The sequence below is a fragment of the Mesoplodon bidens genome, assembly GCF_964165515.1.
Source record: "Mesoplodon bidens genome assembly, chromosome: 2".
Lineage (NCBI taxonomy): Eukaryota > Metazoa > Chordata > Mammalia > Artiodactyla > Ziphiidae > Mesoplodon > Mesoplodon bidens.
Genome location: NC_138177.1, coordinates 159,032,499 through 159,103,034, shown reverse-complemented (window position 1 = coordinate 159,103,034; position 70,536 = coordinate 159,032,499). Strand labels below are relative to the sequence as shown.

Genomic DNA, 70,536 nt, shown 5'->3' with positions numbered 1-70,536 from the left:
GCTCTGGCCAGAACATACTGTGTGACCTTGGGCAAGTTACTTAACCTCTCTGAGCCTCAGACTACTCCATGGAATGGAATTTTGTGAGAATTCAAATAGATACTGTGTGTGGAGCAGTTTAGGAGGCTGCTGGCACATGATAGGTGTGAAGTAGATGGTAGAGACTGCCAGGATATTTCTGGTACTTTTTCCCACCACCTCCACCTTTTGGTGAACTAAATCTGGGTGAGCACAGTTCACACTTGGGCTGGGGCCCCGGTGACACTTGGCCAACGGGGCCCTAAGTGAGTTGCGTGACCTGACTGGGGTACCCTAGGTGCCACGAGCCTCAGGTGCCCCATCTGGGTGAGAACATTGCTGTGGGACGCCTGGGTCAACTGTCCACACCCCAGCTCGCCTCTGGGGCCCTGACCTCTGCCCAGTGTTATCATCTCCCTTCCCTGCCCCCAGCCAACAGCTAGAATCTGCCCTGTTGTTTTCCTTTAATAAACTTATTTGGAGATAATGTAAAAATTACACATATAGTTCGGAGAGCTCTAGTATACCCTTCACCTAGCTTCCCTTCCTGTTAACATCTTACACAACCGTGGTGGTATGCTTATCAAAACCAAGAGATTAACATTCACACAATTCTGTAAACTGAACTCAAGATGTATTCAGACTTCAGCTTCACTGTCTCTTTTCTGCCTGGTGTTTAAATTAGCTGAGCAGGGATAGAGATTAGCTGTTTAAATTAGCTGTGCAGGGATAGAGATGTCCCCAGCCCAGCCCTGCCCTCACGGAACTCACAGCCTGGGGCGGGGTGGGGACCAGATATGGAAAAACAAGCCGATTACCCAGAGAGAGGAAGCACGCCTTGCCCTTAGTTCCTGTAGGGGAGTGTCTCAGTCCGAGCCAGCCTTGAGGGACAAGTAGTACCTGCCCCCTTTTCCTCTTTCACCATCTCCAGAAGCCAAAGGGGTTCCTACAGGCCCGTTTCCCCATGACTTCCCAGTGAAGGCAAAGGCAGAACCACAAAGTGAGCAAAGACGAGGCATTCTGGAAGCAGACAGACCGACCGGCCCAAGCCCAGCTTCACCTCAGCGCTGTGTGACTCTGAGCAGGTGACTTAACCTCTCTGGGCTTCGGTTTCCTTGCTCTTTCCTTCCCTTTCTCTCCATCTCTCGTTCAGACCCTGTGTTGCGGGCTATCAGAAACAGTGTATTTCTGTCTCCAGTTCATCTCCCCTCAGCCTCTCCCAGCCTTGGCCCTCCCCCCATCTCAAACTCCTTGGAGTCCCATTAATTTTGAGAGGCTGTCTGTATGGATTGCTACCTGGCCCAGTCCTGGGGCTCAAAGAGCTGTGTAATTATCCACTTGGAGCCCTGCCTGCCTCACGTTCATCCATTTCCCTCAAACGTCCCCAGGGAAGCTGATTATGGAGAAGCCCGCTGGGTGAGGAGGGGTGGAAGGTCAGAGAAAGTGAATGCGGGCATCCCTCCAACCTCCACCAAATACTATGGCCGTGACACCCCACCCCCCTACCCCCTTCCCTACCCCATCCCCTCAACTCCCAACCCCCACCTGGGCCCTTTGTCTGCCTGGACATCACAGCTTAATCTCTAGACCATTATCTCCAGCCTGGAGTTCCCCTATGTTCCAGCCTTGTTTGGCCAACTGTCCCTGGGACACCTCCCCGTGTACATGCCACTGGCCCTGAAACCTCCAAACCTGGACACACCATCTCCCCCTACTTCCCCCATCCCTACCCTCCTCCTCCTGATGGCCCGAAGCACCAGCCACCCAGGCTGTCAGTAATACACCTGACATCCTTCTTGCCTCACTCCCCTCGGCTAATCCTCCATAACCACCCATTTCTCTGTTTACCACAGACACCAGCACCAGCTTCCACGTCCTAAAAGTCACCTGGGAACGGACCCCTTCCTCAGGATAGCCTGGGGTCCCTTCAAACTGGCAATGCCCGGGTCTGACTATAGCATCTTCCCCCCAGTCTCCCTGCTTCATCCGTGGCACCCCTTCTTCCCAATCACTGATCCCAAACCTCTCTTCCTCCTCCTCCCCCTCTCTACCTGCAGCCAAACACTCCCTGTTTTTTGACAGGAGAATGAACTTTGGGGTCGGTAAGAACTGAGCTACCATCCCAGCTGTATCATTTCCTAACTGTGTGACCTGGAGCAGATGACTTCACTTCTGACCCTCAGTCTGATCATCTGTAAAATGGGGCTAAGGGTACCCACCTTGCAGGGCTGTTGAGAAAACGCCTAGAACGACCATCTCAAATGACTATAGGGCCAGGCAAGTCCCATGCATGAGGGAAGAGGCCCAGGAGGGGTCAGTGCAAATTAGAGAGCAGATGCCTCATCAGAAGGGGGCAGCTGTTCGTCACTCTAGCTATTGATGCCGCAGGGAATATGGGTCCCATGTTGCTAGAACTTCCAAGTTTTCAAGAGCGGCCCCCAACCAGCTTTTCATGTGGAATCTCCAGATATGTATATGCTGGCAATTAACTGAAATGTTTCTTTAAGCCCTATGAAGGCCAAACAAAACATTTGCCTCCAGGTCACCAGTCTGTACTCTCTGATGTGTGCAGGGAGTTGGACCCAGTGCCCGCGCATAACAGAGAGTCAATAAGCATTAGTTCCCTTCTCTGCCCTGCTTACTGATTCTCTCAAAAGGAAAAAACAAAAGTTACTCCCGGCCGTTCCTCCCACTCTACCCCGATCATCATCATCATCGCCATGCAGCCCTCACTGGCCAGCAGCCGCCAGGCCCTGTCCATCCACAGACCCCAGCAGGGCTCTGCGCCCCTCATCCAAGGTGCCTCCCCTCCCTGGGTCCCCCCATTCCTGGCCTTCTGGGCAGAAGGGAGCTCTCTGCTTGGGTCCAACACTTCAAAGCCCCTGCCCTTTCACTGTCTAACTTATATTTCCAACAACCTATAAAGTATTATTGACCCTAACATGCAAATGAGGAAAATGGGGTCCAGAGAGTGTACATCAGTCAACAGATACTTATCAAACACCTACCATGCACCAGGCTCTATTAAATGGCAAACCCAAGGTCATACAGAATATTCTTGGTTGCAAGTGACAGAAACCTAAATTAAATAGACTCGGGCAGAGGGACCGTGCCGTGGGGAAACAACACTGGGTTCCAAAGATAAATGGAGCTGGAGACGCAAACATCTTCCAAGCACTCACTTGCTCCTCATCTCTGCTTCCCGCTCTGTCCCAGAATCGTTATCTCATCCAGCCGAGCAGCATTTCCAAACGGCAGGACACCAGCAGGTCCAGTGTTTATCATCAACGGACTCTGTCCCTGCCCATATTCAAGAGTCCCAGGGAAGGACCCTTGGCAGATCAGCGTGGGTTCCATTGTCACTTTGGGATGATCAACTGAGCAAGGTAAGTGTGACTGATGAGCTCGGTTTGGGGCTAGCCTCACCCCTGGGCCAATCAACAGTCAACAAGAGAGCAAGCTTGTGAGGCTGGTTAGCCTAAGGATGGGGGAATCGCACAGGAAGTGAGGCTGCTGCTTGTTCAACAACTGCTGTCTTAGTTTGGGCTCTCCCAAAAGGCAAGCCTGAGACACGGATTTGCAAACAAGTTGCTTATTTGGGAGGTGATCCCAGGAAATATGGGCATGGGAATGGGGACTGAGGCAGAGAAGGGAAGGAAGCTGGTGAAGGTATGTAATTGAGTGAGTTTCTGTGGACAACTGAGCTCAGTCCTGCTGGGGACTGAACTCAGTCTGGGAAAGACTAGGACGTGGACCTCACAGTTATCTCAACCCAAGGGGGAGGAGGCTGGAGGAATCATGCCCTAACTTCCATAAGGCATTGGCTGAAGGCTGCCCACCGTGAGGCGGCAATTCCCTGGCACTTCCAGGCTGCCCCATTCATGGGCAGAGAGACCCCAGAAGCCCAGAGAGCCCCGGCCAGCCTAGTGGCAGGTGCTGGCCACTGGGCACTGAGCCCACCTACTGTAAATCACCATGCTTTACATAGGTCCCCTCAACCACCAAAACAGAACAGGCCAAGGAGATGTGGGCTGGGTTCTGACAGCACCCGCTACCTGTACTCACCGCTTGATGGAACAAAGTTTAAAACCCAGATCTGCCCAATTGTTTGCAATAAGCCATGTGGTCCCCACACTAGACCGTGACTGAGCAGAGATGCTGAGCATCCAGGCCAGAACCCACAGGGAGGTCCCTGGCCCTGGAATGCCAGCAGCAGAGAATGTGGTGACCAGTGGCCAAAGCTGCAAGAACTGTACATGGGCCTCCCAACCCTCTGCAAAGGAGGCTGCACAAGCTGCCCAGAGACCGCAGAGCACCCGGTGATCTGGGCTCTCAGTTCAGTCTTACTGTGGGCCTGGCTGGAGGGATGGGGAGGTACGGAAGCACTGGGCCCCCAGCCTCAGGGACAGTGGGTCTCACTGCTGCTGTGACTCAATCCGCCCAGAGCCACAGAAATAGTAGAGAGAGGCCAAGGGGCGAGGCCAGCTCCAGCCCCCTCGGGCTGAGCACGGGAGCATAGGCAGAACTGGGGGTGGGTCTAGGGCCCCAGGGGAACAGCGTGGCTATGTGCCCACCTGGGACCCCAGGAAGATAAAATAAGAACGTTGGGAGTTCCCTGGCGGTCCAGTGGTTAAGACTCCTTGCTTCCACTGCAGGGGGCATGGGTTCGATCCCTGGTCAGGGAACCAAGATCCCCCTGCATGCTGCACGGTGCAGCCAATATTATTAATTAATTAATTAAAATCTAATACCTAAAAAAAAATAAAATAAAAAAGAAGAATGTCCACCCAAGCAACCAGAGAGCTATAGCCTGCAGAGCAGGGAAGTAAAGGAATGGGGGTTGGCCATGCCAGCCATGACCCACCGTACTTTTCCTCTCCATCACTTTCCTCCACAACAGCCGTCACCCCCGTGTACAGGAAGGACACTAAGGCTCAGAAAGAAAACTTGGTTTGATCAAGGACATGCGGCTAGGGAGTAGAAGGGGACTCGAGCCCGGGTCTGTGGGGGCTCTGTCTGTCACCCAGCTCTCTCCCCTTCCCAGCTCTGCTTCCTCTCTGCCGCGCCTGTCTCCCACCCTTCCTAGACTCCTGCCATCCCACAACTCCCCTCGTTCTGCAAAAGCATAGCCGTGGAGTCTCGCCGGGGATGGGAACTCACAACTCTTTCCAGGAGAAAGCAAAGCTTCTCCATCAAAGGAGCAGGCTGTCTGGCTAAAGCCAACCCAGGCCTCACAGCAGACGCAGGTCAGCAGCAGAGGAAGCTCTCCCGGCAGCTGGGTCTGGCTTTTCCCACAGAACCTACGTGAAGGGGTCTCCCTCACCCCCCTCTAGGCATCTGGAGGGCAGGAATCCGATCTGCAGCATCTCGTGTCCTTCCAGGGACGGAGAAGGATTGGACTGCTCAGGCCCACACGGCTGTTCACCTCTCCCCACATTTCCCCTCAGTGGAGCTGAGATGGGCTCTCCCAAAGACATGTCCAAATCATGGGGGACCGAAATCAGAAAGCAGCATCAACTCAGTCTCACTCCCAGATAGCGGTCCTGGCTGAGAACTACAGCAGCTAGCATTTATTACATGTTTATTATGTGCCAAGTGTATATATTTTACATATTTTTATTCATCTGAGACTTACAACGATCCTATGAGGTAGGTTCTAGCGTAGTCCCTATGTTCCGTGTGAAACTGAGGCCCAGAGAGGCTAAAAACTTGTGCAGGGCTGCACAGCCAGTAAGCAGGATTGCTGGGGTGGGAATTCAGACAGCCAAGCTCCAGAGCCCAGGCTCTCAAAACAGTTTCACTTCAGTACCCTTGTGCCCAAGGATTTGGCAGTGTTCTTGGCTTTTTTAGTTTCGATAAACAGAATCATTCATCCATTCATCTTCGAGTACTCATAAAGCACCTACTACATGCCAGGTGCTGTGCCAGATGGTGGAGAAGGAGCAGCGAGCACGATTCCCATGGCCCAACCTCTGGGCCTGGTCCTCTTGAAGATTACAGTCTAAAGGAGGAGAGGACATTAAACACACAAGCACACCCATAACTCTAGGAATGCAGTTGTGACAGGGATACAAAGGAGAAGCACATGCAAAGAGAATAGATAACAAAGAACCTGACCTGGTTTCAGGGGTTAAGAACGGCTTTCCTGAAAGTGACATTTCAATTAATATCCAGAGGGACTTCCCTGGTGGCACAGTGGTTAAGAGTCCGCCTGCCAATGCAAGACACACGGGTTCAAGCCCTGGTCCGGGGAGATCCCACATGCTGCAGAGCAACTAAGCCCATGAGCCACAACTACTGAGCCCACACACCTAGAGCCTGTGCTCCACAACAAGAGAAGCCACCGCAATGAGAAGCCTGTGCACCACAACGAAGAGTAGCCCCCGCTCGCCGCAGCTAGAGAAAGCCCGTGTGCAGCGATGAAGACCCAATGCAGCCAAAAATAAATAACTAAATTTATTTTTAAAGTAATAATAAAAAAATTAATTGATACCTGGAACTTGATGGTAGCTAGCTCAAAGAAAATGAGGAAAGAGCATTGAGTCATGTGCAAAGGCCCTGAGGTGGGAAAGAGACTCCTCCGTTCTAGAAAGTGAAAGAAGGCCACTGTGCTGGAGCACAAACACGGAAGAGAAGAGGCTGGGAACAAAGACTGGTAGAGGCCAGGTCATGCAGGACTTTATAGGACATATTAGCAACCGGAGTTATTTTTCAAGACAATGGGGAGCCTCTGAAAGACCCGGAACAGATTGTTTTAATATGATTTGTGTTTTCCAAACACAAGATGACTCTGCTTGTGTGGACAACTGCTTAGAGAGGGGCAAGGTGAGAGCAGGGAGTGTTACATACAGGATGCACGTAGAGCATTTGGCACGGTTTCTGGCACAGGGGAGGCACCTGGTGACGAAGCTGATACTATTACCCCATTGTCCAGCCTTCCCACCTCTCCTGAGAACAGTGAACGGACACCACCTTGGCCTCACAGGCCAACCTAGCTTGTTCGTCCAGGACCAAAAGTTTACTTGCCTTTGGGAACAGTAGTTTTGATGGGTAACTGGTGGGGTATCGGGCCCTGATGCCTGTGCTGCCCTCTGCCCTCTGCATTCAGAAGGGAGCCTGGGGCGACGGCTAGTCTCCAGAAAAGACTCCAACTCTCACCCATCCCACACCCATTAACAGGGAGAACAGGCAGGGCTCAGCCTGAGCCAGAAGAACATGTTGGAGGCGGTGACAAGAGTCAGGAATGCCTGGGCTGAAAACTGGGGGGACTGAGAGAGCCAAGTAGAGGCCAGGGAACCAGGAAAGAGCAGAGTGGGGAACGGATAGGATGGCGGATATAAAACAAGATCTAACTGCAGGTCAAGTGGCTCTCCAGCAGCTCCTTTGATGTGTCTGTTCCCATCTCCCCAGAAGAAGTGAACCCTTCTCCAGCTCTGATCCCCCGCCTTTCTACCTCGCTTGCCAGCTTCCTGAAAACGTGCCACCCACGGCTCTCTGGCTTCTGTCCCCATCACTCTGCAGAAATCACTCGGGCAAAAGTCCCCAGGGACCTGACCGGCCTCTCTACCTCTGGGTTTCCTCCCCTGCCCGCCCTGGTTTCTCTGTCCCTTACTGTGCTTTCTCCTCCACAAGCATCTTTCTTGCCTGCTTCCTAGACATCAGTGCTCCCCCGAACTCTGCCTGGACCATCTTCTCTTCTCACTCCGCACACTCTCCCAAAGTCACCTCGTCCACTCCGACGGCGGCTCCCACCACCCCCTTGGGACTGGGAACCCCCAAAGTACATGCCCAGCTGTTGCTGCCAGCTGCTGGCTACGGACAATCCACACGGCTGTCCTCCACACCCTCCCATTCAGCACATGGAACACTGAACTCACTAACTCCCAAACATCTGGGAAGAACTCCCCCTCACCTGCCCCTCCCCACCCCCCAAGCAACCTGCTCTCCTCCTGTATTCCTTCCTTCCATCAGGAGACCCACCACCTGCCAAATCACCAAAACTAGCAAACTGGGCGCCCTCCTGGGTCTTCCTCCTGCCTCCTTCCCTGCATCCACTCAGACTCCAAACACTGCCAGTTGTATCTGACAGCTATTTCCCAAATCCATCCCTCTGGCTCATCTCTTCCCCAGATCATTGCAGTAATTTTTTTACTGGTCTCGCACGCCTCTTCCTTCGAAGAGCAGGAGCTTTCTAAACATACCATCAATCCTCATTACTCACAGATTCCATATGGGTGAGTTTGTCTAGTCACTAAAATTTATTTGTTTAACCCCAAAATCAATACTTGCAGTGCTTTCGCTGTTATCCGTGGACACGCACAGAGCAGCAAAACACTTGAGTCACCGATGTGCACACTCCCAGCTGAAGTTGAACAAGGGGATGCTTTGTCTTCTTGTTTCAGCTGATACTGTAAACAAATGCCCCACTGGAGGTTGATTGAGTACCCCTTTTTTGCATTTTTGTGCTTGTGGAAGGTGATTCTGCTGTTTAAACTGGCCCCCAAGCATAGCACTGAAGTACTGTCTGGTGTTCCCAAGCATAGGAAGGTTGTGACGGGCCTTAGGGAGAAAATACGTGTTAGATGAGCATCGTTCAGGGGGACTTCCCTAGCGGTCCAGTGGTTAAGACCCCATGCTTCCACTGCAGGAGGCACGGGTTCAATCCCTGGATTCCTAAGATCCCGCATGCCGCAGCCAAAACGAAAGAGGATAGAAAGATGAGCTTCGTTCAGGAGTGAGTAATAGTGCTGTTGGCCGCGAGTTCAACATTAATGATTCAGCACTATATATAATTAAGGTGTCTTTCAAGAGAAACACATAGAACAAGGTTACATATTGATCAGTTGATGAAAATGCTGTAACCAGAGGCTCGCAGGAACCGAACCCTGTATTTCCTCTACTGGCAAAGTTTCAAGATTTGCTAATTCAGTGTTTGTGGTGACTTACAGAACGTAACTACCATGAAGAATGTGAATTGACTGTACCAATCTGACCGCATAGCCTCCTTCCTTCCCCCAGGTCTCCCTCTGCACACAAGATCAATCCAAGTCTCTTAACACAGTGTTCTAGATCTTTCACGGTCCAGAATGTCCTTGCTTTTTAGTGCCCCCACTGCCGCCTCCTCCAGCCCACTCTCCAAAGCTCTTCCACCATCTTTCACTGCACACTCTATGCCCTCTGCCTCAAAGGCCTCTCCTCCTCATTTCCTCTTGGTGAACTCCTACACATCCTTCAAGACCCAGCTTAAATGTCACTTTGTCTGGGTCTCCCTCTGGCAGAACTTGACACTCCCCTCTCTGTTATATGTCTCTTATAGCTCTTCTCACAACGTTGTACCCGATCCATTCATGTGTCTCCTCTCTCCTGTACTTGGCAATCGTTTGGAGGAAGAACGTGGAGGGGGACAGATATGTGTGACTCTCTTTGCAGGGTGTGTGCATTTCATACATCATTCATTCCATAAACGTAAACAGAGGCCTAACATCGTACCTCACAGGCCCCATCCTAGGCACCCAGGGCCCAGCACTGCCCTACAAGTGTGTAGCATCATGCCCATAGTGTGGCCTGGGTGTAAGAGTGTGTGCGTGTGGGATGTGCCACGCTCACTGTAGACCTGTGGTGTTTGTGGCTCTTGGACACAGCGTCCATTGAATTCAGGCCCCGTGTGACCTGCTGATAAAGGGCATCTTAGAAGTTAATTAGACCAACAGGCTGCGACCAGGCACTAATGAGAAACCCTCCCGGGGCACCTCCTGCCTGCCCTCCCCACTCCCCAACCATCACTGCCTGACCCGGGTTTTGCCTTTTTAACCCAAAGACATCATCCATCCACATGAGATTTGCTCTGGCGAGTAGTCTGTCTCCCCCTCCTTTCTCTGCCTTCCTTACATCTCAGAGAGAAGAGATGAGGAACAGGGAAAGGGGGAGGAAGTCATTTTGGGTACCCACCACGTGCCAGGTGTGTGCGGGCAGTTCACATACATCAGAGGCAGTGGTAGAAAGGGCTCCCTTTGTGCGGGGCACTGTTCTGGCACTGTGCCTCTATTGGCTGGGCTAATCTGTGTGCCAACCCTACGAGGGAGGCAATGCTATTGTCCCACTGCACCGATAGGAAATTGGCACCACACGGAGAGGAAGAGGCAGAGCCGGATTCAGGCCACGCAGCCTGCACTCAGGCACCGCCCTGCATTGCACTCACTGTCCTCACAGGGCACCCCTCACGGGCACCAAATGTCTCATTGTACATCCAAGAAACAGGGAACGTACCCAGATCTGAAGGTACCAGAGGTGAGATTCAAATCCAGGGCTGTGAGGTTCCAGATGCAGGGGTGTGGGCCCAGACGTAGGGGTGTATGAGCTCCAGATGCAGGTCTCCCCTGCCTTAAGGCAGTTCCTTCTTCTGCCTGACTCATTAGACAGGGAGGCACCTACTCTGGACAGGACTCACCCACCCCAAGGGACCCCAAGTCCCTTCTGCTGGAACTCACCCTCAACGTCCTTCTTACATCTCTGTGTCTCTGGGACCCTATCTGGGTGCCTGCCCCGGGCTGGGAGACCCTGACAACCTCTCTGCTCGTCTATTTCTCTGTGCAGCCCAGCCCCAAACACAGCACCCGGCACACAGCCGTGTCTCAGCAATGATTCTTGAATTCAAAACATGGGCTGATGGAAGGGCTAGTGTGTGGGGTATGGGGGCAGGGGGCAGCCCCTCGGGGTCGGGGTGGACAGTGAAGGGCAATCAGCCATGGAAGGGCTGGGGAGGAGCTTGGTGTACGTGTGTGGGGAGGAGTGGGGCTGTGCGTGCAAGGGGGGAGGGTGGCTTTCCGTCCAACGCCTCAGATACTCAGTGTTAGTGTGCAAAGACTGAACTAGACTCCAGCAGCAATGGGAAGCTGGGCCCAGAAACTGTTCCATGACCTCTTTGCCATCATGAGAGGCTATGCAGCTGGTACTAGACTTATCAGCTGGTAATTAAGGTCAAGCTGGTGAGTTCCTGGGGGTCAGGGGGCTGATCCATGTTGTGTCGTGCTCACGACAAGCCCCTAAAACTGTCCGTTCATGGGAACTGATTTGCTCATTCAACAGGTGGGTCCCTGGAGCAAATTCAATTAAAATCAACTATTCCGGGCTTCCCTGGTGGCGCAGTGGTTGAGAGTCCGCCTGCCGACGCAGGGGACACAGGTTCGTGCCCCAGTCTGGGAAGATCCCACATGCCGCAGAACGGCTGGGCCCGTGAGCCATGGCCGCTGAGCCTGCGCGTCCGGAGCCTGTGCTCCGCAACGGGAGAGGCCACAACAGTGAGAGGCCCGCGTACTGCAAAAAAAAAAAAAAAAAATCAACTATTCCAATACAGTCTGATGAGGGCGTGGAAGCTGAGGGCAGTGGAAGCCCCAAGTGGGGCCCTAAGCCACGTGGGGCTGCACAGTCAGGGAAGGCTTCTTGGAGGAGTAGGCCAGGTGAGGAGAAGTGAAGGAAGGCCATCCAGGTGGGGACTATTGATGGGCAAAAGCATTTGGGCTGGAGAGAGAATTTGGGACTCATGGCATTTCCAAAGGTAACTGAAGCTGTGAGAACAGAAGGCCACTGAGCAGCAACTAGAGAGGGAGGAGAGTCTGGAGCAGCCCATAGAGTCCCAAGAAGTGGGAATTTCTGGAAAGGATAAGAAGCCAGGTCAGGCCTCGGCTTCTTCCACCCAAGGCCAAGGGTGGGAAGACAAGCGGGGAGTCAGAGTGGACCTGTGGTTGTCCCCAAAAGGATGCCAGGATTTGGGGCCCAGCCCCTGGGAGGAGGGAACCCCTAAATTTCCTGGGCCTCATCAGAGGCAGTCTGGGGAGGCTGGGGCCCAGCCAGTGGCAGTGCCTGGCGCAGCTCCTCCTCCTGGCCGGCGGCACACGCAGGCTGCCTGCCGAAATCTGCAGGCTCTGTCCTAGGAACGGGCTTCCCCAGACACTCTCCCTGGTTCTGACCTGAGTTCCGGCTGCCTGCTGAGTTCGACGGCTGGCAGCCAGGAGCCGGTACCCAGAGAGCCCTGAGGAGTAGCCACTCAGGTAAGGCCACCTGTGTCCAGATGTGCTCTGCCCCTCAGCACACCTGGAAGGGGGAGACTTCTCTGGTGGAGTGTCGGGGGAGTGGCCTGGACACAAGGCCGCCCTGCATCCTGATGGTGGAGGAAGGAAGATGGGCGCCCCCTCCTCTGCTCTGAGTTTTTCCCATTTCTCCCCAGCTGAGCAGAGGTGGGAGCCAGGGACTGAGTGGGAGAGGGGCTCCCAGAGGGGCCAGGAGCTAAGCAGGTGGGGCAGCTCTGCCTGGGCCTGCAAAACCCCGCCAACCCCAGGTTGGGCTGGGCAGAGCGCCCCTGGGCTAGAGCCTCCTTGGGTGTTCCCTGAGAAGCTGCCAGGAGTTCCGCCCACCTTAAGCAGGACTGAGCAAAGACAAGCGGATGATTCAGAGCCGGGGCCCACCTTCTTATGTAGACAGGACAGTGGAGAGACAGGGCAGGGAGCAGAGTCACCCCCAGCCTCCCCTACTGTGGATTCACCTGGTGGAGGAGGGAGTGGACACAGCAGGCAGCTTCCCGAAACCTAAGGAAAGGGGCCCAGGCCCAGAGTGTGGGCTCTGAAGCCAGCCTGCCTGGGTTCAAATCCCAGCTCTGCCGTTTACCAGCTGTGCTCCACTTTCCTCATCTGTAAATTGGGAATAAAACATATACCCTTTTATACAGTTGCTGTATTGATTCATGCAAAGCGCTCAGAACAGTGCTGGCACTGCATAAACACCCGATAAATGCTGGCTTTTGTCACTACCCTGCCCATCTGCAGTGGATCACGCAGTGGCGGGGTGGGGGCGGGGAGGACAGCACAGTCACCTTTGGCCTGGACCAGCACTAACCCCTTAGAGCAACAGGCTGTGCAGACAAGCTCCCTGAGGTCCCAGGGAGTCCAGTAGGGTAAGACCACCGTGCATAGGTCTCAGCGGACCCCCCAGGAACCAGGCAGAGGAATTCCAAGAGAGGTCGTGGGCACCCCTCACTCTGAACCATAGTCACATTCCCTAATTGGAGGTAAATCTGATTCCTGTGTGTTCATCACACCAAACTCGCCAGCAGAACTGACAGAGCAGCATTTCCCATTTTGGTGTCTTGACAAGGCTGTTCTACAAGATGACAAAAAAGGGTTCTATTGTCAAAGGAGTTGGTGCAATGCTACATATTCTGTCCTCCTTAGGGAGATGCATAATGTGAATTTATTAGCATGGTCAAGTAAAGGGACCTATTTAACTTTGCACTGAACATACTGCTTGCCTACTTTTCTTGAACACAGAATAGCATCCTTTTCTCTTGCTGCTTCTGTTGCCAGCCTATTGAGCAGGGTTCCATGGAACACCAGTTTGGGAAGCACAGGAATACCAGGCTACTCTATGAAGCCTATTGTATCAATATCAAGAGAATCATCGCTCCCTCCCTTTCGTTTCAGCTGCATTGCCATTGGCCTTGCTTCAAGTGAGCCACACGTGAGCAGGACACTGCCTGGATATTTATGGTGTTAGACCAGACGGGAGTTTGGGGACAAGGTTCCAGCCTCCTCTCTAGCCCCATCCCCCAAACCAAGTAAAAGGCAAAGAGCAGGTTCCCCCTGGGACGAAGCTGTCTAAGGGGAGAAAGCCTAGCTCAGAAAGGAAAGAAGTCATCCCCAGGTCTGACTCGCTGAGGAGGAGGGCCATGGTTGGGAGAGAGAGAGAAGTCAGCATGTCCCACCTCCTTAAGACCTGGGGGGACTAGTGGCTCCCTGGACCCGCCTTCACCCACGTTATGGGTAAGAGTTGGGTTCTGGGCTGAATGACCTGTGCTCAAGGCCCAGCTCTGCACCTAATCGTGTGTGACCCTGCATAACCCCTCTGAACCTCAGTTTCCCTCAGCTGTAAAGGGGACGATAATAGAACCTAGCTCCGCCGTGGCTGGGAGGATCCAACCCGGTGACACTGTTCTATAAGGTGCTGAGGGTGAGCGTTCTATAAACTTGGGAAATGACAGTCATCCTCTCCCTGCAGTAGCGGCCGACGCCCAGGGCCATCATGAACTGGGGGATCTTTGAGAGGCTGCTGAGCGGGGTCAACAAGTACTCCACAGCCTTCGGGCGCATCTGGCTGTCCCTGGTCTTCATCTTCCGCGTGCTGGTGTACCTGGTGACGGCCGAGCGTGTGTGGAGTGGTGACCACAAGGACTTCGACTGTGACACCCGCCAGCCGGGCTGCTCCAACGTCTGCTTCGACGAGTTCTTCCCCGTGTCCCATGTGCGCCTCTGGGCCCTGCAGCTCATCCTGGTCACGTGCCCCTCGCTGCTCGTGGTCATGCACGTGGCCTACCACGAGGCCCGGGAGAAGAAGCACCGAGAGGCAGCAGGGAAGAACGGTGGGCGCCTCTACCTGGACCCCGGCAAGAAGCGGGGCGGGCTCTGGTGGACGTACGTCTGCAGCCTGGTGTTCAAGGCCGGCGTGGATGCCGCCTTCCTCCACGTGTTCCGCTCGTTCTACCCCAAATACACCCTCCCTCGCGTGGTCAGGTGCCACGTGGCTCCGTGTCCCAATACGGTGGACTGCTTCATCTCCAAGCCCACGGAGAAGAACATCTTCACTCTCTTCATGGTGATCACGGCCGTCATTTGCATCATGCTCAACCTGGTGGAGCTGGCCTACCTGGTGAGCAAGAGGTGCCGGGAGTGCCTGCTGGCGAGAAAAGCCCGGGCCACGGGCCTGGGCCACCCCCGGAACTGGGTCACCTCTTCCTCCAAACAGGACGACCTCCCCTTGGGCGACCTCATCTTTCTGGGCTCAGACGCTCCCCCTCCTCTCTCACCAGACCACCCTCGAGACCACGTGAAGAAAACCATCCTGTGAGGGGCTGCCTGGTCAGGCCTGGGTTGGAAGGACCCGGCAGCCAAGGTGCAGCCTTGGGGGTGGGAGCGCTGTGCAGGGAGTGGGGACAGGCAAGAGGGAGGGTCCGACTACCTGGGTTCAGATCCCTTTTCCCCAGCTCCTGCCGCCTGCCCCAGCTGTGTGGCCTTGGGCAAGTTACCCCTCGGAGCTGAACCTCGGTTTCCTTTTGTGTACAGCAGAGATGATGAGGCACCCCCCAACAGGGCTGCTGCTGTGAGGAGGGGCTTAACGAGAACGGATGTGCATGTGCCTTCAGTGTGTGGTGCCCACGATCAGGGCTTAATAAAAGTCAATTCATTCACTGATTCAAGGTGACCTTTGATCCTTCGACGTTTGCGAGTCTTATCAGGTCATGGGGTCAACATCTCTGCCCCTGCAAAGGGCTGCACTTGATCTAGCCAGGTAAGACAGCCCCCAGCACTCCTGGGGGGCAGGGGGGTCATGCTCCTTGCTCATGCTCAGGTCTAGCCTTTATCCCCAGTTTCAGTTTTAGGCCCGGGGTTGTCTGCAAAGAGAATGGAGCTTAATTACATGGGGAACCGCGTGTCTCGGTGGAAAGTTGATGGACTTTTGAGTCATAACACTTGCATGTGAACACAAGTTCCAGTGGAACTCTGAGAAAGCGACTACAGCTCCTCTCCAAAATGGATTAATAATACTGAGCTGGTGGGGTCGTGAGTCTGGATGAGCTCACGACTGCGGATGGGGTTAGCCGGCTGTAAGAAGGCCACATAAGCATTAGTCACTGGTACTAGGAAGTGCTCTATAAATGCTTGTGGGAAATGAGGCAAAGGAGCCCCTCCCAGGCTGCACATTAACCTTCACTGTTCCAGGCCCAAGGCCTCTCTGCAGCCCACACTGGGTCACACTCCAACTTCCCCAGAAACCCAGGCCCATAAAGGCTGGACAGGGAGGCTGTGCATTTCATGCTGCAACCTGCATTCCTTGACTTCACCAGGGCAGTGGTGCCCTTGTCCAGAGGAACCATAGGCAGGCCCTCCCATGCCCTACACAACTCACCAGCAGCCCAAGCTCTAGTCCCCAGAAATGTCCTGCCAGGGTAGAATGCAATCCTGGACTGGATCAAGGTCTCCCCTTTCCATAGATGTCAGCTGCTGAGGGCCTCAGAACCAGGCTTCCAGAGAAAAGGGTAGGAGAGAGGCCTGGGGACAGGGGGACGGGGGCAATAGGGCAATGGGAGGGGGATGGGGACAACGTCATTTGGTGCCGACCAGGTCCTGAACACAAGGCCACCAGGCCCTTGCGCCTGCTCGGGCAGTTTCCCTGCCAGCACGGGGAGCCAGACCCAGCCATGCCTGGCCAAGCTGCAGAGAAGGCATGGGCCAGGGGAGAAGAGACACAGGTGTTTGCTCTGAACGTGTGCCCAGCAAGCCCGCCCGCCTAGCTGCCTGCCTGCCCACCCGGCAGGGACTGGCCGGGAGACTGGGCTGGGAGGCAGGGATGGGCTGACGACCCCCAGGGGAACTCGGGCTGTGGGCCAGACTTCAGGGAGGAGTAGGGGGGACAGAGGGTCTCTGGAGAGACCCCAGGGAAGCCCCAAGGAGGGGAACAAATGTCCTGCCAAACCAAAGGGAGGAGAGAAGACTAGAGAAGAGATCAATAAGAGGAGGGATGCGGAAGAAGTGGGGTTTCGACTGGGTTTAGCAAATGTCTATTGTGTGTTCACTGGGCCAGGCTCGGTGCTGAGTCCTGGGGAATCAGAGACGAATGATATGCGGGGGCTGCCCTCCAGAAGCTGACAGTCTGGCACGGAAAACAGGTAAACAGACCATTTAAGTACCGGTGAGGCATTCTTCCAGAAACGATGGAGGAGGGTGCTCAGAAAATGTCCCAGAGGCACAAGGTTTGAAGATGCTGATACCTGAGTCAGGGATAGGGGAGGGCCCAGGGCCAGAGATGGAAAAAGATGTCACTGCAGGTAAGGGGTGTGGAGGATGGAGCACGCAGGACACAGCCTGAATGGAACAATGGCCTGTGTGTGCAGCAAACAGTCACCGAGCAGACGGAGAAGGGAGGTGTCCCTGAAAGAAAAGGTAGGTGGTGGGGGAAGGACCGTGCCAGAATGTTAGCTGTGTCCCTTCCCCAGTCCCTCCCAAAGGCTGGAATGGTTGGAATTCCAGAGGAACCCACTGTGGTCAGGACAGTCAGCCCTCAGGCCCAGCACCAAAAGAAGGGATGGCAGGATGATACCAAGCCACCATGGTTCCAAAGAGCCTGTGTCATTTGGAAGGGAATGTCAGGGTGGGGGACATCCTGGAGCCGGAGAGGAGAATGAGGATGGATATTACTCCGGGGTCTGCCCACCAGGCACAGGGCCCGGCTCATGATGGCGCTCAGGTGGAGAAAGTTGAAGGATAAAAATACACATCCCTCAGATTTCCCTAGCGGTCCAGTGGTGAAGACTCCATGCTGCCACTGCAGGCGGCATGGGTTCAATCCCTGGTAGGAGAAGCCCTGCACGCTGTGCGATGCGGCCAAGAAAAAAAAATACACATCCCTCCCGTCCTGCCGGGTCCAGCCCTGGGAGCTGATGGGAGAGCGGATCATCCAACCCACACTTTTGTTACTATTTCTTTAGAATTCATGCGACCCCGCAGGCCTGAAGGTTGGAGTTGATGAGGTTGGTGGGCACATCCATGCAGGATGATTACCCTTCACATGTATCTATTACTTTGTAGAATAAAATATGCCCTGATTTTGGAACTGGAAGATGGAAGTTCAAGACCAGCTCTGCCACTTACAGCCGTGGGCCTTGGGCGTGTGCCTCTCTGGGCCTTAGCTTACTCCCCCGTGAATTGGGGACAATGGCAATCCTTACCCCCAGGGAGTCATTGCCAATGTGGACAGGATGACACGGTGGTTGTGAAATGGTTTGCCAGTCGCACCCTTAATGAAGGTTCCCGTTTCCAGGTTCTCCTAGGCCTTGTGACCCCGTGGTCTAGATCGTCCACACGAGGAACAAAGGCCACAGTCAGCATGAACTGGGCGTTCCTGCGGGGCGTCCTGAATGGGGTGAACAAGTACTCCACGGCACTGGGCCGCATCTGGCTGTCCGTGGTCTTCATCTTCCGCGTGCTGGTGTATGTGGTGGCAGCCGAGGAGCTGTGGGACGATGAGCAAAAGGACTTCATCTGCAACACCCGCCAGCCGGGCTGCGCAAACGTCTGCTACAATGAGTTGTTCCCCGTGTCCCATGTGTGCCTCTGGGCCCTGCAGCTCATCCCAGTCACGTGTCCCTCACTGCTCGTGGTCATGCGTGTGGTCTAACGCCAGGAGCGCAAGTGGTAGCACCGCCTGAAGCACGGGCCTGACGTCCCATCCCTGTACGACAACCTGGACAAGAAGCGGGGCGGGCTCTGGTGGACGGACCTGCTGAGTATCCTCCTCAAGGCGGCCGTCGACTCTGGCTTCCTCTACATCTTTCAGCGCCTCTACCAGGACTATGACATGCCCCACGTGGTGGCCTGCTCCGAGTCGCCATGCCTCTGCACTGCGGACTGCTACATCTCCCGGCCCACGGGGAAGAAGGTCTTCATGCACTTCATGGTGGCCGCAGCCTTGCTCAGCCTCAGTGAGGTCACCCACCTGGTGGGCAAGAGGTGCCTGGAGACCCTTGGCTCCAGACGCCGGGGGTCTCGGTGCTGGACTCACCTGCCCGAGACATGCCCAGCGTACGCCCTCTCCCAGGGGGAGCGCCCCCAGGATGGGAACTCTGTCCTAATGAAGGCTGGATCAAGCACAGTGGATGCAAGTGGGTATCCATAACCGGTGAGGTCGGCAGCTGAGACCACCAGAGCCTCTGCCTGCTCCCTAAGACCACAGCAGGGCAGGTGAGGAACATGGGTGTGGAGCTCAGGAGACCCATCTAGGGGCCAATGCGGGGAAGCAAATCGGTCTCTGGGTCCTCAGCCCCAGGGAAGGAAGGTTGATGGCTGGAGGGGATTTTGTATATGGCGATAGGGTATGTCAAACCCTTAATAAATAGGATTTTCTCAGTGTTTTGCAGACCAGGGAGGGAGTGATGGGAAGGAAAGCAGGGGTGTTCACAATGGACCTTGGAGAGGAGGCCAAGACCTCTCAGTGGGCCTCTGAGCCCTGGAACCTCAGATCCAGGTTTACCCATCACACACACACACACACAGTCACACCACACTCACACATACACACAGAGTATGCCCCCAGGACGTTGTGGGAAGCCCAGAGGCTGACCCAGGGGTCTCTGGACTCTGCAACCAGCTGGTTGCAGGAGGGGAGGGACCCCAGGAGATCCTGTGCCAGCATGAGTTGGTTCTCAGCGAGTGTTCCTCAGATGAGTGCACATGGCTCCCCCATTCCAGCCTCCCTGACCCTTCCCAGCACAGGTCCCCAGAGGTAAGTCCCTTGGAGGGTAGGAGAGGAAGGCCTGCTGTGCGTGGGGCAGTGCCGAGAGCACGTCCCGGATGGGCAGTCTGCCAGTGTGTCTAGGAGGCCCACGCCCAAAGGCCAGGGACCCACGGAGAGCATCCAAGCTAACGGGTCCCTCACAGATCCTTAAGGATGAGGAACTTCCCTTCTCTTTACTGGCTACACAATCCCTCATCCTCCCCTATACACACCACTCAGACCTTGACAACGGCCAAAACCAGCCTAGACTTGCCCTGAGTCCCAGAATACACAAGAATGGCTCATGGGACAACCGTCTGGGAGACCCCCAGGCATCTCCCACTCAGCAACCCCCGAACTGACCATGTCATCTTTCCCCAAACCTGCCCTCCGCAAGGATCACCCCCCACCCATGAATAACACTGCCATCCTCCCAATTGTCTAAGCCAGGAGCTAGCCTGACATCCTCATCCCCGCCCCATCTCCCAGCCCCTCACACCCCACCTCCCAGTACAGCACCAAATCCCACTAATTTCAACCCCTAAATGTTTCCTGAATCTACCTCTCCTCTCCCACCCCACAGCCTGACCACCTCCCACTGGGCCTGTACCATCTGCCCTCCTCTACGGGGACAGAGCGGTTGTGTACGAATCTGACCACATCATTCCTCCTGCTTTGACAGTCTTTCCACCATGACCACCACCCCCACTGCCCTCCACCTGGCCCCGCTGACCTCCCCAGCCTCACCCCCACCCTCCTCATACCATCACAACACACCAAAGGGCTTGCGGATCTCCAACTAGACACATCACGCTGGGTCATGACGGGAGCTTTTGGACATGCTGTTCCCTCTGCCTGGAATGCGCTTCCTCCCTCCGCTGGGACGCTTCCTCAAACCCCAGAGACAGCCTCAGCTACCTTCTCCATGCGCCAGCCTCGCCTGTACCTCTGCCATTGTCCCCGAATTGGAGGGGTCCTCTCCACATGAGTCTGTGAGCCCTTCACGCACAGGACGATGAGTCATCCAGCTCCCTGCTGCCTTCAATAAAAGTTTGTTAAATGAGTAAAGGGTCTATGAGCTGCTTGACAGAAGGGACTTATCTGAATCTGAATCCTCCACCACACCTAGCCCAGGGAGTTCAGCATGTTGTTTCCTTGCTTGTGTGTTTTGTTGTTGTTGTTGTTTTAACTAATCCAGCCTAAAGGTTGTTTGTTTGTTTTTTTAAGGTATTCAGCAATTATTCTTTATTGTTACTGGAGCTGATAGATACTAAGTCATTTAGGAGACACCATTTCATAGGTAGTATACATCCCTTAATTAACTTCATTGTTTGGGAGATAGAATTCGAAAGAAGGAACATCGTGCCAGCCTCTTCAGCTTTCCAGGGGAATTTGGTACTTTTTCCCAAGGTATCCACCCCCATCATATAGTGAGGGCACAGCAGCAGGAAGCTTAGGTCTGAACAGAATGGCGTTATGCAGATACACTGAATAAGTAAGTCCATATTACATATCTTTGGCTGACTCAGTCTCCCACCAAATAGTTTAAAAACTTCAGTTCATATGCGGGCACCTTCATTCATTCTTTTATTTGTTCATCTAAAAAGAGTTATTAAGCACCATTTGTGAATGGATGAGAACTATCAGCATCATTCCCAAGATGGAAGCTTTTGGGAAACTGGTCATTCCATTTCTGGTACCTCCACACAGCCTAAAGGTTTTTATAGGTGAGGAAAGTTTGGCCTAAAGAGGGAAGGGGACCTTCTAAGCCCACAGAAATAAGCTAAATCTGTGGAGGGCTGTGTCCCCCCTGATCCCTGGAGAGCCTCCAAGCCCACCCCTGATTATGGAACAAGATCAGAGAGTCACCGCATCTTAGGTCAGGGTCCCTGGAAGCAGAGTGAGTGGCAGGAATTTGTGTGCATGTAAGGAAGGAACAGAGGAAGCTGATGGCGAGGGGGAGGAGCTGAGCAGGGTGGGTGTTCAGGGAAACTCAGCCTTGACCTGACTGATCCCCATGGGGTGAAGAGCATTTGGATCATAAGTCCCACCACAGCGTGGTCCCCCCGGAGGAAAGGGCATCAGGCTTAGGAACTCCCATAGCTGTCAGTCATTGGTTTCACCCCGAGCAGGAGGGCTGGCAGGAGGGGTAGGTGGCTCCCACTCAGTCAAGGTCAATTCTCCAGGGGCAGCTATAAGCCATGAGTGGATGTCCCCCAGGAAAGGGGACATGGGCAGGGCACCAATACCATCCACTGAACTCCCGACCTCAAGAAACAAGGTGGCCCCCACCGCCAAGCTGTGACCACCCAACCCCGGGGAACAGGGTGGCCCTCTCGACCAGTTCAGAACCAGATGGCCCCAAGCTGCTCAGCCCAAGGCAGCTCCCGCATGCAGGACAGCAGACAAGCCACAGGCAACACCCTCTGAGATTCCAGGCTTCCCATTCCAGGGGCTGGGTCCAACACAGGGCGAGAGCATCCTAGGACCTTGACTACTCCCACGCCAGGCCTCTTCATGGGCACTGTTCCCAGAAGTCTCAAGTCCTGAGCCAACTGAGCCACGTGGAGACCAAACACCATCTGACCGGCCTGAGGCCACCACTCTCTGACATTCCACCTCCATCTTCTTGAAAACTCTTCCCTCTCTTAGTCCCTGCCATCTTTCTCCTCCACCCTCCACCCACCCCCATGGCTGCACCTACTTCTCCTCATTCATTAAAGACTTGAGCACGTGACTCGCAGTCTTCTGGTATTCTCTCAAGGCCCAGGGCTGCGGGGACCACCCATGTGTCACTCTGTGCTCTTCATTCCATGCCGTCCTCGTGTCCTGTGACCTCCTCTTCCACTCCATTTAGCTACCCACATGCAGGACCACACCCCAGACCTTGTCTTCCCCCAGAACTGCTCCACCTCTAGAATCTTCCATCCAATTCAGGTCAGTGAATATTTATTGTTCACTTTTATGTGACAAGCCCCATGCCAGGTGCACAGGATTTATCTGGGAAGAATCAGGCACAGTCCCTGACCTCGTGGAGCTTACATGCTATGAAGAGGATGGCTGCTGAACTCGTGACACCTGGGGAAGCAGGGGATGCTGGGGGAAGGGGAGGGGGAGCCAACATCCGGGCACCCAGGAAAAGTTTCCCTGGGACTTCTTTCTTTTTTTTTTTTTGGCCGTGCCACGAAGCCTGTGGGATCTTAGTCCCCCGAGCAGAGAGCGAGCCCATGCCCCCTTGCCGTGGAAGCACACAGTCTTAACCACTGGACCACCAGGGAAGTCCCTGGGACTTCTTAAGCTGACACCTAGAGAAAGAGGAGGATTCTGCCAAGCAAAGAGGGGAGAGGATTCCAGGCAGAGGGGAGAGTATATGAAAAGCCTAGAAAGGAGAGCAAACCTGATGCCAAGGACAGGAAGCAACCCAGGAGGGCTGATGGTAGGAGTCAGGCTGAAGTAGACAGGGGCTGGATCATGCAGTGCTTTCTCTGGAAATCTCCATTAATGATTTTGGACTTTATCCTAAGAACAATGAAAAATCACTGGGGAGACTTTGTACAGAAGCAACATGATCTAATTTACAGCGCCTGGTCACAGTGCGGAGGGGCCGAGGCAGGGCTCTCTGCTTAGAGCCTGATGCAATAGTCCAAGTGAGAAACAACAGTGGCCTCAACTAGGGGGTGCACAGTGGTGATGGAAAGAAGAAGCCGGATTTCAGAAATGCTTACGAGATAGAATCGAAATGATTTGGTGACTTGGCTGGGTGTGGGGATCAGGTAGAGAGAGGAATCAAAGTGACTCCCGGGTTTCTGGCTCTGGGTGGGGGTGCCATTTACCAAGTGGAGGAGCAGGTGTGATAACTTCCACCTGATAACTTCTGATATTCCGTTTCAGACGAATTAGTCTGAGACACAAATAAGATACCTGGCTATCCCCTCTCATTCATGGACTGCCTTATAACACTGGCTCGCTACTAAGACACTTATTATCATTCTTGGTGACTTCACACCCAAAACCTTGACCTCTCAGTTCCTGGACTTCCTTGTTTCCAACAGTCTTTTTCTCCACCCATTGAACCTGTCCACGTGTGTGCTCACACCCTAGACCCTGTGTGTACCGAGAGCTGCACAACCTCCTATCTGTGTAGCTCACTCTCTCTCGTTCCCACTCCAGCAATCCTTCTGCCCCATCTATTAGTCAATAACCCCATTATCTCAATGTCCATCACCTCCTCCATATCCCCACCTTCCCTCCTTCCCCAGTTTAGAGTCCATGGGCCCCCACGTCATTGCCGACTCGTAGTTATCCTCACTCCCTTGCCTTTCTGTGCTTCTGTCATCACTCCCCAGGCAAGACCCTAACTTCAGTTAAACCCAACTCTCCATGTGGTCCCTGTTCCAGAACACCTGGAGAATAATACCACTGGACTGGCTGGTTTCAGGTGCAACTTCTAGTCACAAAGATCAAGTGGGCACTCAGCATCTCTAAGAAATTCTACGTTTTCCTAAAACTTTAACTCTATTCTCCAAGATAACTATATCATACCTTCTCTTTCCCCAAACCTCCAGCTCCCATTCTCCTAATCCCCCATTTCAGCCGAGAGCCAGGCATCCTGTGCCATTGGGCAATAGAAGCAGTAGGCAAGCACTAACTTATCCCCCACCACCAAGTCTGCCAGCCTCCTGGCATGAGTGCCCCTTCACTCTGCCTTCTCCCCTATAACATGGATGAAGCATCCCTGCTTCTGGTACCCCCGCCCCCAAATGTATGTGGGCACTGGACCCCATCACCTCCACTGCATCACGATTCCTTTCTATAAATATATCCTATAAGGTTTTCCTCTCTCTCTTTTTCTATTTTTATTTTCTAATATTTATTTATTTATTTTTGGCTGTGTCGGGTCTTGGTTGCAGCACATGGGCTTAGCTGCCCCGTGGCATGTGGGATCTTAGTTCCCCAACCGGGGATCAAATCCGCGTCGCCTACGTTGGAAGGTGGATTCTTAACCCCTGTGCCACCAGGGAAGTCCCTCTCTCTTTTTAAAAATTCCCTCTTGACATCACATCCTTCTCCCGCTACTACCCTGTTTACAAAAAAACCAAAATCCTCTAAAAGTTGTCTACACTTGACAGCTCCACTTCCTCACCACTTTAACCACTGCAGTCAGGACTGCTCTTGTCAAGGTCATGAATGGCCGACACATTGTCAGATCCACTGGTCATCCTGACCTTAACTCCCTCAGCAACATTTGGATGTTGACAGCTCCCTCCTTAAACACCATCTTCCCTTGGCTCCCGGGCAGCACCCTCTCCTGAATTCCACCTCACTGATGGGTCTTTCTTGACCTCCATGGATTCTTCTTCCTCTTGTTGATCTCTGAATGCAGGATGTCCCAGGGCCCAGTTCTCTACCCTCTTTTCTCCTCTATCTACATTTCCCCTCTGTGATCTTGTTCAGAATCATCCATAAAATCATCTATAAACTGCTGACGCTCACATTTTTAAGTTCAGACCTAACCACTCCCATGAGTGTTAGACTCATGCATCCAACTTCCTGTTGGTCATCCAAAATAGAACTCCTAATCCCGCAACAGAGAACAGATTTATGTTTCCTCTTGGTCTTCTCCACCTTGGAAGATGTCATTCCTGTCCACCCAGCTGCTCGATTCAAAGACCTACATGTCTCTTTCCACATAATCACATCCACACCATTAGTGAATCAAGTTGGATATAATTCCAAAGTATGTTCAAAGTCCATTCCCTTCTTACCATCTCCAAGTGCCACCTCATTGAACACTGGATACCTGCAGTTGGCCCCCTGCCCCCACTCTTGCTCCTCTTCAATTCCTCCTCCACGTGGCAGCCTGAGAGATCTTTCTATCATGTAAATCAGGCCAAGTCACTCCCTTGCTTAAAACAAGGAAGTCACCTCCAAGTGACTTCCCATCAGGGCCATAAAAAATGAAGATAAACTCTTTGCCATGGTCCACAAGTCCCTACCTGGTTAGGCCCTGGTTACCTCTCCAAACTCATCTTCCTAAGCCCTCCGCTCCCCTCCTCGCACGCATCCCCCCCAACACCACCACCCGCCGGCTCTCCCCTACCCACCCCCGCACGCACACACACACCAGCCTTCTCCCACCTCGGTGTCTTTGCTCTGACTTCTGCTGCCAGTGCTCTTCCCCAGAGCTTCACACAACTGTCTCCTTAGCATTCTCATCTCAAATCAACATCCTCTCCTCCAGGCGGCACTTTGTGGCCAACCCACCCCCTATGAAACACACAGGCCACACAGTCGCCCTCTAACATATGACCCCATTTTATCGTCTTCATGGCATTTACTAGTATATGAAATTTTCTTATTTGTTTACATGTTTATTCTCTGTATCATCCTAATAGGATAAGCTCCTTGAAAACAGGGACTCTGTCATGTTCACCCCTTTAGCCACCAGCACCCAGAACAGTGCTTGACACATAGTATGCACTCAGTAAAAATGCGTTGACCCACTGAGTGACTGGCACCCAGGTGGAGACGTCTAGCAAGCTGTTGGGTATAAGAGGGAAAAGCCCTGGCCAGGAGGTATCAATTTGGGAGTTGTCAGCAAAATATCTAAATATGAGATAAGATTTTGCTCCAAAATTATCTCTGAGGTAGGAAAGATTTGTCTTATATTCCAGTCCTTATAAAGTTTCCTGAATTGTGGGGCAGGCTCTCAATTACCACGTTTTGAACAACAAAATGCTCTTTGGGGAAAACTCGCTAGCCTGAAATAACCTCAATCAATGAAGTTTTGGATATGCATGGAGGTCGCTGGTAGAATCAGAAAAAAATGGAGGCAAAGATATTTCACACAGATTCAATCATTATTCCTAGGGGTATGACCTTATAATTTCAAGTATTCATCTTTTTAAGCAAGCCTTTCTTAAAAAAATCACTTCAAGAACAATAAAGAAATTGGTTATGTTGTGGAGATGACAAATACACACCTACCAGATGATTTTTTTTTTTTTAGTTTATGCAACCTAATATTATGCAATCAGGTTTTTGTGGCAAAGAATAAAGTTTCCAGCATCACACACAGATTCAGAAAGCACTATGACACAAATAACTTGGGCAAAAATAAAGTTTGTGTGTTCTATAAAAGGTTAATGATAACAAACAAAAGCTCTAATGGTACTGACCCAGGTGTTAAAGAGAAATGTTAAAAGTTTAAATAAAATTGCTTCATAAAATATGAGGGGAGAAAAAAAATGTCTTACTACAATGTCTTACATAATATGTGATTTTTTTAATGTATAGCAAACTAAGTTAATAAAGTACATCAGTACTTCAACCACACTAAAAGTTTATGTATTCAAATTAGGCTCCAAACTTTTTGGAGAGTCTCCTCATTGGGAATCTAGGGGATTGCTTTTAGTTTGTTTTTTTTCTTATATCTGGGCCTCTATGGTAGGTGGTAACTTAAGCCCTGAGACTGTCTAATACTGTACAGAGACTGTTTGGGGGAGAGATGAGAAGATGCCCTAGGATGGAGGCTTAAAGACCAAATGGAGTGGGCTTGTGGGATAAACTGGTATCATAGAAGCCAAGGGAAAACAATATCACAGAGGAGGAAGTTGATGTCACGGAAGCCAAGAGAAGTTTCTAGAAGAGTTTCTAGGAAGAGGAGAAAGCGATCATCAGTGCCAAACATTGGTCACATAAAGACTGAAAAGTGTTCTTTGGATTAACAAAGATGGTCATTGATACCCATGGCAGGAATATCATCTGTAGAGAATGGGGTGCAGAAACCAGGTCCCAACAAAGTGAGGGACAGTGAAGGGCAAGCAAATGGAGATGGCAAGAGCAGACAACTGGTTGGAAAATGGTGGCTGTGGGAACAATAGAAAATTAAAGGGTATTGGCTGCAAGAGAATGGGGGCAGTCAAGCAATTTTTTTTTTTATAATGAGAGAGGCTTGGGAATATTTACAAGTGGTGAGATGAAACCACTAGAAGGGAAAGGAGGCCAAGGTCCCCAAGAGAGCCAGAGGGAATGGGGTGCAGAGCCCAGATGGAGGCTCAGACTTCGACAGGAAAAGTACAGTTCGGTTATTGTAACAGGAGGAGAGGAGGAAAGGATGAGGCAGGTACGAGTCAACCCGCTCTCTAACCGCAGCTACCCCAGCCCTCTCACTTCACTCTCCCTCAACATCTGCCCATGTTTGTTGACCCCACGGGCACCTCCAGACCTGATCCTGTGATCCTCTCCCAATCTGCCAGCCCTGCCTACATTCCCTTCCGTCTGTATCCAGCCTACATTTGGGCTCCACAGAATCCCTCCCGCCACCCTCCTCTCACATGGGAGCTTCTAAATTGATGTCTAATATCATACGATATCACTTATACGTGGAATCTAAAAAAAGGCTACAAATGAACTTATCTACAAAATTGAAATAGAGTTACAGATGTAGAAAATAAACTTATGGGGACTTCCCTGGTGGTCCAATGGTTAAGAATCTGCCTTCCAATTCAGGGGACATGTAAATCTCTGATCAGGGAACTAAGATCCCACATGCCATGGGGCAACTAAGCCCATGCACTCTAGAGCTCACGCACCACAACTAGAGAGTCTGCACACTGCAATGAAAGATCCCACCTGCCGCAAACAAGACCCAATGCAGCTAAATAAATAATTTTTTAAATAAATAAGTAATTTTTTTGAAAGAAAATTTAAGCCTTTTTGATAGCCTCATCCACCAGAGGGCAGACAGCAGAAGCAAGAAGAACTACAATCCTGATGCCTGTGGAACAAAAACCACATTCACAGAAAGATAGACAAGATGAAAAGGCAGAGGCTATGTACCGTATGAAGGAACAAGATTAAAGCCCAGAAAAACAACTAAATGAAGTGGAGATAGGAAACCTTCCAGAAAAAGAATTCAGAATAATGATAGTGAAGATGATCCAGGACCTTGGAAAAAGAATGGAGGCAAAGATCTGGAAGATGCAAGAAATGTTTAGCAAAGACCTAGAAGAATTAAAGAACAAACACCTAGAAGAATTAAAGAACAAATGAATAGAGATGAACAATACAATAACTAAAATGAAAAATACACTAGAAGGAATCAATAACAGAATAACTGAGGCAGAAGAACGGATTAGAGACCTGGAAGACAGAATGGTGGAATTCACTGCCGCGGAGCAGAATAAAGAAAAAACAATGACAGGAAATGAAGACAGCCTAACAGACCTCTGGGACAACATTAAACGCAACAACATTTGCATTATAGGGGTCCCAGAAGGAGAAGAGAGAGAGGAAGGACCCGACAAAATATTTGAAGAGATTATAGTCGAAAACTTCACTAACATGGGAAAGGAAATGGCCACCCAAGTACAGGAAGCACAGAGAGGCCCAAGCAGGACAAACCCAAGGAGAAACACACTGAGACACAGAGTAATCAAATTGACAAAAATTAAAGACAAAGAAAAATTATTGAAAGCAACAAGGAAAAAATGGCAAATAACATACAAGGGAACTCCCATAAGGTTAACAGCTGATTTCTCAGCAGAAATTTTACAAGCCAGAAGGGAATGGCATGATATATTTAAAGTGATGGAAGGGAAGAACCTACAACCAAGATTACTCTACCCAGCAAGGATCTCATTCAGATTCAATGGAGAAATCAAAAGCTTTACAGACAAGCAAAAGCTAAGAGAATTCAGCACCACCAAACCAGCTCTACAGCAAATGCTAAAGGAACTTCTCTAAGTGGGAAACACAAGAGAAGAAAAGGACCTACAAAAACAAACCCATAACAATTAAGAAAATGGTAATAGGAACATACATATCGATAATTACCTTAAATGTGAATGGATTAAATGCTCCAACCAAAAGACACAGGCTCACTGAATGGATACAAAAACAAGACCCATATATATACTGTCTACAAGAGACACACTTCAGACCTAGGGACACATACAGACTGAAAGTGAGGGGATGGAAAACGATATTCCATGCAAATGGAAATCAAAAGAAAGCTGGAGTAGCAATACTCATATCAGATAAAATAGACTTTAAAATAAAGAATGTTATAAGAGACAAGGAAGGACACTATATAATGATCAAGGGATCAATCCAAGAAGAAGATATTACAATTATAAATATATATGCACCCAACATAGGAGCACCTCAATACATAAGGCAACTGCTAACAGCTATAAAACAGGAAATTGACAGTAACACAATCATAGTGGGGGACTTTAACACCTCACTTACACCAATGGACAGATCATCCAAACAGAAAATTAATAAGGAAATGCAAGCTTTAAATGACACAATAGAGCAGATAGATTTAATTGATATTTATAAGACATTCCATCCAGCAGATTACACTTTCTCCTCAAGTGCACATGGAACATGCTCCAGGATAGATCACATCTTGGGTCACAAATCAAGCCTCAGTAAACTTAAGAAAATTGAAATCATATCAAGCATCTTTTCTGACCACAACGCTATGAGATTAGAAATCAATTACAGGAAAAAAATGTAAAAAACACAAACACATGGATGTTAAACAATATGTTACTAAATAACCAAGAGATCACTAAAGAAATCAAAAATACCTAGAGACAAATTATAACGAAAACACGATGATCCGAAACCTATGGGATGCAGCAAAAGCAGGTCTAAGAGGGAAGTTTATAGCAATACAAGCCTACCTCAAGAAACAAGAAAAATCTTAAATAAACAATCTAACCTTACACCTAAAGGAACTAGAGAAAGAAGAACAAACAAAACCCAAAATTAGTAGAAGGAAAGAAATCATAAAAATCAGAGCAGGAATAATGAAATAGAAACAAAGAAAACAATAGCAAAGATCAATAAAACTAAAGGCTGGTTCTTTGAGAAGATAAACAAAATTGATTAGCCAGACTCATCAAGAAAAGAGGGAGAGGACTCAAATCAATAAAATTAGAAATGAAAAAGGAGAAGTTACAACAGACACCGCAGAAGTATCCTAAGAGACTACTACAATCAACTCTATGCTAATAAAATGGACAACCTGGAAGAAATGGACAAATTCTTAGAAAGGTATAACCTTCCAAGACTGAACCAGGAAGAAACAGAAAATATGAACAGACCAATCACAAGTAATGAAATTGAACCTGTGATTAAAAATCTTCCAGCAAACAAAAGTCCAGGACCATATGGCTTCACAGGTGAATTCTATCAAACATTTAGAGAAGAGCTAACACCCATCCTTCTCAAACTCTTCCAAAAAACTGCAGATGAAGGAACACTCCCAAACTCATTCTATGAGGCCACCATCACCCTGATACCAAAACCAGACAAAGGTACTACAAAAAAAGAAAATTACAGACCAATAAAACTGATGAATATAGATACAAAAATCCTAAACAAAATACTAGCAAACAGAATCCAACAACACATTAAAAGAATCATACACCATGATCAAGTGGGATTTATCCCAGGGAAGCAAGGATTCTTCAATATAGGCAAATCAATCAATGCGACTCACCATATTAACAAACTGAAGAAGAAAAACCATATGATCATCTCAATAGATGCAGAAAAAGCTTCTGACAAAACTCAACACCCATTTATGATAAAAACTCTCCAGAAAGTGGGCATAGAGGGAACCTACCTCAACGTAATAAAGGCCATGTACAACAAACCCACAGCAAACATCATTCTCAATGGCAGAAAACTGAAAGCATTTCCTCTAAGATCAGGAACAAGACAAGGATGTCCACTCTCACCACTATTATTCAACATAGTTTTGGAAGTTGTGGCCACAGCAATCAGAAAAGAAAGAGAAATAAAAGGAATACAAATTGGAAAAGAAGAAGTAAAACTGTCACTGTTTGCAGATGACATGATACTATATATAGAGAATTCTAAAGATGCCACCAGAAAACTACTAGAGCTAATCAATGAATTTGGTAAAGTTGCAGGATACAAAATTAATGCACAGAAATCTCTTGCATTCCTATACACTAATGATGAAAAATCTGAAAGAAATATTAAGGAAGCACTCCCATTTACAATTGCAACAAAAAAAATAAACTATCTAGGAATAAACCTACCTAGGGAGACAAAAGACCTGTATGCAGAAAACTATAAGACACTGATGAAAGAAATTAAAGCTGATACAAACAGATGGAGAGATATACCATGTTCTTGGATTGGAAGAATCAACATTGTGAAAATGATTATACTACCCAAAGCAATCTACAGATTCAATGCAATCCCTATCAAATCACCAATGGCATTTTTTACAGAACTAGAACAAAACATCTTAAAATTTGTAAGGAGACACAAAAGACCCTGAATAGCCAAAGCAGTCTTGAGGGGAAAAAAATGGAGCTGGAGGAATCAGACGCCCTGACTTCAGACTATACTACAAAGCTACAATAATCAAGACAATATGGTACTTGCACAAAAACAGAAATATAGATCAATGGAACAGGATAGAAAGCCCAGAGATAAACCCATGAACCTATGGTCAACTAATCTATGACAAAGGAGGCAAGGATATACAATGGCGAAAAGACAGTCTCTTCAATAAGTTGTGCTGGGAAAACTGGACAGCTACATGTAAAAGAATGAAATTAGAACACTCCCTAACACCATACACAAAAAATAAACTCAACATGGATTTGAGACCTAAATGTAAGAAAGGACACTATAAAACTCTTAGAGAAAAACATAGGAAGAACACTCTTTGACATAAATCACAGCAAGATGTTTTTTGATCCACCTCCTAGAGTAATGGAAATGAAAACAAAAATAAACAATTGGGACCTAATGAAACTTAAAAGCTTTTGCACAGCAAAGGAAACTACAAATAAGATGAGAAGACAACCCTCAGAATGGGAGAAAATATTTGCAAACAAATCAATGGACAAAGGATTAATCTCCAAAATATATAAACCACGCATGCAGTTCAATTTTTAAAAAACAACTCAATCAAAAAATGGGCAGAAGACCTAAACAGACATTTCTCCAAAGACATACAGATGGGGGCTTCCCTGGTGGTGCAATGGTTGAGAGTCTGCCTGCTGATGCAGGGGACACGGGTTTGTGCCCCAGTCTGGGAAGATCCCACATGCCACGGAGCTGCTAGGCCCGTGAGCCATGGCCACTGAGCCTGCGCGTCCAGAGCCTGTGCTCTGCAACGGGAGAGGCCACGACAGTGAGAGGCCTACATACTGCAAAAAAAAAAAAAAAAAAAAAAAAGACATACAGATGGCCAAGAAGCACATGAAAACCTGCTCAACATCACTAATTATTAGAGAAATGCAAATCAAAACTACAATGAGGGATCACCTCACACCAGTTAGAATGGGCAGCATCAGAAAATCTACAAATGATAAATGTTGGAGAGGGTGTGGAGAAAAGGGAACCCTCTTGCACTGTTGGTGGGAATGTAAATTGATACAGCCACTATGGAGAACAGTATGGAGGTTCCTTAAAAAACTAAAAATAGAATTACCATATGACCCAGCAATCCCACTACTGGGCATATACCCTGAGAAAACCATAATTCAAAGAGACACATGCGCCCCAGTGTTCATTGCAGCACTATTTACAATAGCCAGGTCATGGAAGCAACCTAAATGCCCATCGACAGATGAATGGATAAAGATGTGGTACATATATACAATGGAATATTACTCAGTGATAAAAAGGAATTAAATTGGGTCATTTGTAGAGACATGGATGGATCTAGAGACTGTCATACAGAGTGAAACGTCAGAAAGAGAAAAACAAATATCCTATATTAACGCATATATGTGGAACCTAGAAAACTGGTACAGATGAACTGGTTTGCAGGGCAGAAATAGAGACACAGATGTAGAGAACAAATGTATGGACACAAAGGGGGGAAAGTGGTGAGGGCGTGTGGTGTGATGAATTGGGAGATTGGGATTGACATATATACACTAATATGTATAAAATGGATAACTAATAAGAACCTGCTGTATAAAAAAATAAATAAAATTCTAAAAAAAAAAGAAAAACTTATGGTTAACTGGGGGGCACGGGGAGGAGAGGGATACTTTGGAAGATTGGGATTGACCCATACACACTACTATATATAAAATAGACCAGGTGTCCCCAACCCCCACACTACCAGTCTGTGGCCTGTTAGGAAATGGGCCGCACAGCAGGAGGTGAAGCTTAATCTGTACTTACAGCCGCTCCCCATTGCTTGCATTACGGCCTGAGCAGATCATCGGTAGCATTAGATTCTCATAGGAGCGCAAACCCTACTGTGAACTGCGCATGCGAGGGATCTAGGTTGCGCACTCCTCATGAGAGTCTAACGCCTGATGATCTGAGGTGGAGCTGAGGCGGTGATGCCAGCGCTGGGGAGCGGCTACAAACACGGGTCATCATTAGCAGAGAGGTTTGACTGCACAGAGGCCATAATAAATCAATTGCTTGCAGACATATCAAAACCCTATCAGTTGGTGGCAAGTGACAATTAAGCTGCATCTTATGGAGTAGACTGGACATAAGCAACACACTTTGGGTGTCAGTGTCTCCCATCACCCCCAGACGGGACCACCTAGTTGCAGGAAAACAAGCTCAGGGCTCCCACTGATTCTGCATTATGGTGAGTTGTATAATTATTTCATTATATATTACAATGTAGTAATAATAGAAATAAAGTGCACAATAAATGTAATGTGTTTGAATCATCCCGAAACCACCCCTACCCCTGCCCTGGTCCATGGAGAAATTGTCTCCCACGAAACCAGTCCCTGGTGCCAAAAAGGTTGGGGACCGCTGAAATATATAACTAATACGGACCTGCTCTATAGCACAGGGAACTCTACTCAGTACTCTATAATGACCTATATGGGAAAAGAATCTTAAAAAGAGTGGATATATGTATTTGTATAACAGATTCACTTTGCTGTACACCTGAAACTAACACAACATTGTAAATCAATTATACCCTCAAAAAAATTTTTTAATAAATAAATTAAATAAATTGATGTCTGCCCTCCCTACTATAGGGCAAGCTCTCCGAGGGCAGGAACAGAATCTGCCTGGCTTGCCAATGTATCCTCAGGCCCTACACCACACCTGATATACTGTCAAGGGGTAAGAAATATTTGCTGAGATAAAACTGGAATGAATTCCATCGTACCAATACCCACATTGTCCCGCTGCCCCTCCTGCTTGTTTTCCCACCTCTGCACCCTGTGATGGGCTCTGCTGGTGTGAATCAAGCCAGCAGCATGAGGCCACTGCAAAGTCATGTTCTCCAGTCCAATCTGACTGTCCCCATTCTTCCCTGCTTCGGTCTCTCTGCTGCTGGTAGCCTTCTCAACTTTCTCTACTCTCCTTCTAGCCAGTTCCATCTTGTTTTCATTCTACCTCTCCAAGAAAATAAAAGCTGCCTGAGAAGAACACTCTCCCGTCTACAGCCACCAGACCTATAGACCAACCGTATCCACACGGGTCCTCCTCCTTTCCCCCAGCACAGAAAAAGGCGTGAGCCTGCTCCAGCCAAGGCTCTAATCTGCCCCTCACCCCATGCTCAGATGCCCTCCCTCCCCACCTCCTTACTCTCTCCTGTTTCTTCAACCTCTGCTTCTCTCCAGGCTCTCCCAGCATCCAAGCATGCTCACCTCTCTCCATCCAAAAAACAAAAACAAAACCCCTCCTTGACCCCGTCTCCTGCAGCTACCTCCTCATCCCTCTCCTGGCTCTCACAACTGTGCCTCCTGAGTCAGAGGTCTTGGTCTTCATGTACTGACTCGATGTCCTCACCTCCCACTCACTCCCACCAGGTATAAGCCAGTCTCTGCCCCAGCACTCAGACTTGCCCTTGCCAAGCACACCTAAGACTCTTTTGTTGCTAAGCCCAGCAGGTGTTCCCAGTCCTCATCTTAAACCATGAGTCATCTTACAGGTTAAACAGCCTTCCTTCTTGAGCCTCTTCCCCTATGTGGTCTTGTGCACCCAGGATTCTCCCCTCCCTCTAAACTGGGGTGCTAAAGGTATAACAGGGAAGAACATTTTGTATTCTATTACAAGTTAATCACTAAAGGGATGTTGCCTATAAGCTTAAATTGTACATAATGACCCATCTCTGGGAACCCTGTTACTCAGGTAATGAGCATTAAGCTAAAATACCTTTGTTTAGCTCACAGGAAACATCCTGGCCAGGCCCACCTGTGAATGACTGCAGGGAGGAAGAAATTAACACATCCCCTCCGGGGGTTGATGGGAACCAAGAAGTGTTTGACTTTACTCCTTCCCCTTCTGGTATAGAAGGAGCCTGAATTCTAACTCAAGCAAGATGGTTGTTTGGGGCATGAGTCCACCATCTTCCCAGTTTGCTGGCTTTCTGAATAAAATTGTTATCCCTTGCCCCAACAACTCGTCTCTCAACTATTGGCCTGCGTGGAGCGAGCAGTATGAGCTTAGACTCGGTAACAAAAGCAACTATCAGCATGCATCCTGGCCCCATGACCTCAGAGTGGATATGTGCTCGAGGTGGGGCCACTCAGGTGTCTTCTCCAGGTTACCTGAATCCTCCCTAAGGGAAGCATGTAGCAGCAAAACCTGGAGAGGTGTGTGCTCAGGTTGCTACAGGCCATGAGCAAAAGCCTTGTGCAGGGGCTTCCCTGGTGGCGCAGTGGTTAAGAATCCGCCTGCCAGTGCTGAGGACACAGGTTCGAGCCCTGGTCTGGGAAGATCCCACATGTCGCGGAGCAACTAAGCCTGTGCGCCACAACTACTAAGCCTGCGCTCTAGAGCCCATGAGCCACAACTACTGAGGCCGTGTGCCACAACTACTGAAGCCCACTCACCTAGAGCCCGTGCTCCGCAACAAGAGAAGCCACCGCAATGAGAAGCCCACGCACTGCAAAAAAGAGCAGCCCCCACTCACCACAACTAGAGAAAGCCCGTGCACAGCAACAAAGACCCAATGCAACCAAAAATAAATAATAAATAAATAAATAAATTTTTTAAATTAAAAAAAAAAAGCCTTGTTGCAGAAGCTCGTCCGTACGAGGACAGGGAAGCCAGCAGTCCCGGAGGAGCAGAGGGAGGCAAGCAGGAGAGACGTCCTAGAAAGCAGACCTGACTTGGGCCAGGTGCTTGTGGAGTCCCAAAGTACCCCTGCCCTTCCCACGTTTCTGCAAACCAATCAATTCCCCTTTGTGCCCAAACTAACTCAAGGTGGGTTTCTGTCATTTGCAATCCAGGGTGCCGACTAACACATCCAGGCTTCTAGGACACCACTCTTCCAGTTTTCCTGTTGTTCCAGCCACTCCCCCTCAATCTCCTTCACCTGCCCACTTCGTTGGGGAGGTCCTCAGGGCTCTGTCCCAGGCCGTCCATCCGCAGTCCTCAGTGTCCACGCCCTCCCTGGGTGAACTCGTCCTCCCCCATGGCCTTCATTACCATCTGGACACCACTGACTCCCAAACCCATATTTCCATCCCCTTTTTCTTTTTCCTTCATTTTTTTAATGGTGATAAAATATATACAAAATGAAATTACCATTTTAATCATTTTTAAGTGTAAAATTCAATAGTGTTAATTACATTCACAAGGTGTACAACCGTCACTACTATTTCTAGAACTTTTTCATCACCTCTGAAAAAAAGTCTATACCCATTAAACACTAACCCCCACCCACCCTTCCACCCAGCCCCTGGTAACCTCTGACAACTTACTGTCTCTATGAATTCACCTATTCTAGATATTTCATATAAGTGAAATTATACGATATTTGTCCTTTGTGTTTGGTGTATTTCACTTAGCATAATGTTTTCAAGATTCATCCATGTTGTAGCATGTATCAGAACTTGATTCCTTTTTATGGCTGAAAAATATTCTATTGTATGGATAGACTACATTTTATTCATCCATTCTTCCTTTGATGGACATTCAGGTTGTTTTCAAACACGGGCTATTGTGAACAGTGTTGCTATGAACATTCATGCACAGGTATCTGAGTCCCTGTTCCCAGATCTTTCGGGTATACACCTAGGCAGGAACTTGCTGGGTCAAGTGGTAATTCTATGCTTAACTTTTTTGAGTAACCGCCAAGCTGTTTTCTTCAGCGGCTGCACCGTTTTGCATTTGCACTAGCAAGGCACGAGAGTTCCCAGTGTTCTTCTCTTTCCCGAGGCCCAGGCCCATGCATCCAACTGCCTCCGGACATCCACATGCATGTTGTCCCACAGGGAGCTCAGACCACCTGGCAGGGCATTTGGATGCAGAGGACAGTTTGGCTGTATAGAAACAACCAGTCCTGAGCCACGCCCCAGCCCTGAGGACCTGGGAGAGGCCAAGGGTTGGGCTTCCGGTGAGGCTCAGGGATAGAGTGGCAAACGGGGCAAAACTGTCTTCTACGTGCTTGCATCTCAAGAAAGGGTTTTTACAGCCATGTCAGAATGTCCCGATGGCCCCTGTCAAAGTGGCTGCAAGGGAATATCATTTACAAACACAAATATCATTTAGCAAACTCCAGGCACAAGGCCCCTTCTTCCCCACCCTGTCTGCTCCTCTTGTGCTCCCAGCTCAGCTAATGGCAAACCACCTACACAGGTGCCAAGATCATGACCTCCCCAGTTCACAGGAACAGTGAGTTCAGGAAACACAGTCCTGCAGCCCAGACCCAGTCTAGGCTCTAGTCCCGGGTGCCCAGTGCCCATCACCTAGTCGGCCCAGGACCAAAGCTCCAGAACCTCCCACACTGCAGGTGGCTGGTTGGCTTCAGGCATATTGCACACGCCGCACCCCAGGCTGGCTTATCTGATGCCCAAGCAAAGAGCTTCCGCCCATCCAGAAGGACAGCAGTGGTTGGATGAGGACAGACAGACTCAGCCAGACACACAGCTCACCTGACCCTTGAGTTCCAGGGATTTGGGTGTGGTGGCAAGAAGAAAGGGAGACAGACAAGGCTCGGTCAGTAAAGGCTTCCTGGAGGAGGGCAGGCAGTCAGGGAGAGACTTCTGGAGGGTCGGAGGGTGGGAGACTAAGCTAGAAGGGGCTGATTAAACAGCTGCTATGTACTGGCCTGGGACAGGAGGTTATTGTGCTTGATGGTGCCATTCGCTCATTTGGTGAGTACTTTTGTCCACAAAGTGCCAGGCACTGTTTCAGGAATTGGGAATACACTAGTGGACGCAACAGACAAAGATGACTATAGATTCTAGTGATTGGGAGACAATTAACAAGAAGCATAAGCAAAATATAGAATACGCTACATGATTCTAGTGCTAAGGAGAAAGATAAAGCAGGAAGGGATGGAAGGAGCACGGAGACGGGAAATGCAATTTGAATGGGGCGGCTAGGCAAGGTGAGGGGGCAAGCCAGGCAGAGAGGTTTGGGGGAAAGTGTGTCAGCTAGAAGGAAGGGCAAGTTCACAGGTGCTGAGGCTAGGGAAGACCCACTGTGGACCCAGGACAGCAAGGAAGTCAATGAGGCAGGGCAGGGGGAGAGTCAAGAGGTGTGGAATATGAGGCCAGAGCACACTGGTGAGGCTGAGAAGGACCAGCTCACATAGGGTCCTAAAAGCCATCCTGATGCCTTTGGCTGTCATTCTGAGTGAGCAGGAAGCCTGTGGAGCATTTCTAGCAATAGACAGATGGGGCAGGGAATAAAGCAGGGTGACCAGCTGTAAGGCTATTGCAGTGATGCAGGAAAGAAATGATTCGTGACCTTAATGTTACCAGAATAATACTAATGGAGTCAGTGAGTAGTGTCCGGATTCTGAAAATAATCTGAAAGTAGAGACAAAATAATTCAGTGACATTGAAAGTGTGGACTCTTTGAGCCCGAGCCGCCCATTCTCCTTGCTCAGACCTTGCAATAAACCTTTCTCTGTTCCAAAGTCAAGAAAGAAAGAGAGAAGAGAGAGAGAGAGAGAGAAAGAGAGAGAGAGAAAGGAAGGAAGGAAGGGAGGGAGTGAGGGAGGGAGGGAGGAAGGAAGGAAAGAAGAAAGGAGTAGAGACAGAGAGAAAGAAAAAGAAAGAGAGTGAAAAAGAAAGAAAGAAAGAGAAAGGAAGGAAGAAAGAAAGAGAGAGTGGAAGGAAGGAAGGGAGGAAATAGAAAAGAAAGGGAAAGAAAAGAAGAGAAGAGAAAAGAAAAATTATTCACCGCCATTGAATGTGAGGTATGAGAAAAATGAGTCAACATGACTCTGTATGGGGCCTGAACAGGTAGATGAGTAACATTGCTGTTTACTCTAGGAGTACATGAGTAGAGAAGGTGGAGAGGAATCTAAGGAGTAGGTTGCTAGACAGAATACAGGACACTCAGTGAAATTCCAATTTCAGATAAACAACAGAAATTTTTTTTTTTTTAGTTTTAAGTATGTCTCATGGACTATGTGAAACTTAAATTTAACTGAGTGTCCTGGGTTTGGTTTTTTGTTTTGCTTCGTTTCTATATCTGGCAATCCCATTAAGAAGACGAATTTGGGATGTGAGAAGTTTGCGATACCTGCTAGACTTCCTGAGAGAGAGGTTGAGTGGCAGCTGCATACAGGGGTCTGGAGTTCAGGGAAACGGTCTGGGCTGGAGATAAGTATTTAGGAGTTGTCAGCCGAATTTTGATATTTTGAACCCCGAGAGGGATGGCATTACCAAGAGACTGAGTGAGGACAGAGGAGTCCTAGGACTGAGCCCCCGGGCACCCCAATATTTAGAGGTCAGGGAGATCAGGGGGAACCAGCAAAGGAGATCTAGAAAGAAAGGCCAGAAAAGAAGGTGAAAAGCCAGGGGATGTGATGTGCTGGCCGCCAAACGCTGCTGGGAGTGCAGGGAAAGATAAGGGTTGAAACTTGACTGTGGAATTTAGCTACGGGAACCTTGGCAAGAGCGGTGTAGGTGGACTATATGGAGCAAAAGAGAGAGAGAGAGAAAGTAAAAGGAAGTGAGGAATCAAGACAACTCATCCGAGAAGTTATGCTATAAAGGAATGGAAAGAAACGAGGCAGATGCTGGAAGATGTGGGGTCAAGGGACTTTTGTTTGTTAAGACAGAGAAATACCAGAGTATCTATTGTCATGGGAAAGACCCGGTAAAGAGCAAAAGGGTGGGACTTCCCTGGTGGTGCAGTGGTTGGGAGTCTGCCTGCCAATGCAGGGGACACGGGTTCGAGTGTTAGTTTTCTACCAGCAGTAGTAGGTAGGGTGATGGTGCAATTGATCTTTCCAAGTTTTGAGTTACTTTTGAGAGTAAAAGCGGATGCTGTTAATTACACCAGGGCCACAGGCATAAACCAGTACAGTCCTGGGAAGATGCCATGTATAATCACCCTCCAGCTAGCAACATCATCTCTGTCCAGACAAGGAGTGCTCAGGCCCTTTGGTGACTAAGATACCAGGATCCCTGGGAGGCCGGAAACCCTGGGGGTTCCCTAACCAGGCTGAGGCCCCGGGGCTCTCATTACGTTCCTAGTCGTGGCACACTAATAAATAAGACAAAGCGTCCTTATCCCCAGAGCCCAGCCCAGCCCAGCCCAACCGCAGACCCCGCCTCCCTCCGCAGGGGGTCTAAAGCGCAGGCTCCGCTCCCTCACCTCTCTCTTACTCCCGCCCCACACCGCACACGGGATTTGCCCCCAGCAGTAACTCCAGGCAACGGCCTCCCCCCATCCGGCCCTCACCCCTGGACGAAGGATCCCCCCATCTCCTTTCCAGGCGCAGTGCCCCTTCCTGCTGCGGGAACAGGGTCTGCCCCCCACCCTGGTTCTCCAAAGTGCCCATGCCCATTCCAGGACGCGGAGCCTGAGCCACGCACCTACGCGGGGAGGGCAGCCTCCGGGAGTGGTCGAGACCCAGCGCCAGGCGGGGACAGTGACCCGCAGGGCGCGGACACAGTACCCGTGGTAACGCACGTGGGCGAGTCCTGATTGCAGTCCGTCCGGGGACCACTCTTAACCAGTTTAGAGCGCTTCACGCTCCGAATCTCATCGGACCCTTTGCCACAGCCATGCCTAGGGCCACAGATGCCCCCGTTTCACACATGAAGAAGAAGCCCAGGCTCAGACGGGCGTCAAGCCCGGGAAAAGGTTGCTGGGGGAACGAGTGACAGTGTCTGGACTAAAACCCGACCCCTGCGGCGGGCGGCTCCCGAGCTCCTCCCCTGACCCTCCCTCCTCCACGCCGCCCCCGGCTGTGCCTGCCGCCACGCGCCTCGCCGCCACTGCAGAGACTCGACTCCGGCCCCGCTCGCCTCCGCTGCGGGCCTCGAGAACGCGGGGTCCCGGCCCCCCGCTGGCCGCGCCGCTGCTGGTGAGTGCGGGGCGCCTCCCCACCCCGCGCCCACGGCCGCTGAGCGCTCCCCGGCGAACCCGGGCGGGGCGGGGTCTTGATCCTGCCTTCGGGCCAGGCTGAGACTGGCAGGTGAGGGGATGGGAGGAGGTCGAGGGAACTAGACCCACCCCACTCCCCACTTGCCTTCTCACCCCTCCGTTCCGGGCGGGGAGGGGGCTCCAGCTGCTGAAGGTACCCGGACAACCCCCTCCCCCGTCGGCAGGCTCCCAAGCTGCCTGGAATGGACGGAAACTTGGTGCTGGTGACGGCTGGGGTGGGGGGTGGAGAGGGGAGGGGAGTTCTGCCCCGAGGAGGGGGCCGGCCGGCACTGTGGAGTGGCGGTGAAAGCTGGGCGCGCCTTGGTCCCAGGGCAGGGGAAAAGCGGATAGCTGGGAGCCGCTGCTGGGGGGCCGCATGGGGGACCAGATCCGGCTCCACCAGTCCCCGGCCTGGGCTTGGAGGGAAATTCTTTGCCGGTGAGTCGCGTCCCTAGGGTGTGTTAGACAGGACTGGGCAGACAGGACTGGAAGGTGGAAGGTGGGGGCCCAGGAGGGGGCAGCCCCCAGGTGGGCCGCCCTGAGAAGGCTCAGGTGGAAGCACCTGTCAGGGCCCCTCTTCTGCGGGGCTGGCAGACAGGGTTCCAACCTCCACTCCAGTCTCCTTGAACTCTCGCCAGGTGAGTGGCAGGCTGGGAAGGGAATGGTCTTTTACGACTCTTACCACAGCTCAAGAAAGTAGGAGTTATTTCCCTTTAGAGATAAGGAAAGAAGGTCAAAGAGATTAGGAGGACTTGGAAGTCGCCCAGGAAGAAGGCATAGAGCTGAAGCTTGAATCCAGATGTGACTCCATGCTCAATGCACATCCCACTGCCCCTCCCCAAAGGACAGGTCTTAGAAGGAGCTGAGTTGAGGCAGACACTTTCTTTTTATTCTAAGTATGTTACTGTGTGCTGCTGCCAGTGCATATAAAATAATCGCCCTTGTGAAACAGAAGTTCATGAAAATTCAGAGAGGTAGAGGATTAAACAAATACTTTAATTCCCACTGGTAATTAAATTCCGGGATGAAAATAAAGGGGACAGGAGCAGAGTGACTGGGAGGGCAGGGGCTTCCAGATCCAGGGTAATCTAGGGTGGCCTCTAAGAAGAGGATGTTTTAGCAGAGGCCTCAGTAATGAGAAGGATGCAGCCATGCAAGTTTCTGGAGGAAGAGCATTCTAGGCAGCAGGAATAATTACAAAGCCCCAGAGGCCCCCATTGCGGCCCGAGCCGAGAGGCAGTTGGAGGGTGTAGGAGAGTAGGGTGAGAATGTAGAAACTGGGGTTTTATTCTCAGCGTAATGAGAAGCTAGTAGAAAGTTTTAAACAAGGGAGTGACATGATTCAATTTAATGGACTCTGCGGGCACAGGAGCAGACACTTGAAGGCCAGCCAGGAGGCTTTGGTAATAATACCAGCAAGGATGATGGTGGTTTGGAGCAGGGGGGTGGCGGTGGAGGGGTGAGAAGTGGTGATGCAGGGGTGGACCCTCAGTCAGCATGCATGCTCAGAGTCACAGAGCAGCTCCAGGAGCACTCACGTGTGCACACAAGCCCACACGTACACACGGAGAGGCACATGCTCCCAACACCCTTTGCAGCATGTAGACACTGGGTGCACTCAGGCAGACCCACCTGTCCACACCCTCTGAGTCATTCCAGGACTGGGAGGAAGATGTGTGATCTGGGGACCTGAACAAAGCATGACTCCCCACCACAAAGCTCCGGCATCCCGGATTGCTGGTGTGTCTGGGGCTCCCCCAGGTTCTGGCACAGGGAAGGAGGGTGTCCCTAGATTTTTCCTGGATCTGGTGTCCCCAGGAACCAGACCATTACCCTCTCCATGCACCCCCCCCAACCTGAACTGGTCTCCCAACTTCACCACCCACTGCCTGTGGGACCTTGGGGAGATTATTTCCCCTCTCCAAGCCCCAGTTTCCTATCTGGGGTTCCTCACCCCAACTTCACAGGATGATAGCGAGGCATCAACGAGGTAAGTTTTGAGAACCTGGTCTGGGGCAGGCATCCAGCAGAGAAATGGAGAGCAGGTGGTGGACAGCCCAGCCTTGAATTCAATTCTAGTTTTAAATGAGTGACTTGACCACTCTAGATTTCACAATGGATAGCCAGCATTTATTGAGCACTTACTGTGTACTGAGTGCTTTGCAATCATTTTCTCATTTGATTATCAGTTTCTTCATCTGTCAGTGAGAAGCATAATAGTGTCTACCTCACAAGGTCCTTATAAGGATTAAATGAGATCCAGCACATAAAGTATTTAGCTCCTTGCCTGGCTCATTGTAAATGCTCGATAAATAATAACTGTTATTATCAGCAAATGCACATTCCCTTCCTTCTGGCGTATAGCTCTGTGACTTTGGGCAGGTTACTTAGCCTCTCTGCCTGTTTCCTCTCTGTAGCTTAGGAAGAATAACAGTCCTGATCTCATAGGGTCGTTGGGATGATCAAACGAATCCATCCACATAGAGAACTCAGAACAGTGCCTGGCACATACTAAATGCTCTATAAATGTCATCTACTCATTCTCAGACCGGTTTCCCCATCCTGTCAGGCGGGCACGGCCCCCAGCGCCCCCACCAGGCACCATGGACTGGAAGACGCTCCAGGCCCTACTGAGCGGGGTGAACAAGTACTCCACAGCCTTCGGACGCATCTGGTTGTCGGTGGTGTTCGTCTTCCGCGTGCTGGTGTATGTGGTGGCTGCAGAGCGTGTGTGGGGGGACGAGCAGAAGGACTTTGACTGCAACACCAAGCAGCCAGGCTGCACCAACGTCTGCTACGACGAGTTCTTCCCCATCTCCAACATCCGCCTCTGGGCCCTGCAGCTCATCTTCGTCACGTGCCCATCGCTGCTGGTCATCCTGCACGTGGCCTACCGCGAGGAGCGGGAGCGGCGGCACCGCCAGAAACACGGCGACCAGTGCGCCAAGCTGTACGACAACGCGGGCAAGAAGCACGGCGGCCTCTGGTGGACCTACCTGTTAAGCCTCATCTTCAAGCTCCTCATCGAATTCCTCTTCCTCTACTTGCTGCACACTCTCTGGTACGGCTTCAGCATGCCCCGCCTGGTCCAGTGCGCCAACGTGGCCCCCTGCCCCAACATCGTGGACTGCTACATCGCCCGGCCCACCGAGAAGAAGCTCTTCACCTACTTCATGGTGGGCGCCTCCGCCGTCTGCATCGTGCTCACCTTCTGCGAGATCTGCTACCTCATCTTCCACAGGGTCGTGCGAAGCCTTCCCAGAAAGAGCGGCCTCCGGGGCCGCGGCGCCCCGTCCTCCGCCAGCCAGGCCTCCACCTGCCGCTGCCACCACAAGCTGGTGGAGGCCGGGGAGTTGGACCCGGATTCCGGCAACGAGAAGCTATGTGCTTCGGCACCCAACATGACCCCCATCTGACCACGGGCTGGGGAGCGAGCGATCCTGGGCTGCCCGTGGGGACAGGCAGGGAGGTACTGTGCCGGTGGAGGGGTCCTCCCAGGGCTGGGGGGCCCCACTCTGAATTCACTACGCTATTCAATCTCTTTAGCAGATTTTTTTTTTTTCTTTTGCGGTACGCGGGCCTCTCACTGTTGTGGCCTCTCCCGTTGCGGAGCACAGGCTCCAGACGCGCAGGCTCAGCGGCCATGGCTCATGGGTCCAGCCACTCCACGGCATGTGGGATCTTCCCGGACCGGGACCCGAACCCGTGTCCCCTGCATAGGCAGGCGGACTCTCAACCACTGCGCCACCAGGGAAGCCCCTAGCAGATTTTTTTGAGCGCTGGGCACTGTGCTGTCTATCTGGTATAGGTCACACCACAGGCCCACTGGCAGCCCTCCTGGGAGAAAGACAAGCAAATTAACTACTGCCTGCAAGCGGACACTTAGAGGACTCTGCTGGGCTTCACCTAAGCCAGGAGGGGATGATGAGGAGAGGCTTCCCTGAAGGAGGAATGTTTAAGAGAGGTGAGAAGTGATTCCTAGCAGACAAAAGCAGGTGCAGAGGCCTGGAGGCCACAAAAGGAAAGATGCTTGCCCTGGGTCTGGTGAGATGTACCAGACCAAAGGGAATCTTCATTCCTTTGGGAGAAGCACCCAGATTCCTGGGATGGAAAGGAAGTATCCTCCCAGCAGTGGAGGTCTGGAGGCTGAGAGTGAGCCTGGGAAGGGGAGGAGTAGGCTCTGGTGACACCAGTAGGCTTGAGACACTCAGAGATCCTCTGGGTTACCACTGCCCTTTGGGAACCCCCCTCCCATCTTATTCCTCCACCCTCAGGCAGCTTTACTCCCATCTTTCTCCCACAAGTGTACTCAGTCTGTTGCCAGCCTTTCAGACCCTACTCTCAGGGACTTGGGGTGGATGTGCTGATAGGAACATCCCCAAGGCAATTTCTTTGAAATCAATAAAGGCTGTCTTTTATACAGGTTGACTCTCTTCTTTTCTCCCACACTCCCACCCACAAGACCCTGAGGGCAGAGAAGGTAGCCCCTCAGAAGGGGAGAGAGCTCCATGGCTCGAGCTGAATTTAGGCTGGGGCTGGGGTTGACCCAGGAGGGATCTGGGGCGGAACCTACAGATATACATGCTGTGATTGTAGACGTGGTCACAAGAGGGCGCTGTGCTCCCTCTACAACAGCACCGCTAGCCCTTCATAGTGAGGCCCTGCCCTGAGCGCACACAGTCACACCCCTCTGGTTGCAGACAAACCACACTCCTTCCTCCTTTGTAACCCGGTCACTGCCATCCACAACGTGCATCCCCACCCTGTGTACACAAAATCCCTGTTATTCATACTCTCACTCCCGTATGCTCACAACAGGCTCCTCTAAAGGCATGAAGCCCCAGCCTCACCCAAGCACTATCCACTCCTTCCATTTCCCCTGAGCATTTTCTCCACCCCAGGCCCCTGGCAGACACGAGGACTGCACAGGGGAATAGGACCTGAGCCCAAGGAGCTCAGAGCCTGGGGGAGACAGAGGCACACTCATCTCCTGTACTAACCAACCCCAGGTGGATCCCAGCCCCACTCCCAGCACGGTGTGATGACCTGAAATTTCAGGAACACCAACATCCAAGCCAGGACAGGATGGAAAGCAAAAGGGGGTGCAAGGCTATACTCACCCAGAGGAACATTTAGTAACTAACATTTAGTAAAGCCAAGGCCAGGAGGCAGTGAGCCAAGAGCCAATGCAGGCAGGGAAAGGACAGGTCATTGTGTCGACAGGACAGGCTGGGGTTCACCTTTGCTCTCACGTGTGGTCGTTACTGTGGTGCATAAGCCAGCCAAGTTTAAAGGGCCCGGGTTGGGCTGACACTCACCTCCCAGGTTAAATCATAGCTTAACCACTTCATGACCACAGCTTCACCATGCTGCACCTTGGACAGGCTTTCAGAACCTCAGTCTTGTCATCAATACAATGGGAATTTTATCAGTCAGGGTCTCAACAGGAAACAGACGGCACATTCAAACCAAGGAACTTCAAAGAGTTTCCTTGAGGGACTGTTTTTGAAGGTATAGGCATGATTAAGGAAACCCATAAAAGGTACCCTGGGGCTAGTACCAGGGTAGCAATGGACAGGTTGCCACACAAAGGCTGCAAGGATGCATCCAACTGCAGCAATCAAATAAATACCATGACTTCACTCTACCATCTCCTACTCACCTGCCAGTGGCTCCCACTGACCCAACACAACCAGAAACCAGAGGGCACAGAAGCCTATTGAGACAGTCAGTACGGGTCAGCCTCCCAGGGCACAGAGCAGATCTGAGGGGCAAAAGGAACATATTCAGCCTGGCACTCAGGACAGTATCCACTCCTAGGATTGTTGTAGAGATAAAAGGAGACAGTGTCATAACATGTTAGTTCAGTGCTAACATATCCAGTAAATATCCAGGCACAACCATGCCACCACCCACTCCCACAGTCTATTCCCAGCACAGCAGCCAGGGTGGTGCCATAAAACCTAAATCAGGCCATGTCACTCCTCTGCCCCAAACCTCCAAAGGCATCTCACACTGGCCTTTAGGGGCCTACAAGGCCTGCCCCACCTGTTCCCTTTCTGAACCCTCATCTCTTCTCCTTGCTGACCTCACTCAGTCATGCTGACCTCCTTGCTCTCCCTCAGGCAGGAAGCACCAGGCACATTCCTGCCTCAGGGCCTTTGCACTCTCTTTCCCTCTGCCTGGAATGTGCTTTCCTCCCGAGAGCCACAGGGGTCCCTCCTTTCCTTCAGGGCCCGCATCAAAGGTCAGCTGCTTCATGAGAATTTCTCCCTTCTTCTGTTCAAAATTGAAACCACCACCCCCTGCGCCCTGATCCTCCTTTCCTGCTTTACTCTCCACCTAACAGGTATCACCAGCTAACATATTCTATATTCTGTCTGTCTCCCTCCGGCTAGAATGTAAAGCCCACACGACAGGGAGTTCTGTTATTGCTGGTTCCTAGTTGATCTCCAGTGTCGAGGACAGAGCCGCAGCACCAGGCAGTGCTCAGTAAATAATTTGTTGAATTCAAAAATTCGTATATGAGCCTGGGGCCCTGCTAGGTGCTGGGCGTGTAAACAGGACTCAGCTGCCTGTCCTCAAGGGGCTCCCAGACTAATAGGGGAGGGGGTAAAGACAAAGACAAGTAAACAATGCACCCTGGGTGGGGGAACGGCAAATGGGGATGGTTTCAAGTGTATAGTTTCAGTTTTGCAAGATGAAAATGCTCTGGAGATCTGTTGCACAACAATGTGAATGTATGTAACACAACTAAACACCGCACCCAGGGGCAGTAGGTGAGCCGCTGAGAACATAAAGGCTCATCTAATCCAGAGGAGGCCAGCAAGGGGATTTCTGAGGGAAGGGACATGGAGGAAAGTCCTGAACGACTGTAGGGCTGAGCATGTGAGGGTGCCCCAGGCAGAGGGGACAGCACGGACAAAGGCCAGAGTCAAGTACAGCTGGATCACTGAGTGAAAGGGGAAGAGGGAGGAGGCTGGAGAGGTGCTTGAGGCCAGGAGGCAAAGGAGAGCCACAGAAGGGTTCTAAGCAGGGCATTGTGTGGTCTGATTTCTGGCGAAGGGTGGGGCTGGGCTGGAAGCCAGGAGACCAGTTGGGAGGCCACTGAGATGGTGGCCTAAACAGGGTCAGGGCAGTGGGAACAGAGGGAGGTGTGGGGATCTAAGGATGTTTCCCAGGTGGAACGGCCAGGCTGTGGGATTGTCTTGGCTGACCCCGGCTCATCCTTTCCAGGAAGGGGAGGGATCATTCAAACTCTGACCTCCAGAGCCCCTAAGGAAGGGGTGAGGGTGAGGGCAGCTCCTCCCTCCTTCCCAGTAGCTGGGATCACAAAGGCTTTGGGAGGGCCTGGGCCCAGCCACAGGAGAGGAACTCTGGGAGCAGAAGCTGTAGTGGGGGCGTGGTGAGAACCCGCCTCCAGGGACCTCGGTTCTCATGGCCTCAGGGGTCAGAATTTCGTGGGCTCCTTGTCAGCTTTGGAAATCCAGGAGGCTCAGATCATCATGGCCCTGAGGGACAGTCCTGGAAGGGGAAGCTAGCTCAGCCTCCTGAAGTTGAGGTCTGGGCTGAGCCCACCACACTTGCTGCCCCAGAGGTCCTCCTGCGAGGGCTGAAGGCAGGACCCTGGGGCACCCACCCTGGGGCACCAGGAATCCAAAGATTGAATCCTGTTGTGGAGAAACACGGGACCTTTCTGACACCGGCCCCAGGCCTTGGACCCCACCTGCCACATTCCCTGTCCTTAGCTGTCCTATCCTTCACCAACATTCTGACCCCAGCTCCCTCCCTTTCAGCCCTTCCTGCTCCCACCAAGACCAAGCCACTGACACTTTTTGTCACAAAAATGTTTTGTTACAACGTTTTTAGCCACCATCCATTGGAAAACTTGCTGTGTACTAGTATTTTGCTATGTGCTTTGATTGGATCTCCCATCAGCCCTATACAGTAGGAACTATTACCTCCCCAATCTATAGGGGAAGAAACTGAGGCACAGGGGTTTAAACAACGTGCCTAAGGGCACAGAGATAAACAGAAAAGTCTCAACTTCTAGGTCCCACTGCCTCTCCCACCAGGCCGGTGAAGCCTCAGGACCTCGCAGCCCCCAGTCCTTGGGCCTTTGCTCATGCTGTTCTTCTGCCTAGAATGCTCTCCCCCCAACCCCCATCTGGCTGACGAAAGCAAGTTTCACATATTGCAGTATGGGAAAGTCATTCTGGCTTGTACATGAGTTAATTCGAATTTTATGCTAACTAAAACAGCCTGTTTGTGACCTATCAAACCTACGTTGTTCGTCTGCTTTAATTATTAAAGAAAAGGGTGCATTGACCAGAAGTAAAGAATGTTCATGTTAAAAATAAAGGTCACATCATGCCTCCCTTCCTGGGACGCCCGGCTGCTATTCCTGCGATGACGACTCCCTTCCCAGGTGCCAAGGCCGTACTGACTCACTGTGTGCTGCTGAGCTGTGGCTTTTGGGGGTTTGGGGTTTTTTGGTTTTTGTTTTTCTTGAAACCTTGAAGGAATGTATCCCTGACTTGTTTGATGTTCTTTGTTCTGACAAGATATAAACTGTGCTGAAAACCATGCTTCTCCAGAGCAGTTCCTCAGAGTTATCTGAGAGGCTATTTCCTGGACACGAATCCTCAGTTTGGCTCAAATAAAACTCTTTTCTATTCCTACTATAGATTGTTGATTCTGTGCATCGACGTGGCTAGCGCAGTCCCCTCCAGGAAACGCTCCTAACCAAGTCCCTCTGAGCCTGATAGTTCCCAGGAGAACTCTGTGCATTTACTCTAACCCAAGGGCTGATATGCTCAGTTCCCACCTTCTGCTCCAGCCAGTGGGAGCCCCAGGCCAGAGGCCACACCTGGCTGGTTTGTGGTGAAATCCCCAGCTCCACATACAGTGCCTGCAGCACACGAGTGTTCACACACAGGGTGATGCCCAAATGAACAATGGCAGGCTCTGCCCACCCGTAATTCCTTTGGATGTCTCCCCCCACCCCGTCTTTAGAGGCATGAGAATGGGATCCAAGCTAAAGGTCGGGAGAGTCCCCCCCCCCAGCCATCACCTCCCCAGTCTCACGTGGTCCATGGGCACTGCTTAGTGCCCTCTGATTGTGTAGCCTGCCCAGGAGTGGGGATGTTTGAGAATTCTGCAAGAACAGGGGCTGGGTAGAGACCCCAGCTCCACCACAGGGAGGGCAGATTATAACCCTTCTCTCCCTGTGTGGTTCCCCATGCCCTAACGAGTCTTGATTACCAAGTCCTGGCACTGCGTGGGGCACCCCGTGGCCACCCCACAAATGAGAGGTCTTCTCCCTTCTCACCAAGGGGTCAAGCAGATGCCCTTCCCTGGAGGCCCCCTCACCCTCATCCCCACCCGCCCATCTCTCACAGCCTCTCAGGCCAGTTGCCTGGGATCAGAAAGTCCTGGCTGCAATCCTTTCAAATGTAGCCACCCTGGGAACTCAAAACTCCGAAACCCCCTCTGCGAGAACCTGCTCCACAGCCAAGGAAGCTGAGGCTGGGAGAGTCTGTCGGCCTGACGACCTCGGAGGGCAGACATGGAAAGCAGCGGTTTCTCATCCTCTTCCCTCTCGACCCCCAGTGCCACCTCCCGGGCCCCTTCCTTGAGTGTGGCTTCAGGGAGCCTGCACCTCCCGTCCCGCCCCCGCTCGGCTCGGAACAGCGCCCGCCGCCCTCCCGCCGCTTCCTGACCCCACCCCGCCCCGCGTGCTATTTAAGGCGCCCCCGCCGCCAGGCGCCGTCCAGCAGGCAGGGCTCCCACGGGCGCCGCTCCGGCCGACGCGCGTCCCCATCGCCACCTGGGCCGCCGGCAGGCAGGCGGTGAGTTGGGCTGGGGCGCCACCTGCCAGCTGACGAGCGGGCAGGGACAGGTTGCCACGTGCCAGGGGCTGAGGGTGGCTGCTGGGGGACCCACCGCGGCCGCGCTCACCCAGCCTGTGCTAAGCCAGGCTCCTGCCTCCTTCGGTTGCATCCTTAGAACCCTAGGCGGCAGGAATAGTATCATTTCCATTTTACAGGAGAGTGCTCAGAGGTCGTCACTTATCCAAGGTCCCAGTTTGTAGAAGAGTCAGAATTTGAACCCAGGTCTGGTTCCAGAGCCTGGCTCTAAGCAGCTTTGCTCCTGGGGAGAAGCACCACCCCTGCCCCTTTCCCCTACCTTCCTCCCCCCACTCTCCCCGTGATGTTCTGGGAACTCTGTGGCCTGTGCCTCCACCCTGCTATGACAATTCCTTTCAAGAGTCTAGAATTTGGGGCTTCCCTGGTGGCGCAGGGGTTGAGAGTCCGCCTGCCGATGCAGGGGACGTGGGTTCGTGCCCTGGTCCGGGAAGATCCCACATGCCGCGGAGTGGCTGGGTCTGTGAGCCATGGCCGCTGAGCCTGCACGTCCAGAGCCTGTGCTCCGCAACGGGAGAGACCACAACAGTGAGAGGCCCACATACCGCAAAAAAAAAAAAAAAAAAAAGAGTCTAGAATTTGGCAGAAACAGCTTTGGCAGGGGGAGGGGATAGAGAAAGGGGACAGGATCAAGAGTTGGTACTTAAGCGGCAGGTGGTCAGTATCGCTGACAGGTGGAGCTAATGCAGGATGCTGCCTTGAGTGTCTAGCATGCCTTCACCCACCCCACCATAAACTCAGAGGTTAGAGTGAGGCCAGCTGGGTGAGAGCTGGTGGGGTGGGGAGTGGGGAGTGGGGACCTGAGGCTTTTGGCCCCCTGAGAAGCTGAAGGTGTTACCACCACCACCCACCCCCCCACTGGGGGGGGCAGCCTGTCCTGAGCAAAAGGGAGGAGGGGCATGGCACAGCTGTGTGACCTTGGATAAGTTCCTCAAATTCTCTATTCCCTTAGGCTCAGGAGCCTCACCTTGATCCAGACCTCCTTCGGCTGTGGTCACCCTGGGACTGCAGCTGGGAACAAGAGGGACACATGTGACTAGACAGGGACCCTAGCTGTACCCTTGCCAGAGCTTAGCAGTCATCATCCAAGGATCTGGGTGTGAGTCCCCAGGCCAGTCCCTTCCCCTCCTGGGGCTCAGTTTCCCTGTAGGTAAAATGGGTGTGGCCGGCCTCCCTGCAGGCTTATTGCTAGGACAGCTGAGAAGGATGCTGACAGTGTCCTCTGTCTCCCTGCAGACGGAGGCCCAGGAACCATGGGCGACTGGGGCTTCCTTGAGAAGCTGCTGGACCAGGTCCAGGAGCACTCGACTGTGGTGGGCAAGATCTGGCTGACGGTCCTTTTCATCTTCCGCATCCTCATCCTGGGCCTGGCTGGTGAGTCAGTGTGGGGCGACGAGCAGTCGGATTTCGAGTGTAACACGGCCCAGCCAGGCTGCACCAACGTCTGCTACGACCAGGCCTTCCCCATCTCCCACATCCGCTACTGGGTGCTGCAGTTCCTCTTCGTCAGCACGCCCACCCTGGTCTACCTGGGCCATGTCATTTACCTGTCTCGGCGCGAGGAGCGGCTGCGGCAGAAAGAGGGGGAGCTGCGGGCACTGCCGGCCAAGGACCCACGCGTGGAGCGGGCACTGGCAGCCATAGAGCGACAGATGGCCAAGATCTCGGTGGCAGAGGACGGTCACCTGCGGATCCGCGGGGCGCTGATGGGCACCTATGTGGCCAGCGTGCTCTGCAAGAGTGTGCTAGAGGCAGGCTTCCTGTACGGCCAGTGGCGTCTCTATGGCTGGACCATGGAGCCTGTGTTCGTGTGCCAGCGCTCACCCTGCCCCTACCTCGTAGATTGCTTTGTCTCACGCCCCACAGAGAAGACTATCTTCATCATCTTCATGCTGGTGGTTGGACTCATCTCCCTGGTGCTCAACCTGCTGGAGCTGGCATACCTGCTGTGCCGCTGCCTCAACCGGGCCATGAGGGCCCGGCAGAGCCAGGACACGCCCCCAGCCCAGGGCGCCTCCTCGGAGCCTTATGCTGACCAGGTCTTCTTCTACCTCCCCATGGGTGAGGGGCCCTCATCCCCGCCATGCCCCACCTACAATGGGCTCTCGTCCAGTGAGCAGAACTGGGCCAACCTGACTACGGAGGAGAGGCTGGCTTCTTCCAGACACCCCCTCTTCCTGGACCCGCCCCCCCAGAGTGGCCGGAAATCCCCGAGTCGCCCCAGCAGCTCTGCTTCCAAGAAACAGTATGTATAAGAGCCCGGGAAGTCTTGCTGCCTTTCGTGCAAGACTCTGCAGAGATGACTGGGGCTGGGGAAGCAGGTGCTTGCTGGCCAGAAGGCCTCACTGCATGTTGTTCTTGAACACCTGGGGCCTTCCTGGTGACCAGAGGGCACCACAGTTTCCCTTCCAGAATGTGGCTTTGTCCCAGGCACAGACAGAGGCAGCTTGGGGTGCTCTTGGCCAAGGGTGTTTGGGCCCTGTGGTCTTTTTCACGGTGTTCAAAGGGACTCGGAGACAACTTCCTCCACCCCCAGCCCCGTGGAAGATTCACCTCTGCCCAGGTTGTCCACACACCCTGTCCTCACAGAAAAAGGCTGGTCGAGGCTGCTGGGTCAGCCTTGATCCCACACACAGACAGAGCCTGTGCTGGATCTGGCCCTGTCAAGGGGACTGGGGTCTTGTTCTCATCACTCCTTCCTAGTTCTGCTGTTTATCCTTCTAAAATAAACAGGACTTGACCACAAGCGAGGTGTGTATTGATACTGTCATGATGTGCCTACGGTGGGGGGACAGCTGCTTTACCCAGGCTTCCTTTTTGGTCCTGCATAATCTGTCTTTGGCCTTAGCAATCCCAACACCAGGCAGCACCTTAAACCCTCAAACTCCTACATACTGCCTCTCAGCAGCTCTGAGTCCTAAACACTGCCTTTTGAAATGCCCCAGCACCAGCCCCCTCAACCTGCCCCTTAATCAGTGGCCAAAGCAGACTCTGTCCCCATCCTGCCCCATGGCCATCCAGTGCCCCGGCCATGCTCCCAACTGCAGTGTGCTTCCTTACTGGACACTGCTCCCCACCCTGCCTGCATGCCAGCCAAGCCCTTCAGAGTCCAGCTCAAATGGGCCTGCACCCCTTGGTATTTGGGGAGGCAGGTTTAGATCACTTGCCCCCTCCTACCTTGGCCCTGTCTAGTCTGCCCACCAGAAGGAGCAACTCAAGGACCTGCATCGTAAATCCTCCCCATGCACCTAAAACTCACACAGTGAGAACAGACAGTGGCAGTGTAGAGAGGTGGAAGGGACGGCCAGGGTCCAGTGGAGGAATCGAATCTTGCCTCTGAGTCACAAAGGTTGCAGGAAAAAAAAAAAAAAGCAATTGAACTAGATCTTGACAGATAAATAGGAGTCTGCTGGGGAGGGAAGAGGACACCTTATTTGGACAGAAAACTGCAAAGGCATGGAGGAGGGGAACCGTTGGGGACTGAGGGGGTGCTTAGGGCCTGATGAGCCATCTAGGACATGGGAAGTACAGCTGAGGATAAACCCGGTGTTGGCAGGGTTGACGTGGAAGGTGACCCCGATGGAGGGAACACTCAGTGGCCCTTGGAGGCAAGCTGTTGCCTGCTGGTTGTCCTCCCCTACCCAGGGAGATCTGGGGGTGGAGTTGGAGGAGGGGATGGGATCCATCTCACGTGGCCACATGCTTCTCCTTGAGAACCATTATAGCGGGTGAGCAACCTTCCCCTGGCCCATCAATATAGGTCTTCAAAACACCAGCTCTGTATCCTTCACCCCAGAATTCACTCACTCACTGCTTATCCATCAAGTCTGAATGCTCGGCCTGATAAGTTACAGCCCTCACTCTTCCAGCTTTGGTTCCCACTGTTCCCTCTGAACCCCTGAGACCCAATCAGACCAGCCTCCTCACAGCTCCCCAAACTCACTGGGTATGTTCTCACCCTGCTCCTCTGCCAGCCTGGAGTGCCTCTTCCCCACACTTCCAAACCCCACCAGTCCTTCATACACTTCTGTACCCTGGAAAAGGCAGAGCCTGAAGTAGAAGAAAGAGTAAGATGAGTTTTGATGTTAGAGGGTCCTCAAATTAAATGCTGCCTGTAATACGTATAAAGCCATGTGGTCTTAAGTCAATCATTTCACTTCTCCAAGTCTGAGTTTTCTCAGCTATAAAATGCACATAGGGGCCTCCCTGGTGGTGCAGTGGTTAGGAGTCTGCTTGCCGATGCTAGGGGACGCGGGTTCGTGCTCCGGTCCGGGAGGATCCCACATGCCGCGGAGCGGCTGGGCCCGTGAGCCATGGCCGCTGAGCCTGCGCATCCGCAGCCTGTGCTCCGCAACGGGAGAGGCCACAGCAGTGAGAGGCCCGCGTCCGGCAAAAAAAAAAAAAAAAAAATGCACATAATATTGCCTGCCTCACAGGTGCAAGAAATAAAAACAAGAGAAAGTATGTGAGTGCACCTGGCTCCTAATGCCATGCAATAAAATTCAGCTCACCCTCTCCAGCAAGGCTCTCATAGGTTCTTCCTCCTCTAGGAAGCCCTCCCCCACTTCTCCAGCCAGTCTCCAGTGATGATCTCTACCTTCCAGCAATCTGGATCACTGCTTGGTATGAGCCTATTTCATCTCCCCAGTGAGTCTCTAAGGACCGCCGGGGAGACGTTCTTCATTTACCATGGGCCTAGCTCTGCATTCACTTTATTTATTTATTTATTTATTTTTGCGGTACGCAGGCCTCTCACCACTGTGGCCTCTCCCGTTGCGGAGCACAGGCTCTGGACGCGCAGGCTCAGCAGCCATGGTTCACGGTCCCAGCCACTCCGCGGCATGTGGGATCTTCCCAGACTGGGGCACAAACCCGTGTCCCCTGCATCGGCAGGCGGACTCTCAACTGCTGCGCCACCAGGGAAGCCCCCTGCATTCACTTTGACTATGAAGTAAGGGATTAAGTTAGACTGGTCAGAAAGTAGACTGTTTATACGTTGGAAGGGCATAACTTCAGGAGGCTGAGGTCCCCTTCCAAGGGATTCTCCCCAAGCCAGGCTGAGAAGGCAGATCTGGGGGGTCAGAGGTTGGTCCCTTAGAGCCAACCCAACCTGGGGGCCCTGGGAGCCTGTGTTTCTGGTATCCCCTACCTGTCCTGGCTTGGAAAGGTGGGAGAAGACAGGTTTAGGTGAGTGAGGAGGGCATCCATCCCCTCCCTCAAAGCTCACCCACTCTGAGCTTGGTGCTGGGACCTAGGCCTTTGGTAAGGCTGAGGTTGGGTCCTAGACTGGTGGCCACTCAAACACAAGGGCATATGGGCTGGGGGTTTAGGGATGAGGATAGTGTAGTGGGGATGGGACCACACAGATTAGGGCAGGGGCAGTGTGGTGAAGACTTATGAAATGAAGAGTGGCTCTAAGCCCCAGCCCACCCCTATTCACTTCCTAAAGCTGTCATAACAAAGTACCACAGACTGGGTGGCTCCAATGACAGAAATGTATTGTCTCACAGTTCTGGAGGCCAGAAGTCCAAGATCAAGGTGTCCACAGGGTTATTTCCTTCTGAGGGCCGTGAGGGAGAATCTGTTACATGCCTCTCTCCTGACTTAACGATGGGTTGCTGGCAATACCTGGCATTCCTCAGCTTACAGAAGCATCACCCCCATCTCTGCATTTATCTTCATATGGCATTCTCCCTGTGTGCCTGTCTGTCTCTAGGTCCAAATTTCTTCTTTTTATAAAGATACCATTCCTATTGGATTAGCATCACCCTAATGGCTTCATTTTAACTTGCTCGCCTCTGTAAAGATCCTGTTTCCATATAAGGTCACATTCTGAGTGGCTGGGCGTTAGCAATACCTTTTGGGGGGACACAATTCAACCCATACCACCACCACATGGGCCCCACTTCACCTCCAAGCACTGGTGGAGGGAGGTCAAGGAGAAGGCTAATATATATTGTACTCAGGCATCTCCTTTCTGATGTGGCCTGGATGGAACACAGCAGATTCACATCTCACGTCTTCCATCGCATTCTTCTTCCTCCCACCAGCCTATCCCTCGTCACCACCAAAATTCAAGTTGGTAACAGGCAACTCTTGGTCACAGAAAAAGCTGTAGGAGGCTTGACTCCTGCCTCCCCGCCCCCACCCCCTCACGTGACTGTGGTCCTTTCCCCTCTCTGGGCCTCAGTATCACCACTGTGAAATGAAAGGATTGGATGAGAAACAGGCATGTGGCAACTAGGCATGAGGAGCATCGCAAGGAATAACTTGCCACTAAGGTCAATTCCAGTCACTTGAATCCACACTGCCTTCCTGAGTAGAAAAGAAAGGGATGGGGTTATGTGGAGTGCACTGGGAATTTTTCATAACCCAAGGTCATCTTATCTGCAGCCCATGGGAGCAGTGAACGTCATGGGCCACACATAAACAAAACAGAGGGCTCGTGGGCTGGGTGATGTCAAAACTTCTTCCCCATCTAACATGCTGGCTCACTGACCACTGGGTTGCTGACCTCATGAATTTACCACTGACCTCCAGTGCCTTGACTGGAGGTCCTTCATTTCCTTTTCACACTAACGTCAGCATGACTACTGATGTTTGCAGGAAGAGGTATGATCTCAGGATTGTTGGAACTTCTTTTTCTACCTTACAGCTTCTCCCACCAGTCCTGGCTCAGACTTCAAGGGTCACATGAGGCTCAACAGTTTTGCCCTTCCCATCCAAGCCACATACAGATAGCCACCAGGCTGGTCCTGAGCCTGCTTTTCTCCTATTCCTCCAGCTGACTCTGATTTCCAGAAGTCTCTGGCCAATCTGCAGTTTGTCTACTTTCCTCTTAACATGTGCCACACTCCCCTAGGTGCTAGACATGATACTCCAGGTGGTCAGAATCCAGATTATCACCTCTCTTGTCTCAAAACTTCTACCTCTATTAATGCGACCTAGGGTTACATTAGCTTTTCTCTTTTCTTCTCTTTTTCATATATAGAATTTGGGGGGGGGATAACAAAGGTAATGCATGATCATTATAGACAATGAGATCCCACCATCTTGGGGTAACAACTGTTAATATTCAGAAGTAATTCCTTCCAGACTCTTCCATGCAAAAATTTAAATAAAAAATCAGAGTAAAGGTGTCCCTATAATTTTGTATTCTGCTTTTTAAATTTTACATTAAATCATAAGGCTTTTCACCATGTTATCAAGTATCTTAGGAAACACCATTTAATGGCTTTATCATATGGCTTTATCATTATCTACTTAACCATGACCCTGATATTGGATTTTTAGAGTGTTTGCAACTAATTATCCTCTATTATAAATTGTACTGCGATGTGAATGTACATAAAAGTTTTCCAAATTGCCTATTTCCTTAAAAGAAAAACATTCCAAGAAGTGAAATTACTGGGTCAAAAGGTATGAAATTTATGGGGCTTCCCTGGTGGCACAGTGGTTGAGAGTCGGCCTGCCGATGCAGGGGACACGGGTTCGTGCCCCGGTCCGGGAGGATCCCACATGCTGCGGAGCGGCTGGGCCCATGAGCCATGGCCGCTGAGCCTGCATGTCCAGAACCTGTGCTCCACAACGGGAGAGACCACAACAGTGAGAGGCCCGCATACCGCAAAAAAAAATAGTAATAATAAGGTATGAAATTTAAAGTTTAAAAATTTATTTAAATTAAAAAATATATATATAAATAATAATAATTAAAAATTTTTTTTACTTTTTTTTTAAAGAAGATGTTGGGGGTAGGAGTTTATTAATTAATTTATTTATTTTTGCTGTGTTGGGTCTTCGTTTCTGTGCAAGGGCTTTCTCTAGTTGTGGCAAGTAGGGGCCACTCTTCATCGCAGTACGTGGGCCTCTCACTATCGCGGCCTCTCTTGTTGCGGAGCACAGGCTCCAGATGCGCAGGCTCAGTAGTTGTGGCTCACGGGCCTAGTTGCTCTGCGGCATGTGGAATCCTCCCAGACCAGGGCTCAAACCCGTGTCCCCTGCATTAGCAGGCAGATTCTCAACCACTGCGCCACCAGGGAGGCCCCAAATTTTTTTTAATTTAATTTTTTTAATTAAAAAAAAAATTTTAATGCATTACTGATTATGAAAGTAATCCATTGTGAATGATTCAGAAATGCAGAAGAGCACAAGCAAATCATAAGTGAAGGCATCAGCTTCCTCTGAGGGTAGAGAGAAGGTGGAGCTGAAAACAGGAGAGCTGACTGAAGGCGGTGGGCTCATGGGTCCCCTCCTCCATTCTGAGCAGCTAGGTGACCATCCTTCCCCTACCCTGGGGAGCGATGGGAGCTCATTCTCTGGAGAGGATAGAACAGAGATGGACGGGGAAACACCAAGCCGAGTAGAGGGTGGCAGCGCCATGAAGATCATGGAGGAATGAAGTGGAAATTTACATACTGAATGGCGAGACGCTCAGCCATCTCCCCCGAGGTGGCTCCCAGAGCGCTGGATGATAGATAAGACTATAAGACGGCAGGCAGGGAAGGCTCCTTGAGGAGGTGAGCTTCAGCACCTGAAAGGTGAGGAGGAAGGCTCCAGGGAAGAGGTGGGGAACAGCATCCTAGGTAGAGGGAACAGCTGAAGAAGAAAGGAGCTGACAAACAAAGGGGATCGATATATTCATTGTTCAGGATTATTTTAGATATGAAACAAGCTTCTTTCCAGTAAAAATGTCTTGTATATTCAATAGCATCATATGAAAGTGCCCGTTTCAAAGCACCCATGCTAGCACTATTAAAAATTTCAATTCCCATGTTTATTAATTATTAATCAGAAAAATATATATATCACCTTTCAATGCATAAGCCTTGATTACTAGTGAGCCTAAACATTTTAACACATGCATCTTTAACACGTTTCTTCTGTGAATTTTTTTTGCCCATTTTTCACTCATGTTTTGGTGCTTTCTGATTAATTTGGGTAACCTCTTTATAGAGAGATTTCAACTCTTTATCTGGCATATTTGTTATTTTAAAAATTTCTCAGTGTGTTATTTTGTCCTTTTAAATTTCTATGTAGTCAAATTTGTCAATTTTTTCCTTTACAATATTTTTATACTTATACTGTTTCCCACTTTCTAAGATTATTTTTCCTCTTTGATATTTAATACTGTAACCTGTCTTGAAAATAATGAGACAAATAAATAATTATTGAATGAAATAAAGCATGAACAAATAAATTAATTTTAGCATATAATGTAAGCTGAGGTGCTAATTTTTCCCCCAATAATTAATGATTCCATCAGCACTTATTGAATAATCCTTCCTATACTAATTTGTGATATCAGCTTGACTGTCTACTACCTTTTTATACATAAAACAGTCTATTTCTGGACTACCTAAAATTATATTCCATCAACCTATCAAATTATATGATACTACCACCCTTTTCATGAGTGTGCCTTTGTAACACATTTTAATGTCTGGTAGAATACATTCTCCCTTTATTGTTTTTACTTTTCTTGAGAATCTTGGAAGCCAGGTATATATTCTCGAGGCAGGTGTTTGAAAGAATCTCCTAAGTGGAATCTGACAGACCCAAAAGAAAAGAGCTAAAGATATAGCACTAGATGTTCCCCAAGAAAACAGACAGCTAGATGGCCAAGCCCCACCCATTCACTCAGAGCAGCTTTTTAGTGACCCACTCTCAAATATGAGCATGCACCCAAGGATGTCAGGTATTCAAGGGAAGCGCCTTATGTGAAAGAGTCTGAAACAAACAGAATAAAGTTTTCTAGAGGAAATAGAGATTATGTATGGAGAATAAAACTTTTTTTAACTATCACTGCTTTCTTCAGAAAGATAAAAGAGTGTATTGCATCCATGAAAAAAGAAGATGATGCTCTAAAGAAGAAATATGGGACTTCCCTGGTGGCACAGTGGTTAAGAATCCGCCTGCCAATGCGGGGGACATGGGTTCGAGCCCTGGTCCAGGAGGATCCCACATGCCATGGAGCAACTAAGCCCGTGCACCACAACTACTGAGTCTGCACTCTAGAGCCCACAAGCCACAACTACTGGACCCGTGTGCCACAACTACTGAAGCCTGCGCCCCCTAGAGCCCATGCTCCACAACAAGAGAAGCCACCGCAATGAGAAGCCGGCGCACCGCAACGAAGAGGAGCCCCCGCTCCCCGCAACTAGAGAAAGTCCGCGTGCAGCAACAAAGACCCAACGCAGCCAAAAAATAAATAAATTTTTTTAAAAAAATGATTCTTTAAAAAAAAAAGAAGAAGAAATATGCAGAGAATAACAACAAAATCAAGTTCTTGGAAAATGAAAAACATGATAGCAGAATTGAAAACTTCAACAAACATTTTGGAAGATAGCTAGGCAATCACTCCAGAAAATAGAGTAAAAGACAAAGATATAGACATTACAAAAAAAAATTTTTTTTAAGTTAGAGGACTAGTACAGGAGGTCCAATTAACAGGAGCTCTAGAAAGGGGAACAGGAGAAAAAAAAAAAAAGGAGTGGAAGTAATCAGAGAAAATCTTAGATTGAGAGGGCTACTAAGTGCCCAGCTCAATGGACAATATAGGTCCACACCTCTGAAATTTTTCAAAATACTTGAGACAAAGAGATGAGCCTACAAGTTTCCAGAGAGAGAGAACACAGTCTCAAGAACCAGAATGGCATCACACTTTGCAGCAATCCTGGAGGCTACAAGAAAATGGATCAAAGCCTTCAAAATTCTGAGTGAAGTGATTTGCAACAGAAATTCTATACCCAGGACAATGATCAACTAAAGTAGACTATGTGCTCTGCAATTGTTTTAACAGCATGATTCCTTGAAGGTTTGAACAAACTTGCCTGTAAAGCCAGTTGGACTCAATGCCTTCTTTATGTCATTCTTTTTTTTTTCTTTTTGCGGTATGCGGGCCTCTCACTGTTGTGGCCTCTCCCATTGCGGAGCACAGGCTCCGGATGCGCAGGCCCAGCGGCCATGGCTCACGGGCCCAGCCGCTCCGCGGCATATGGGATCCTCCCAGACCGGGGCACGAACCCGCATCCCCTGCATCGGCAGGCGGACTCTCAACCACTGCGCCACCAGGGAGGCCCTATGTCATTCTTTAAAAAATTTTTCACTGTCACTCAGTGACTATTTGTCTACTCAGAGTTCCTTCTCCATGAATCTTAGTAATTTATATTTCCCCCCCCAAAAAAATTTTGCCTATTTGATTGTTTGAGCAGCCTTTTGTCATCAGACCATATATTCTCACTTTGCTTACACTTCAACTAAAAGCCTTAGTAAAATTGTTCTTTGGTTTCTTTGTGTGCCATGTGGAGACGTTTCATAATCAGGGTCATGCTAGTTTGGTAAAATATAACTGGAAAGCATTCCAGCTAAAACCCCAAGCCATTTACATGTGGCCTGCCACTAAGCTATTACTAAGCATGAGCTTATGTAACTGGGAATTTGGGAATTAAAAATAACACATCTGACTTACATCTGTACCAGCGAAATTCCATCATGTCTACTTCAGCCCATTGCTCTAACCGACAAGAACCATCCTCTTAAATCTGGACTCCTGTCATCCGGAATTAGCTTCTAGCTTCCATAAATAGGATTTATTTTTCATCTGGCAAATCTGAGAGTTTAATACAATTAAGTGGCCCTTCCTGGTGAAGACTATGTTTATTCCTGCATCTGTATGTTTGGGGTCTTTGTTAAGTGCAAAATGCTATTTCTAAAAGGCATATTCCTTGCTCCACCCCACTCCACAGGTGGGGAGGCAGCAGAGCAAAGTATCACAGAGAACCTGAGTGTGTGGGGGGACCTGATTACCCAGGCCATGCCCTGAGCTCAAAGAACGGCAGTCAGTCCAGCTTGGCTGTGACCCAGAGGAGCTCTAAAACCAGAAACAGAAACTCGAGGGTGGACAGAGGGTGGATTCTACAAGGGGGAATGAGGGTCAGACACAGGAAGCCAAGTCCAGCACAGGGCCCAAAAGCTTCCCAAGACGAGACGTGCAGGTGTTAGGTTAGGAACACAGGTGCACAAGCCAAGTTTTAGCCACTGGAAGACGCATTCTCAGCCTTACAGTAGTTGGCCCCTGTAGAGAACAGAACTCAGTAAGGCAGGGAGCCCAGGATGGCTTCCCAAGATTGGCTCTAGAGAGGCCTCCAGGACTGAGGCGATGACAACAAGCTGTGTCAGAGCCAGGCATGCCTGGAGTAGAGATAACAAGGGACAACCAAGACGGAGAACTCTACCAACCCAGCAGCGACATCAATGGGAGTTTTGACATTACTTCCAAATGAGGTTACACACACAATTGCGTTTTAGTGTGTGTGTTAAAAATCATTCAGTATTGACATATTTGAAACATACCACAATTTTTATAACTCTATACAATTCTTAGTTATTTAATATAGTGAGAGCCTCAAAAAATGAAAGTAGCCCAAGCATTTCAACACCTGAAAGGCTTTGAAAAGAGAAACCTGGACTAAATATTTTGATAGTCTGGTTTTCTAGGCCTCCTCCACTGGCCCATGAGTTCCCTAAGGGCGTGGAGCATGCATCCTCAATACCCAGAATCAGGAAACTCATATAGCAAAACCACTTTTTGAACCAGGAGAATGGGTTCATTCAGGTTTATAAAATTTAATTGAACCGAACTCAGAGATTCTGGTAGGGCTCAGCAGAGAACACTTTCAAATGAGTAAAGTCCATGAGCTTATTTATAGGATATGAAGAAGTAGAGAGCAGGGGAGACCTACCCAATCCACAGACAACTTAGGAGAAGAAAGCTCCAAAACGCTGCATGGAAGGCAGGTAAGTGTCACAAGAGGAAAGGAAGCTATATCCCTGCAGCCTGGAGCAGGGGTTGAGGAAATGTGGCAAACAGAGACCTAGGCAGATAAGGGAAGTATCTTCTCTGGGGGTCAGCAGCTGGATCTGAACAAGTATCTGAACCTCTTCCCAATGGGGAAGGAGTCCTAAGATAAATTGAGGGCAGGGTCTACCTCCCAACATGGAAGCTGAAGTGAGGAGATAGGACCTCGTTCCTGGAACCTAGAAAGCAGAGCTTGAGCCCATGACTTAAGTTCAGCCAATCAGATGTTTCTACCCAAGACTCTTCAGGAAGGGCTGCCAAGACACAGGGCGCTTAGAGATGAGCCCACTGGTATGATGATGCCTTAGTTCAGGCTGCTATATTATAATGAAAGTACTAAAAAACTGGGTAGCTTAAACAACAATTTTTTTCTCACAGTTCTAGAGACTGGAAGTCAGAGGTCAGAGTGCCAGCACAGTCGGTTTGTGGTGGGAACCCTCTTCCTGGTTTCTTCACATGGCAGAGAGAGGGGAGCAGGGAGTGGGTGTGGAGCAAGCTCCTCCTGTCTCTTCTTATAAGTTCACTAATCCCAGCACAAGTGTTCCACACTCATGACCTAATCACCTCTCAAAGGCCCAATCTCCAAATGCTATCATCTTCGGGATTAAGGTTTCAACATATAAATTTTGGGGGGGGACACAGACATTCAGTCCATAGCAGATGGTAAGTGCCCAGGGACTACTGAATCCAAGAACAACGGTAGGATGTGTCCAGTGACACATCAGCCCTAGCTGAGGAGTCCTAAGCAAACCATTTCCATGCTTGGATCTTCGCTGGGCTTTGTCTTCCCTAGAGCTTGTTCAAGCCCAGTTCTCAGCCTTCTGGGTCAATTCTATGAGCTACTTAATACCTTCCCAATTAAATTCCTTTTCTGTTTAGATTAATCATAAATGATTTAATAATTAATCAAATACTGATTTCAACCAATAATAATTAATCAAATACTGATTTCAACCAAGAGCTTGACAAAGCCTATATAATTCTCTGACATACTCCATAGACGTCATCATCCCATCATTGGTTAAATGTTGACCAGAACACAGTCTAGGATACAGCTCTACAGCAGGCCGCTAGAGCCCCTCCCTCATTCATATTTCCCAAGCTTTGGGAAACCACACTTGATGAACACTTTGGAAGTTATCTTGACTAACATAATATCACATACACGACTTTAATATGGTATTTGCAAATATCATGACTGTTCATTCAACAAATATTTATCCTCAGTAAATAGCCTGCCATATTCCAAACATTGAACTAAGCTCTGGGGATCAGTAGAAAATGAAATAGATCTAGTCTCTGTCTACAAGGAACTTAATAGTCTAATGGGGGAGACAGAAGTTAAATAAAGCATATAAATATAAGATTACAAATTGTGAATAAATGCTATATAGGAAAATAATTTCCCTATAAGGGGGAATAACAGGGATATCTTATTTACTGGAGGTTTCAGAGGAAATGAGGCCTGAAGGATAAGAGGGTATCAGCCAAAGGATTGGGGAACAGGAAAGGAGAAATCCAGGGGAAGAGAAAAGCTTGTACAAAATGACAATATAGCTGATGCGATACAATATAAAACAGAAATGCTGGATAAAATTTTACAAACAACTTTTCAAGTGGAGAGCTGAGCTGAAAAGAGACATCAAAACTAAGGAGGAAAACTTAAAATCAAAGTGAGTATGTGGGTACCAATGCTTTTGTTGTCCTGCGTTTGGTAACAGGGGACTGGCTCTTAACAATGATGTGGGAATAGGAGACAAGGCTTTGGGCCCACCTGTGGCAAAGCTGGAATTGAGACTCCTGCATAAAGCCAGTACTTTCTTTCTCTCAGCCCTAGTGCTAGTAGAAAAAAAATGCCTCCCTTGAGATTTAGTAACCACAGACCTGTTCTCATGAGTATGGAGTTCGAATCTCTTCTCCTTGCAATGTCCAGGTACCCCTAAGCTCAGAAATTAACATAATAAGTAGTCCTTAGCTAATGAAACTTAGGGCACCTGGTAGAAATTGAAAGAAAGTCATGCTTGAGGAATGTTTCCTCAAGCAAAGCCACATGGAAGTCCCATAAAAATAGCACCACCATATACGAACACACAACACAAAATTACAAAACACGCAAGAAAGTAATGCACTATGAATAAGGGTGAGCAAAAACAACATACAGCAGAATTTGACCTCCAAAAACTTCGAACCATTGAACCATGGGATAGATTCAGTAGATCGAATTGTGATAGATTGAATTACTGACCCAGTACTTATCCTTCCTTGCATCCACACCCTTGCTATGGTTTCATTGTAGGCAGAGTGTGTTTATACACCCCTTAACTTAGAGCTTGCCTAGACGCCTTGTTTTGACCAGAGGCATGGGGAGGAAGTGACCATAGATCAGTCCCCAGACTAAGCCTTAAGAAGCCTCAAGTGTTTCTGTTTGTTCTTTTGTGCCTCTGCGATCATTATGAGAAGATTTTCCCGAGTGGCGGTGGCCCCCGAACTAACATTCTAGAAGCAGAGCTGACCACAGACCCGCAGTGAGAAGTAGAGCCATGCCAGCTGCCAGAGGCTCCCAACTGAACCTAGCCTAGCTCTGCAGAGCTGCCCCAGCCAATAAACAGATGCATAAGAATAAGTGATTTTTGTTGTAGGCTACTGAGTTTTTGGATGATGTGTTATCCAATATTATTATGGAAATAGCTAAGTTATACAAACAAGTATGTTTAAAATGACTAAGAAAAAAAGAAGGAATAAAAAAGTGAGAAAGAAAGATTTTTAAGAAATAAAGGTCCATGCATTTTAGAAAAAGAACTAAATCAAACTTACAGAAAATTTTTAGAAGTTATTGAAGTTTAAAACTAATGGAGAATTGTGCTTCTACTCGCAAAGGATTAATTGCTATGAAAATTTTCCTCCCATCATAAACAACTGGAAAATACAGACAAAATATATGAAATAACTCCTTTGGACATTGGGCAATAGGCAGTGAAGGGCTATTATCTCTGAAGGGAAATAAACAAGGTGAGCACCGCAATTACCACAGTTTACTACGTGGGAACAGTTTCCTGGCTGCAAAGCAGGGAAGGGGAACCCAAACAGAGACCAACAGTCTTGCTGAATTGAAGAGAAAGAGATCAGAGTTCAAGGAAGCCAAGACAATTAGACTTTCTGGGGTAGAGTGCCACAGAAGATGGAACTTCACAGAGAGCTCCAGAGATGTTTAGAAAATTCCCCTTGAGTCCATGGTGAAACTCCATGAAGACAGAGCAAGAATCACTGGAAAACTATGAACTGAACAAATCCTGGAGCTCCAAAGGTCTGGGAATAGTTTGTGTTCCCACCTGCCAGAGTAAGAGACCACATAATATATGGGGTGTTGAATAGTCCTGACATGAGTATCATGTAGTAGTGGGGCAAAATTAGCCACAAACTAAAGGATCCTCTGGACTTCCCCTAACAAAACTTAAAAACAAGCCTCAAGAGGTTCTAACTAATCCCAAGTAAGTTAGTTGCATGCTAGGGCATTTTAACATTTTAAAAATAAATACAACAAAATCCAGCATCCACAATGTCCAACACTCAATAAACATTGCCAGAAATGCAAAGAAGAAGGAAAATGTAACTCATAACCAGGAGGAAATTTAACCAAAGGAAACAGACCCAAGAATGACAGAGATGATGAAATTAGCAAAAAAGCAAGTTAAAAGAGTTATTATATATATATATATATAAATTATGCTCAAGCATATAAAGAAAAACATGAACATACTGAAGACAACAATGGAAGACATTTAGACTTCCCTGGTGGCGCAGTGGTTAAGCATCTACCTGCCAATGCAGAGGACACAGGTTCAACCCCTGGTCTGGGAAGATCCCACATGCCCTGGAGCAACTAAGCCCGTGCACCACAAATACTGAGCCTGTGCTCTAGAGCCCATGAGCCACAACTACTGAGCCTGCGTGCCACAACTACTGAAGCCCGTGCACCTAGAGCCTGTGTTCCACAAGAGAAGCCACCGCAATGAGAAGCCCACGCACCGCAACAAAGAGTAGCCCCCACTCGCCGCAACTAGAGAAAAGCTCGCACCAGCAACAAAGACCCAATGCAGCCAAAAATAAATAAAAAATAAAATAAATAAGTTAAAAAAAAACTGAGCAAGCCAAAACAAGATGGAGCAATAGTTTTTTTAAGTTTTTTTAAAAAGATCAATCTAGAACTCTAATCCCAGGGAAAATATATTTCAAAAATAAGTGAGACTTCTGGATTCCACTCATCTGGTTTCCTACTCAGTATGTAAGGAGCTTAGAGCTCCACTCCTTCCTAACAACAAGTAAAAAGCTGAACAAACAGAAAAATCAACAACTCTTCCTGGATCGGTAAGAGAAGTAAACCACTGTCCCCACAAAAGGAGAGACCAACAGGCTAGTATAGAAAATTCACAACATTCCAGACCCATGAGCTGAAACCTCTGAGGGAACCAGTGCTGAGGTAGGAAACTTAAACTGTAATTGATGAATCCTGGAATCTCCATGTAGACAGGTCTGAGAGTCAAAAACCAGGGGAACCCGTCATGGGGAAGGAGGGTCCTCACACTTCTGTGAGTTTTACATTCAGGATCTCACCTAGGTTCTCACAATGAATATCAGAAGAAAAAGTCCTCCTTCTGGCAGAGGGAGGGGGAAAGTAGCCATTTTGAAATACATCAGAGCATTCTATTCTTCTTATCAAGGACTGTCTTCAGGAGAAACGATTTTACCAGAGCCTAACCCGCTGGAGTTTTATCAGAGCCTAACTGACCTGGGGGGAAGGGAAATACTCAACTCTGGTCCGCTATTGCCAACTTGTCTCACCAAAGGGAGGGAGGGAGGAAATATCTAAGAAGAACTTATGAAGCTCACAGTCCAGAAACACAGGCTCATTAAAAGACTGAGACTAATCATAGGAGTAGAGAACACTTCCCCGTCCCCACACCTTACCACCACATTACTAAGGTCCTATTTACAGCAGTTCCTTTCACCCAGTACATTATGACCAGCTAGCAAAAAAAAATTACAAGGCATACTAAAAGGCAAAAATACAGTCTGAGGAGACAGAGCAAACATCAGAACCAGACGCAGATATGAAAGGGATGTTGGATTTATCAGCAGGGAATTTAAAACAACTATGATTAATATGATAAGGGCTGTAATGGATAAAAGAGACAAGATGCAAGAACAGATGGTCAGTGTAAGCAGAGAGACAGAAATTCTAAGAAAGAATCAAAAAGAAATACTAGAGATTAAAAAAAAGTGTAGAACTGAAGAATGCCTTTGAGGGGCTTATAAGTAGAGTGGACACAGCTAAGGAAAGAATCTCTGAGCTTGAAGATATCTCAATAGAAAATTCCAAAAATGAAAAAAAGAACAAAAAACCTAAACTAAAAAAACAAAAGAAAATGGAACAGAATATCCAAGAGTTATGGGATAACTACAAAAAGTATAATATACACAAAATGGGAATATAAGAAGAAGAAAAAGAGAAAGGAACAGAAGAAATATTTGAAGCAATAATGACTCAGAATTTCCCCAACATTAATGTCTGATACCAAATCACAGACCTAAGAAGCTCAGGGAACAACAAGCAGGATAAATGCCAGAAATACTAAACCCAGGCATATCATATTCAAATTGCCGAAAATCAAAAACAAAGAAAAAAGCCTGAAAGAATTCAGAGGGGAAAAAACACCTTACCTATAGAGGAGTAAAGATAAGAATTACATCTACCTCTCCTCAGAAACTATGCAAGCAAGAAGAAAGTAAAGTGAAATAAAGTATTGAGAGAAAAAAGTCACCAACCTAGAATTCTGTACCTAGCAAAATTATTCTTCAAAATGAAGGAGAAATAAAGACTTCCCAGACAAACAAAAATTGAGGAAACTTGTTGCCTGTAGATCTGCCTTTCAAGAAATGTTAAAAGAAGTTCTTTAGAGAGAAGGAAAATTATATAGACCAGAAACTCAGACCTACATAAAGAAAGGAACAGCATCAGAGAAAGAATAAGTGAAGCTAAGATAAAAACTTATTTTGACGCTTGTTGCTCTAGCAGATAAGTTTATT

At 49.8% G+C, this 70,536-nt stretch overlaps 4 protein-coding genes across 11 annotated transcripts; all 4 read left to right on the top strand.

Moving 5' to 3' along the window:
• The first annotated feature begins 13,647 nt into the window (after positions 1 to 13,647).
• Positions 13,648 to 15,417, top strand: GJB5 (gap junction protein beta 5). The gene has a single exon (XM_081226144.1). The coding sequence runs from the start codon at positions 14,089 to 14,091 to the stop codon at positions 14,908 to 14,910; it is 822 nt and encodes a 273-aa protein (XP_081082270.1). The 5' UTR covers positions 13,648 to 14,088; the 3' UTR covers positions 14,911 to 15,417.
• A 2,496-nt stretch (positions 15,418 to 17,913) lies between these two features.
• Positions 17,914 to 18,735, top strand: GJB4 (gap junction protein beta 4; the record flags this gene model as incomplete). Its single annotated transcript, XM_081226145.1, is given in 3 exon segments — positions 17,914 to 18,234; positions 18,238 to 18,255; positions 18,259 to 18,735. Coding segments are annotated over 3 exon segments (783 nt in total). The 5' UTR covers positions 17,914 to 17,946.
• A 19,626-nt stretch (positions 18,736 to 38,361) lies between these two features.
• Positions 38,362 to 46,090, top strand: GJB3 (gap junction protein beta 3). 5 transcript variants are annotated; one of them, XM_081223337.1, is made up of 3 exons: positions 38,362 to 38,435; positions 41,308 to 41,611; positions 44,218 to 46,090. In XM_081223337.1, the coding sequence occupies exon 3, from the start codon at positions 44,274 to 44,276 to the stop codon at positions 45,084 to 45,086; it is 813 nt and encodes a 270-aa protein (XP_081079463.1). In that variant the 5' UTR covers positions 38,362 to 38,435; positions 41,308 to 41,611; positions 44,218 to 44,273; the 3' UTR covers positions 45,087 to 46,090. The 5 variants fall into 5 exon arrangements, with proteins under 5 accessions (XP_081079463.1, XP_081079462.1, XP_081079466.1 ...); XM_081223336.1 differs by lacking the exon at positions 38,362 to 38,435 and having other exon boundaries at positions 40,936 to 41,611; positions 44,240 to 46,090; XM_081223340.1 differs by lacking the exon at positions 38,362 to 38,435 and having other exon boundaries at positions 40,936 to 41,611.
• Positions 46,091 to 51,453: 5,363 nt separating this feature from the next.
• On the top strand, positions 51,454 to 54,342 carry GJA4 (gap junction protein alpha 4). 4 transcript variants are annotated; one of them, XM_081225398.1, is made up of 2 exons: positions 51,454 to 51,521; positions 52,833 to 54,342. In XM_081225398.1, the coding sequence occupies exon 2, from the start codon at positions 52,850 to 52,852 to the stop codon at positions 53,849 to 53,851; it is 1,002 nt and encodes a 333-aa protein (XP_081081524.1). In that variant the 5' UTR covers positions 51,454 to 51,521; positions 52,833 to 52,849; the 3' UTR covers positions 53,852 to 54,342. The 4 variants fall into 4 exon arrangements, with proteins under 4 accessions (XP_081081524.1, XP_081081525.1, XP_081081527.1 ...); XM_081225399.1 differs by lacking the exon at positions 51,454 to 51,521 and adding an exon at positions 51,539 to 51,689; XM_081225401.1 differs by lacking the exon at positions 51,454 to 51,521 and adding an exon at positions 52,183 to 52,742.
• The last annotated feature ends 16,194 nt before the right edge of the window (positions 54,343 to 70,536 follow it).

Bases quoted from the DNA above. Each gene is read 5' to 3' on its own strand.
- GJB5 (XM_081226144.1), top strand. From the start codon at position 14,089: ATGAACTGGGGGATCTTTGAGAGGCTGCTGAGCGGGGTCAACAAGTAC.
- GJB3 (XM_081223337.1), top strand. From the start codon at position 44,274: ATGGACTGGAAGACGCTCCAGGCCCTACTGAGCGGGGTGAACAAGTAC.
- GJA4 (XM_081225398.1), top strand. From the start codon at position 52,850: ATGGGCGACTGGGGCTTCCTTGAGAAGCTGCTGGACCAGGTCCAGGAG.